At 39.2% G+C, this 71,784-nt stretch overlaps 3 protein-coding genes across 16 annotated transcripts; 1 reads left to right on the top strand and 2 right to left on the bottom strand.

Moving 5' to 3' along the window:
* Window positions 1-26,053: 26,053 nt before the first annotated feature.
* On the bottom strand, window positions 26,054-56,410 carry LOC127064094 (uncharacterized). Of its 8 annotated transcripts, none has more exons than XM_050994700.1 (8): window positions 55,720-56,410; window positions 43,169-45,589; window positions 42,707-42,937; window positions 35,184-35,297; window positions 34,926-35,012; window positions 28,316-28,516; window positions 28,017-28,199; window positions 26,054-27,824 (listed from the first exon to the last, which is right to left on the bottom strand). In XM_050994700.1, exons 2-8 carry the CDS (start codon window positions 43,479-43,481, stop codon window positions 27,112-27,114), a joined length of 1,842 nt encoding a protein of 613 aa, XP_050850657.1. In that variant the 5' UTR covers window positions 43,482-45,589; window positions 55,720-56,410; the 3' UTR covers window positions 26,054-27,111. The 8 variants fall into 8 exon arrangements, with proteins under 8 accessions (XP_050850657.1, XP_050850649.1, XP_050850632.1 ...); XM_050994692.1 differs by lacking the exon at window positions 55,720-56,410 and adding an exon at window positions 49,046-49,887; XM_050994675.1 differs by lacking the exon at window positions 55,720-56,410 and adding an exon at window positions 49,046-49,887 and having other exon boundaries at window positions 43,169-45,585.
* A 3,049-nt stretch (window positions 56,411-59,459) lies between these two features.
* Window positions 59,460-61,224, top strand: LOC127064331 (ceramide-1-phosphate transfer protein). The gene is made up of 4 exons (XM_050995278.1): window positions 59,460-59,759; window positions 59,852-60,060; window positions 60,156-60,331; window positions 60,419-61,224. Exons 1-4 carry the CDS (start codon window positions 59,632-59,634, stop codon window positions 60,539-60,541), a joined length of 636 nt encoding a protein of 211 aa, XP_050851235.1. The 5' UTR covers window positions 59,460-59,631; the 3' UTR covers window positions 60,542-61,224.
* LOC127064142 (solute carrier family 28 member 3-like) lies at window positions 60,823-66,114 on the bottom strand. Of its 7 annotated transcripts, none has more exons than XM_050994772.1 (13): window positions 65,706-66,114; window positions 64,937-65,153; window positions 64,708-64,770; window positions 64,028-64,202; window positions 63,712-63,883; window positions 63,254-63,419; window positions 62,975-63,169; window positions 62,730-62,891; window positions 62,571-62,664; window positions 62,312-62,471; window positions 62,028-62,196; window positions 61,593-61,932; window positions 60,823-61,416 (listed from the first exon to the last, which is right to left on the bottom strand). In XM_050994772.1, the coding sequence occupies exons 2-13, from the start codon at window positions 64,967-64,969 to the stop codon at window positions 61,334-61,336; spliced, it is 1,812 nt and encodes a 603-aa protein (XP_050850729.1). In that variant the 5' UTR covers window positions 64,970-65,153; window positions 65,706-66,114; the 3' UTR covers window positions 60,823-61,333. The 7 variants fall into 7 exon arrangements, with proteins under 7 accessions (XP_050850729.1, XP_050850737.1, XP_050850720.1 ...); XM_050994780.1 differs by lacking the exon at window positions 65,706-66,114 and adding an exon at window positions 65,591-65,699; XM_050994763.1 differs by lacking the exon at window positions 65,706-66,114 and adding an exon at window positions 65,267-65,688.
* Window positions 66,115-71,784: the final 5,670 nt, after the last annotated feature.

The raw sequence follows: 71,784 nt of genomic DNA, 5'->3' as shown, positions 1-71,784 counted from the left end.
TCACCATTTTGTTTTGCGGTCGGAATGCGCGGTGCGTGCGTGAACTAGGCGGTTCTGCGCATCGTCTTGCGGTTGGTTTGTGGTCCTGGGGGTAGCTAGGCCCGATCATTGGCCGTGGGGGTGTCGAGGGTGGTTTTTGGGGGTGTGGTGGCACCTTGCGGTTTGCGGGCTGATCTGCCACCAGCAGGGGGCGGCTCTCTTATCGACCTTCCATTGGCTCTTCTCGGACCGAAGACGAGCCGTTGACGTTGATAAGAGAAATCAAAGAAATCCGTCGGTATATTTCATTATTATAATCTCCTACTACTTCTGTTATCAATTCGAACTCGATGACTTTGTTTATATCAATCGTCTAATGTTCCAATAATGTTCGAACGACGTTCATACGTTGAAATAAATTAAAAATAAATAAATCTCACGGGATGTTTGAAATTCGGCCAATAATTTTTGTAATTGTTTTCAAATAGTAGGTATTTTCGTTCGAAATTAAATGACGTTCGCGCTCGTGAGCTACCTCGCAAAATTATCCTATCAATCCTTTCGACGAGATACTAATAAATACATAGGCATTAGATGATTTGGTAGGCTACTCGCTCAAACTCGGTACTCCAATCGTGTCTGTGTAATCACCACCGATACAACCCTCGACAGGGGTAGTTCCTGCCGGCGTTTAATTACGCGTCCCTTCCTAAACCAAGCGCGGAGGCTCCCTTTCATTAAGGCAATAATTTTAATAATTTTTATCTTTCCATATAATCTGCCTAATTAAAATTACGCTTTGATCGCGCCCGCGCGCCGAATTCCCCTTCTTAAAGCGGCCGCATCTCCTGATCTATCTGCGTCTAACACGGACGGAAGATAATTCGTAGGAGGGAGAAAGAGAAAGAAAAGGGTGGAAAAGAAGCAAAAAAAAAAATAGAAAAAAAAGGAAAAAGGAAACGAAAAGAGAAGATAAAAAAAAAGTAAAAAATAGGATAAAATAAAAAAAAAAGAAAAGAAGAGATTCTCGACGAAGTTCTCAACGACGACGACGATGGCGTAAGACAATGTAAGACCGAAAGTTAAACTTATTAAAGAATTTCGAATCGAAGTGAAAGGAAAGAAAGAAGCGGAATGGTCGGCAAAGACCTTTCCGTCTGACGAAATGCAAGTTCGCCACTCGAGAAGGATTTTCAACGGCGAAAATCCGTGGGAGCTGGCAAAAAGGTCAGCGCAACAGTAGAGGAATGTCTTTTGGAACGCTCAGCTTCCGTGTTTATCGGTGGATTCGTCTAACGCTTCCTCTCGTTCCAAGCAACACTTTTGAAAAGTTTTCAAGCTCTATCCACCGGGCTCTGTCTCTACAGCTTTTCTCTACGTCTCTTTCCACCGTCCGTTTCGTCTATATATCTGTTTCATCTGTTTCTTTCTCTTTCTCCCCGGCGCCATGCTCTTTTCGCAGACTGCCTGTCCGCGGAGGCAAAGAGATCTAAAGAGCCGTGAGTCGTTTTGGGAAGACCGTTAGTTAGAAAGAGATAGTAAGAGAGGCTCGTATTCAAATGTTGATGAAATTGACCAGACGGGCTTTGATCTGGCCTCTTCAAATATTCGCCAAGAGATTGAAGTGAACATCTGAGGAGAGCGAGAATTATCTTCCTCGTTGGAAAAGGAAGGAAAAGAGAAATGCTTGAGCTTACCCGGGAGAGCTTTTTACAATAGACGATTTTCCTGATTTCTTTTTCACGTCGAACTTATGGGAATGACGATAAAACTCATTCGATCGATGGCCATGCAACAACGCTCGTAAATCTTTACCGTAGTTAACCGAGTTTTCTGAAATATTTTTTCAACTAGATATAGGTAGATATATTTTTTTCTAATACGTAATACAGGATGATCTCCCTTTTACGATCGATATTTCACGAATATTTCTCGAGTATTTTATCGGAAATATTTCATATATCCTGTTTTACTTCTTTTATTTCAGTAATACTTTCCTCTGCGTAACTTTTTATTTATCAGCATGGTTATCGAACCTGCTACAGCGAGTTTGGTCAGGAATGTTGTAATCTCGTTCGGATACTTTATACATCAAATGAAAGCTTCGGTACATTTTCTTATTAAAAATCTAGCATTCATGAGTCATAGGATATATTTTGTGTATATCGTACGTAAGCTACACGGGGTGTTTGGAGTATCTCTCTCTCTCTCTCTCTCTCCCTCTCTCTTCTTCTCTTTTCGTAAGAGCATTTCCTGCATTAGTATGCTTTATGCTAGGAACGAGTGGAACGAAGGTCGGCAAGCTTGTATACTGTATCCACCCTCGGTAGGATTTAATATTTAAAAGCGCATCTGAAATATGTCGATTCTGTTCCATAAACACGTAGGGGGAAGGTATACTTTCGTGCAATCTCTCTCTCTCTCTCTCTCTCTCTCTCTCTCTCTCTCTCTCTCTCTCTCTCTCTCTATCTCCATCTCTCTAGTTAGGCTCTTAAGACCACGGAATATCACGAATGATTTATTTCGTCGTGTTACTTCCTGACCTACGAGGTTTACCATCGACGAAATTTGCATTTCTCGTATTCCATTAAATCGAGATTATTTTCTCTAATTATTTTGACTTCACTTTGTACCGACGGTTCGTTATCCAAAGAGAAAAGTACATTTTAAACGAGAGCGTATATTATTTTCAATCTATTTCTGACGTACCATTTATTCGTTTTACTTTCAAACGATGTTGGCCATTGAAAAGTAAGAAGGAGTATTAGAAAAATCAGATTCTTAGAGAATAGTTCGTTGAGAAGATCGTTAATATAGACATAAGGAAAAAGCGTTTGAAGAAAGAGTTGGAAACGTACACGTCGGTAGCTCATCACCGTTTTACCTAATTAGAAAGTTGTAGCAGTAGGCGAAGGGAAGAGTCCGGAAATTCCAAGAGGAGAAGATCTGGTAAGAACTCCCTCATCTCCTTTGGAAGTTATGTTCGCAACGTTTCGCCCAGCCCTACAATACAGTAAATTCTACGGTAATGTGCACACATGAGACGAGAGCCACCCCAAGGTGGCATTGCCTTCCACAGTCGCGCCCCTTAAACGCGAATTTGATATTCGTAAATCTGCCGGCCGTTCTCCATAAATCAAAAGGACCCTTCGTGGCTGGTCTATGTAAGCTAGACAAAGAGAGAGAGAGAGAGAGAGAGAGAGAGAGTTTCGTCACCCTCCACATTATACAACATCCGTTCAACATCTTACCTCTGCAAGAATTGATTTCTTAGGATTTTTTTATTTTCGATCCCAGTTTCTTAAAAGGCAATATTTTTAAAGTTAAAACGATCCAACGTTTCGTTACCCTCGACGTTACACAAAACTCGTTTACAAGATCTTACCTCTGCAAGAATTGATTACTTAACATTTTTTTTATTTGTGATTCCAGTCTCTTAAAAGGTAATATTTGTAAGATTAGAATGATTCAATTTCGTTATCCTCGACGTTACACAAGATCTTAGTTTTGGAAAAGTTGATTTCTTAGCATTCTTATACTTCTGTTTGTACTCTCTTAAAAGTCGATTTAAATACATTTTAAAGGTTACAATGATCCTATGATCGATCGTATCTCATTGGGACACTCGCCAACTCTTCGTTAGGAGTTTAATATGAGTTATTAAACAACGTAAAGTTCGGCCCGAAGGATTCTGGGTAGTAGCAGATAGGCGAGTGGTAGGTACAGGCGAAGGAGACAGAGGAGGAGGTTTTTCAGCGAAATACCTCGCGTGATACCGGAAATTCTTGGCGTGGGAGTCACCGCCGCCCTTAATTAAAAATCCAACGAACCCCCAAAAATGAGCCTCTGCTAAAGGGAGTAAGAGAGATGGAAGAAAAAAGCTACTGAGAGAGAGAGAGAGAGAAAGAGAAAGAGAGATAGATAGAGTTAGAGAGAGAAAGAGAGAGGGAGAGAGATGGAGAATGAAAATGAGAGAGAAAGAAAGAGAGGGGAAAGGGAGAGAGGCAAAGTTAAGGGTGGAAGGGCAAACTGGTCGTACGTCGAGGCAGACCGCATTCTTTCGTTTAATTCCCGCGAATTTATAGGAACGAGAGACAACACACCGTGCCGCAATACCCCTACATGCTACTCCACGGCCTTTTCGTGTCCTCTTGTTGCGGGTCTGCCCTTAAAAAGTATTGCCATCGTCGGGAGCGTAATTGAATTCGACGTTGCTCCTTTATTGCACTTTTCTCGCTTCTCGCTTCGATGATCTTCAAGAGAGAAATAAAGAGATAGATAGATAGATAGAGAACGACTGACACCGAGCAACACTCTCAAGGTTCGTCTTACCTATTAATACAGATTGTTGAGTCACCTGATTAAGCTCGATCATAGTAAAATTTATTAACCATTATATAATATATATATATATATATATATATATATATATATATATATATATTATATTATATTATATTTATACACATAATATCGTTTTTCTATATCTCGAACGCTTTAATCAAGATACGTATCGGCTTCGTTCGATGTTCGATAATTGAAGGAAAGGAAAAAAAAGAAAAAGGGAGAGAAAGAGAGAGAAAAAGAAGGAGAGAGAGAGAGAGAGAGAGAGAGAGAGAGAGAGAGAGCGATATGCTGGTCCTGTCAGGCTCGTTTGGTCTTTCAGAGAGTCAGTTGTCTCACGAAACGAGAGAGAGGAGGGTAACCAGGAAGAAGAGGAAGAGGAAGAAGAAGAAGAAGATGGAGAATAAGAAAAGGAAGAAGAAGGGCGTCGGGCTCTAAAATAATTAAACTGGCGCAAGTTTTTACGACAAGGTGTTCATTACGGTGGGTAATTAAGACGCCCCTTAACTAGACCCGCTAACCACCCCTGGGGGTGGTAAACCAACTTCTCAGTCGGTACCGTGGGGAGATCGTACTGCCTTGAAAGGCGCCAGTAACGGCAGTGGTGGCAAACAACGTCGGTGATGGTGTTCATGCTTGTGGTAGTGGTAGTGGTAGTGGTGATGGTGATGGTGGTAGTGGTGGTGGTGATGGTGGTGGTGGTGGTGGCGGTGGTGGCGATGGTGGTAGTAGTGGTGGAAGGTGAAAACTCTCAGGATGGAGCAAAGTTTTCTCGTTTTTATAAACGAGGACTGACTATTATCGGCGATTATGTTAGGGAAGGGTTCCTTTTTGGGAATTTAAATAAACGGATATCGTTTTAATCCATTTCACTGTCATCATCGTACAATACCTATCTAAATTATATATTCAGTATTATATCATCGTAATTTCCTGATAACGTAATTAAGTCCCAACGTTGAAGAGTACAACTAAACAACTCACTTTGTTCGCGTGCACTTTGAATCGCGTATTATATAGCGAGGATCCAAATAGCAGCTAAGTCCCTTCTAAGCCGCTTCTTGCCTATGGAATTACCCTGGCCCTGTGCCCGCATTAATAAGTGACCGTCCTCGGCAAACAGAGCCAGTGATCCCCTGATTTTAGGACGAGAACCGGGACTCGGATTTGCCGTATTAGTACTCTCGGCTTTCAAAATAGATCTAGGTCCTCTGATGATCTTAATTTCTTCACTTTCTTTCCATTTCTTTCCTTTACTTTTCTTAGTTTTTACATTTCTTTTCATTTCGTTATTCGATGATTAATACGTTAGTACAGTCGGTTAAACTAATAAGCGAAAATTCGTGCTGATTTACAAGTAAAACAGACCACCATGTGTTCGGAAGCACAAATCTTGGAACGGCGAGTCTCAGACAGATCTTGATATATATAACGAAAATAGTGGCGTGCGTCCAGCATTGTCTGTGCTGGCTGGGTGAGAAAAGAGGAAAGAAGAGTCTGAGTAGTTCGGTGGTAGTCACGATGCAGGAGCGTACGATCGAGGGGTACCATAAGTCATTCCCATGGGTCACCGTCGGTGATGTACGGCGGTTGTGGGACAGCTAGGAGTATGGTCATGTTCTCTCGCTCTCTCTCTCTCACACACACACACACACTCTTTCTCATCTTTCTCTTTCGAGTTATTTAGAAAGAGAAAGAGAGAGAGAGAGTCTATGCTTTGAGAAGGGTAGATCAGCTCTTAATAAGCCAAAGTGCACGAGAGCTGAGTACGAAAGAGATATTCTCTCGAGACGAGATGTATATAGAATCTTCCTTTCGTCCATTATTTACGAGAAGATAGCTTGAGGTGGTCATTCGATGTCCAAACATACCGACGTATATCTTGTATATAAATATATCATTAATTATCTGTTTGTTTTCTTTTCTCTCAATTTTCTCTTTTCTTTTTATTCTTTCTTCTTCATCTTCCCTTTTTCAAGAAATTTCTCTAAAAAGTTCTGTTGAGAACGAAACGATCTTTCGATATGAAGAAAAGGGGATCTCACGAGTAAAGGGACTAGCAGGGATAGCAAAGAGAAAAAGAGAGAAAATTCTAGATAGAAGAATTATGACTCTTCGAGGTGGCGACGCTCGGCTACGTGTTTCCAGGTTCTCGAAGAGACTCCTTTCTTTTTGCATCCGGCGTAAAAAGAGGAAGTACGAGGGACAGAAAGGAGGAGGATGTTGGATGGAGGTGCTCGGGGTGGGGTATAGGAAGTTGAAAACGGAGAACGAAGGAGAGAAGAGAATGAGCTCGAGAATATCCTCCAGCCTCGTTTAAAAATGATAAATGCGCAGCTGGGTATATGACTGAGAAAAATAACGCCAAGTGGTGGGGAGGGGTCGAGGAAGAGGAGGAGGAGGAGGAGGAGGAGGAGGAGGAGGGTGATCGGAGGGTGTGGGGTGGAGACAGAGAAAGTCTCGTCGATCGGGGCTCGAGGAATCGAAAAACTAATATCCGCCCCCGGAGGCCGTTTGTTTCGTATTGTTTCGGACTCCCAGCTCCCTGGCGGTTGTCTTTGGCGTGATTGAGTGTCGCCATTCTTCATCAGTTCGAAGCTTTCTTTTTCAGAAACTCTTCGCCACCTTTTCACTCGCGATCAGTGTATCCAGGATTGGCTAACGATTGGAACTAGAATGAGTCTTGAGAATAAAAATAAAAAGTTTCGATTAGTGGAAATCTATACGATTCGAGATAAGACGTGTGCACGTGAATACTTAAATAATATATCAATACTTACTGATGGATCCAATGCATCTGGCTAGATACAAATTTTTGTTACTTTTCTGAACACTTTCAAAATCCAAACGTGGGGATTCTAAAAGGAAATAAAAAAGACTTGTTAGAAAGTTTGCTTAAAGGAGAAGAAAATTGGATAACGCGGAAGAGGAGGAACTAGTCGGGCCGGTGCATAAACGCGATAGATCCTTTTGCAAGGGAGCTAATGACAATTTAAATGCATGGAATTAAGGTATGCCGAGGAGGAAAGCAGAGTCCTCTCTTCCTTCATTGTCGTTCATCGTCGGGAAGCCTTGCGAGCGTCGCATAAAATTCGCGACGTTCTATCCCACGTGGCTCGTTTCCTTTTCTCCCATGGGCCAATTGCGTTCGACCAATCAGAAATTCAAATAACTATAACCGCGAAGGGATGCATCGGGAAAGTAACTATACTCGTTTGATACATCTTGTTTCGTTCTTTTCGTTTTATCATTTCTCTCTCTCTTTCGTTCTTTCTCGCGTACACACACATATATTCGTAAATACGTATGAGAGAATTTCTCCCAATAGATTCGAGATAATAACGTCTGAAGGTAGGGTCTCCCTTTCTTAGTCTTTAATTCGTCGACATTGGGCAAGTCGATTGGCCAAAGACCATGTAAAGAGGGGTAGGAGATGAAACGGAAAGCAGCAGCCGTGTAACCGAATTTAGCGATTTTTAATTCCCAGGATTCGATGGACCCGATCCAATACTACGAGGGGTGCCTCACCCTAAATCGCTAATAAGGCTTCACAAACCTCTGTACATCCCGTCGACAGGGATTTTCGTATTTGGTTCTCATCCTCTTCAATGTCGTTGAATACACGATCAAACGATACGTTCTTTTCAGCGATATAATCGTACAGAGTGTGATTTAATTTATATCGGAAATATCTAACCATTCAGACTCTATAATTATTTTCTTAGTTCGTTCTCCGCCCCATCTCCATTTGATCTCCTTTTTTTATTTTTAACATATCACGTATATCTGAATTACGTATATATTTATCGAAAATAATTTTTAAATAAAATCATTTCATACAAGCTTGCTTGATTGAACGAACGAAACATCTGTTTAAACACGACTCGAGAATTTTAAAGAAAAATATTATAAGGGTTGATAGCGTGATATAACATTAATTTGTATCGTGATATAAACGTCGTTAAAGTATACAAGTCGAATGGTTTCAGTTTATCATTTAAAGAATAATTCACTAACAAGGAAACCAAGGGAAATATGAATTGTTGTCGAGCGTTGACCAAGCATCAATATCCAATGAATGTGGAGTTGAGAACCATTGCGTATTGATGCTCGATCACGCAGCCCCTGGAGGTTTAATTAAATACAACTCCTGCTTCCTATGCTTCGCCATTGAAGCCGATGAAACGGAGAGATATTTTTCACGGAAACCACGTTGCGAGACGACCTCATACACGCCTTCGATAGCTATCATTACGATGATAAAATATCCGAACAATTATTCTAAGCAAAAGATTATAAAAGAAGCAACGATTACATTTTATCTTTTTTCTTTTTCTTTTATCTTTTTTTTTTCTTTTCTTTTCCACATAATTCTTCTTGCAGATTTGCTCCCTTGTATTTTGTAATTCACGGAGGGATGCATTATTCTATATAAATCGGTGCTATGGAAAATAGAGGAGGAGGAGACGAAGAAGAAGAAGAAGAAGGAGGAGGAAGAGAAGGAGGAGGAGGTGGATGAAGAAGAAGAAGAAGAAGAAGAATAAGAAGAACAAGGGATGAGACGAGAGTAAGGGGAGAGAGACGAGAAACTCATAAGACGAAACGAGATTGTAGACTTTAGTCGAGACGACCGATTTAGTTGCTTTCTGTCGTCAAATATCCCGCAGAGTTAATATCCTTTATCTGAAAAAAAGAAAACGATATTGGTTAGCGTTTCGTTGTAAAATTTTAGAAATAAGGAAATAATCGATCGTATCTAATAATCAGGAAAATTAATTGATTAATTGATTAACGTGTAATAGAATTTAAATTCAATCTGTGTCTATGCGTGGGTAGGAGAGAGTGAGAGATAGATAGAGAGAGAGAGAGAGAGAGAGAGAGAGAGGTGAAGTAGTATGAGGGAAGGGGGAAGGAATATCCATATTAGATCGATCGCTTTGGCGATAGACGATCCTATCGTACCTATCGGTTTGTGACGTTGGTAGCAATGTTAGTAGGGATATGACAGGCGCGCATGGCACGGGCTTTGCAACACCCCCCGCGTCAAGAATTCGCGTAGACCCGATGGGGGACCATAATTAACCGAATACCAATACTCAGCCGCGTTCGCCCGACTCCATCTGCGACATACGCGATCCACCATGCGCGTAATTCTCTACGCACCTGTTCTCGCTGTTCGTGCGAACGTACGTACATGCATACCTATGTGCCGACACACAGACAGAGGCAGAAGGTGTGTGTGTGTAAGAGAGAGAGAGAGAGAGAGAGAGAGAGAGAGAGAGAGAGAGAGAGAGAGGAAGCAAACGAAAAAAAAAGAACAGAAAAAAAGCGACAAGGGAGATCATAATTTCGATCGGATATCTTTTTGATAAAAAGAATGTAAACCAAGTAAAGATTCTTCGAGGCTAAGGATAGAGAGTGTTAATGAATCGGAGAATGATTTTTTACGAAATGAAAAAGAAGACTATTTAGAGGAATAAAAATAAGAATAAGAAGAAGAAGAAGATAGATACTGATTAAAAATTCTCTTTCACGATGCCGTGTAGGTAAAGTTGAGAAAGAAAGGAAAGAAAAAGGAGAAAGAGACAGAAAGGGAGAAGGAGATAGACACAAAGAGAAAGAGAGAGAGAGAGAAAGCACCGTTATGTATGTCCCTCCGTGTAACATCTGCTATTCTGCAAAAAGAGGCAAGGAAATAAGGAGGAAGAAGAAGAGAGAAGAACTCTCTGGTATCTTTCTCGTTTGTTTGAAACATGGAAGAAAGAAAGAGAGACAGAAAGAGAGATAGAGATAGAGACAGAGAGAGAGAGAGAGAGAGAGAAAGGGAGAGAGAGAAAGAGGGAGAGAAAAAGAAAGAAAAAAAAAGGAGACAGAGAGATAGTCCTCTCTCCAAAGTCCAACCTCCCTTAAGGAGAGACTCCCACCCCTGTCAGCAGAACCGAGAGCGAGAGAGAAACCCCCGCCCCTTTACGGGTCTGCCGGTGGTGGCGGCGGTGTCGTATCTTGGCCTCCGTGGCGCGCCGCTCTATCGACGTACAGCCGCGGCCTCTTCCTCACCTTCTCCCGTTTCGTCGTCTCTGCTTTCCTCTTGCTTCCTCTCGCTTCCTCTTCGATCTATATATCTGTATAGTGTGTGTATATATGTATGTATGTATGTATGTATGTATGTATGTATGTATGTACGTCTTTCTCTCCTTCCTTCCTTCCTTCCTTCCTTCCTTCTCTCGACTCTTCCCTCTCCTCAACATCCCACAGTATTCCTCCGTAACTCGCGATTGCCGAGATAGCGAGGATATAATTCGAAGGATATTTGCTGGTACTCTTGTTGAAAAGAGAAAGAGAGAGAGAGAGAGAGAGAGAGAGAGAGAGAGAGAGAGAGAGAGAGATAGAACGCGTTATTGAGATGTCTGTGAGATCGAGTCAAATCTACGTATCAAAAGTTTCCATAGATTCTTGCCGTTGAATTGTTGAACAGTAACGATTTATTTTACGAAACTCTCTTCGTATTTTTGATAAGGCAAAAAATAAATAAATGTTTCGTTTTTGGTTCTAGTCTCGAGATACTTCTATACATAAAATGTAATATATATATATTGGAAAAGCGTGAAGATCAAGAGCACCGGTCAGGTAGTACTCGCGGTGTACTTGGGGAATACGCGTGGTCCTAAATCAGGGTTGATATGCTCGAAACAATTCGACCCTCCGAGGATGGTGTCCGGCTACACAGACGCTTGCCTCGGCATGGGTATAGCACGGAAGAAGATTTAATTAAGCCGGGACCGATTTATCTCCCTGACAGCTAACTCCGTCCTTTCTACCCGTCTCTTCCTCCTCTTTCGAATCCTCGTCCCCTCAAACCCTACGACACGTTTCTAGGCGCCTGGACTTGCCGAAGGGCGAAACCCTTTCGACGGAGAGGAAGCGACTCCGTCGTAGGTGTTTCCGCTACCCGCATTCCCTTTTATCGATACCTTCAAACCAGTTCTGGGAATCAAATTAAAGCGTGCAATAAATACCTACGTTTGTTCGTGAACACTTAGGATCTCTGCTGGACTTGTTCATTCTATTTTTCTTTTTCTTCTTTTTCTCCCTCTCTCTCTCTCTCTCTTTTTTCTTTTTCTCTTTTTTCTCTTCCCCTTTAACAAATTCGAGACACCAATTTTATCTAAAAAGTAAAGAGAATATTTCATCGGCGATCGATGATCTCTAACCAACGTTGGGAGCACGTATGATGTTCTCTTCTCGGTTCACTCTTCTGCCTCACTCGAGGGACCACCAGCAGCACCCTCCTGCAATTATTAATTAACGCTCCCCTCTCAAGGCATTAACGCGGCTAAGAGCAGCACCCTTCGCGTCTCTACCACCCTCACGGCTTCCTCAAACCCCTTGCCACTGGCTCAAAGCAGCACGAAGTAACGATACACCTTGCTCCGAGAGTACAGGAGTCGCACGAGAGTGCGAGTAAGATGAAAAGAGACGGAGATAGATGGAGAAATTTCGACCTACCGATCTTTACTCTCTTCGAGTAAGAAATCCATCGTTCTTTTTTCTTCTTCTTTTTTCTCCTTCTTTTTTTTTATTACTATTATTTCGCATAAGTAACCACCCATCGTGAATTTCACGATATCTACTCGTTGGCCCAGTTAACAGACAATAAAGTTAGTCTCCTAACGAACGTTATAACATATATGTAGTACTTGTGAATGTGTGTGTAGTTCGCGATGCAGAGACAAAGAGCTCGCGAATTCAACATAACGTATCCTTGCGACGGAGGATAGAATCCTGCGTATATGTACATATATGTACACATATATATATTTTATATATATATATATACATATGTGTATATATATATATATATACACACTACCAGCAGCTTCTCTGGATCCTGGTGGTCCGCGTAGCGGGATAAGGATTTATAGTTTAATATCTCGGGCGGCCGGGTCGCCGTCACATTTTCAACCCCCGAGAGAAACTATACGTACGACGTCGCTACCACCAGGACCTTCTCTACCCCATTCCCCTCCTCCCTCCTACCATGAAGTCCGTCTATTCACCGAGAGCTTTCTAGTCTCGGGACATCCGTACCGACTCCTATGTATCCCATGCGTGAGGACGATCACCATTTTAGGATTCCAAGAAAGATTTGTTTCGATTTGATGGGGCCGTTTAGATGTGTAAATACGCTCGTTAGATTGGAAATGTCTGACCCGAGCTCGATCTTTAAAGCTTTGCTTTTGTAAGAGAAAGAGAGCAGGAGAAAGGAATAAGGGATACGGTTGGAAAATAAAAGACGGACTGATGTTTTTATTTGCTATAAAATTCTGTCTTTTTTGATGGAAAGAAAAAGGAATTATTTTTTAAATTAAAAGTTGTGCGGAAGTAATTTTTAACGTTATACGTATAATCTATGTACGGATAAATACGATTAGGTAGATTAAAGTTAAGGAGAGAGAAATTTGGAAGTTTTTAAAAAAACAAAGACGACGAGAAGACGTTTTTGTTTTAAAATGAATTTTATCACGAAGTAAACTCTTGTAGTAAGAGAAAGAATCTTCTCGGAGGATGGATGTTTTCATTTTAATCTGTACTCTCCTACGTACCCTTTCGATTTCTCTGTTTCTCTCTTTCTTTCTCTTTCTCTTTCTCTCTCTTTCTCTTCATTGGCCAAATCTCTTGCAATACACGCACGTCATTAGAACGAGTTCGGACTATCGATAGCTATATTCGTTCGCTGGACGCTGGCTCGTGTTCACCGAATAAAAATCCTATTTTGTGTATATTTTTTTTTTGTAGCTTTCGCTCTCTCTCTCTCTCTCTCTCTCTCTCTCTCTTTTTTTTTTTTAACTACGATTTACCCAGGGAAAGTATTAATGATCTTTCTCTGGAAAGATATCATATCGGTCGATGAACTCATCTCTTAATCTGTTAACTGTATAGGTCTATTATAAAAATCTGTATCTACATTGTGTGGCAAAAATTAATAATATATAAGCAAAAAGTGTATGCAGTTGCTTTAAAATTATATTAAATTATAACGAAGTGGCAGGTCATTTCTTTTTTTTTTTAATCTAAAATTAAAAATTTTTTTAATGTTTTGAAACACCAAGGAAATAAAAAAAAAAAGATAAGAAAAAATAAAAAGATTCTGTAAGACAGACAATGACTGCTAATTGTCTAATAGATCTCTTGTTGTCTCAAAATATTCTAAAATGTCTTAATTTTACGTATATTTGTTAGTTTTCATTAAAAATTTTAATTCGAATAACGAAAGATACTATCTTTATTCACACAACGAATATACTCTTTAAACACAATTAACAGATTCTTATTTTTTCTTATTTTCTCAAGATCTAGCATGTTAGATGTTACAAGATTGAAATATTAAGTAGTAGTTTGTCAGTTCCTTTTTCGATGTGTTTCTTTTGAATGATTTTTCTATCTAAAAAATTAAAACATTTAGAGATATCGGATGTAAAGTATCCGCCGGCGATATAATCTCGCCGGAAGCCTCTAAGACCTTACTCTTACAAGAGTAGAGGTCTGGATCGACAGGTTTCTATCGGTAGGGTTGCCGCCTACGGATATTAAAGGAAATGGCGGTATGATTAGTCGAATACGTGCGCTGGTTTCGTTTTAAACGAGTGAGTCTGGCCAAAACTTTCGTCGAAATTTTCTAGTCAGTTTTCCGATTGATGAATCACATGTTTAAATTTCGTATTAATCGTAAAAGTTATCGAAACGTTTAAAGTTATCGTTAACGAGAAGAGTAGGAAAGTGAAATGGTCGAAAAATCGTCGACATCGTAATCCTGTGCATTGCGGTGACCACAAATGACCAGGCAGCTGTTGAACTGCCTGGATCCTCGTGTTTTCGGAGGCTGTTTGCTTGATTTAGGGGCACGAAGCCTATGCGGTGAATAATCCTTTCTTTCACGTGTTACATACTAGAGAGTAAACCATTTACTACCATTCAAATATTAAAATTCCTAACATGAAAAGGGTTGTTCTTTTTCGATGTATCCACCACAATCGAGAATCTTACAGATCAACGAGAAAATTAGAAAGTCGAAGAGTTTCTGGGACGACAGTGAACGCAATTAAAGCGTGTGTACAAGTCGAGGGAAACCGGTTCGCAAGTGCAAACATTCGGATTATTTACATACGAGCGGGTGCAAACGCTCTTTATCTCTCTTTCTCTCTTTCTCTCTTTCTCTCTTATGGTTTGTCTTATAATATTAATAAGGGTAGTTTCCGGGCTGGCGTGCCGCGGATTCGAGGAAGGGCTCTGGCAAGAGCTATGCTCGCAATGTCCGGCAAGGGTGGTATGTTGTAGATAGTCGTTCATGTGGACCCCGAAGGGATGAAGTCTGGACCTTGTTAGAATGAGAATGCTAATTTATTAGGGCGTTCAGGGGTATGAGCTAGGGGTGCTACAGATGCTACGATTTTTTGGATTCTTGATTTTGGTCTAGATAAAAAGAAGGAAAGAAAGAAAGCAAGTATGTTATCAGGTATTCTGAGAAAAATAAAATATGACGATGGGTGGTGATGTAACTGTCAGCAAGGAGATCATGTTGATCCTGGTATAGGTCGATAGATGGAGGACAGGTTGGTTGGAAGGAAGCAAGGAAGGAAGGAAGGTAGGAAGGAAGGAAGGAAGGAAGGAAGGAAGGAAGGAAAGTTGCAAGGCGCATCTTATCCAAGACGGCTGAGTGAGAAGACGCAAGTGGAGAGGATGAGACGAAGGAGGAGAGGAAGAGAAGAGGAGGAGAAGGTGGAATGTGGGAGGTAGGCGAGCCGAAGAGGTGGGGGCACGGTGTGTTGTAGCCGAGTGGGTACCACCAGAGGTGGGTCTGGTTGGCCGCGGCGTCGGCGTCGGCGGCGTCGGCGGCGTCGGCGTCGGCGGCGGCGGCGGCGGCGGCGGCGGCGGCGGCTGTCTTGGACAAAATCAATACTGTGGCCACCCATCCCTCGGCACCCCTTGCCTCATCCCTAACTCCCTTCTCGCGCTCACCCACCTAAGGTTGCGGAGCAAGTCGGAGGACGAGGCGGAGGTGGCGGACGTGGCCTGGCGCGGGGAGGATGGCTGCAGATGCCGCGTAATTACCACCCTCAAGACACGTGTGGCGCTCGCGCATCCCCCCGACACAGCCACCCCCTGTAACTCCGACCCCGTAACACCAGCCACGCAATTCGAACGCAACGTTGCATCGTACTCGGTCCCGATCCTAGACTACCACCACCTATCTCTTCCTTCCTTCCTTCCTCCCTACCTCCCTCCCTCCCTCCCTCCCTCCCTCCCTCCTTCTCACCCATCCTACTTTTCTCCATCTACTCTCACTCCTCTATCCAAGGATATCTCTTTATTAAAAGTATAACTCCCGATATCCTCCTCATCAGTGTCGGATTCCTCTTATCCCTTTTTCTCTGCAGGCTGCTGCTTTTGCTGCTACTGTTAACGGTGGCTGGTATCCAACCCACGACGAGTTCGTGTTCTCTCTCTCTTTCTTTCTTCCTTCCTTCCTTCCTTCCTTCCTTCCTTCCCTCCTTCCCCCTTTCCTTCCTTCCTTCCTACCTTCCTTTTTCGTTCGTTCGTTCGATCGTTCTTGCTTACGAGTAACTTTCTCTTACCTACGGTGAGCTTCGTAAAATAAAAACTTTTCTAAACTTCCAGACATTATCCAGATAAAGCTGAGAATTTAAGAAATGTCATTTCGTTTATTCGTATAAATAACAATTATTCAAATAAGGAAATATATTTTATACCGATTACAATCTACTGATAGACATTCTATCCTTTTAATATACATATATATATACATATACATATATGTATGTATGTATATGTACATATATATAGAACTTATATATATATACATATATGCTCTTACGATTCCGGACGTCTCTCCCTTAGCCGAAGTAACGATAGTTGAGAAACTTGAGGATGCCTGGACGACGACGGGGCAGCGTGAGATCCGCGGCATCTGGCTGGTAGTTAAAATGCATGTAGTCCTCTGTGAGAGTCCCGTATTCAAATACAGGATCAGTCCTTCTTCGGCCTCTCCGTAACTGATCCCGATCCCGATCTCGAACCCTACCTATCTCTTGCCTCGGGAGAAGAAGAACTTTTCTTCCTCTTGCTCTGTCAAGGGTTTCAGGATTCTTTCTTTCTCTCTCTCTTTCTTTCTCTCTCTCTCTCTCTCTCTCTTTCTTTCACTCTCTCTCTCTCTCATCTCTCTTTCTTTTTACTCGGCGACGTACTCGACATTCGACTTAGATTTTCCCACATACGTTTTTCGGCCAACCGACTTCTTCGATTCGTAAGAACGTTACAAACTTTATATATTCGTTCGTAAGGAAATTCAAGCTAGCTGTCTCTATCTATTATTCCTGAAAGAACGTGAATTATTGAAGGCATGGAAGCGGTATAATTTTCGGACGATACGATACGAAGAGAGAACGAGTAACAACGGAGGAAACAACGAAAAGTTTTCGGCATAATGGTCAGAGGGGGAAAAGCGAACGAAGCGTTCACGACGCTAGGAACGTTTTTATCGTCGATCCCGACGAGTTCGTTCCTTTTCTATCCGGAGCTGGGTCTCCCTCTTTCGGCCACTGCCATTCGATATTGTATTCATAGCCAGTACTAAGAGACAGCTATCGGAGTGATTCACGATCGCGGAACCGACAGAATTCATATTAGGAGAAAAATGTCGTAACCGTGTTCTTCCTCACCCTCTTTGAAACGTGTCGTGCCTTTGCTGGGGCATTTATTTTCACTCTCTGTCTCTCTCTCTGAAAATTTCTTTCTCTCCGTTAGCAGCCAAATCGAATGGTCATTTTCTTTTCTGTTGGTCAATTTTTTTTTTCTTTCCTTTTTACGTTGTTGTCATTTAAATTGTTTCACTCTTTCTTTTAGGACATATACAACCGACTCCTCGAAGTTCAGCTACGAAACTGACTCAGTATTTTGGTTGACATCAGGTCGTCGTTGTTGTTACGTCGCGATCTGTGAAAAGAGTAAAGAGGATCACGCGAGAAAGAAGAGGACAAAGGAGATGAAGCTGCGAGCGAGCTAGTCCATGCATGTATCCAGCTTAGCCGTGACCACAGTTTAAGGAGCTTTGGCTTTTGTTTAATCCCGTGTGAGTAAAAATGAGACGAGAGACGATCCTAGGCGATCCTAACACGACGCTCACACCGAGTTTCTGATTCGTAGGGAAATCCCTTTTCCAGAGCTGTGACGCGAACGCAAAAGGGTCAGCATTGAAACGAGAAAGGCTTCTTACCTATTAGGTCAACTGAATACAGTGGTGTGGTGTGCGAAAGCGCGGAGGTAAGTGACGTAGAATGAGAAATATTTTTATTTGCGGGGATACTCTGGCATATTTTTTAATATCGTCAATGATCGTAAAAGAAACTAATGAAGGATCATCGTCGGATGGAGTCTTGGAATATCGTTGCATCCGATCACCGTTTCTATCGCGTTTTCTCCTCAATTACGTCAATCCACTCACGACCCCCGCGTAACGGAGCGTCGTACTCGAATCGAAGCCCTCCGCTCGGTCCTTAATCGGTCAAGTGATCGTAGTCCAGGCTCGTCCTGGTCGGAAAGCGAGAGGAGAGAATCGGTTGGAGAAACTGGAGAAGGCGGCGGAGTGGAGATAGAATGAGAGAGAGAAAGAGAGAGAGAGAGAGAGAGGGAGAAAGAGAGAGACAGATAGAGAGAAAGAGAGACAGAGAGGTCAGGAGAAATGGCTAATTCCGGATATTTATGTAGGGGGTAAAGTAGGGGTTGTTACGGGCCTCGAGATCGCCGCTATAACCCTAGAGAGCCAGAAGCGACCAACTGACCAGAAAATTAACCCTCCAGTCGATCCGATAGAGCCGGACCAGCGGAACCGGACGAATCCTTCCTTCCTTGGCTCTTGGCAAAGAGAAAGAGAGAGAGAGAAAGATAGAGCAACCCAGAGCTCTCTCGACCTTTTTCCACTGCGCATGAATCCTCGTCGGATTAGTCTCTATCCCGGATCCATCTCCTATTAGACATACTCTCTTCGATCGCGAGTTGTATCGCGAGTTTCCGCAGTCCACTCGACTTCATACACGCTGATAACTCGGTATTAAGAGATTAGAACGCTGACGATCGTTCCTTTCTTCTCTTCTTGCGTTAGAATGCGTTTTATATCGGACAGATAGACTGAGAGAGAAAGAGAGAGAGAGAGAGAGAGACCTTACTTTATTAATCAGAGTTCACGGTGCTCATCTAGAAGACACGCGTTTCTAACAGCAGTGTCGGACATTTTACCAACACCAACTCGGCTGGCAGCGGCCCCCAATAAAAGTCAACAAAAGACTAACGATTCATCCGGCTAATGGAAAAGTCCGAAAACAGAAGCGCAGCCACGCCAGTATCTCTTTCTCTCTCTCTCTCTCTCTCTCTCTCTCTTTCTATATATATATCTCTGTCTTTATCTCTTGTTGCCCCGCTGCCTCTACTACCGCTCATAATTAAGCAGACTTTTAGCAGATTAGATCCGCAATTTTAGCCGCGCTACGTACACGGAACCTTCCCTGTCATGACGATTCACGTCGTACTTACAATTTTTTTGTCGAGTAGTAACAAGAGACGTAAGACATTGAACGCTCTTAGAAAATATCCGGTAACTATCCCTTACGTTAGGAATAACGTCTAAGAAAAATGTTATATTCAAGATTCATCGTTCAACACTATGAACTGTTCAATACTATTAATACTAAAACTTTGATGAAATAACTATTATTTCGTTCGTTCGATAAGTCGTCGCTCGTCGATTTGGGATTAGTCGTACTTAAGTCGTTCAAGGAAAGGAAAACGGGCGGAGGGAAAAAAATCCTTTGCACCCTCTTAATCTGTCCCCGAGTTTCTCAGGGTAAGCGAAGTAAACCCCTTGTCGGCATATTGCGACGATTCGCGGCTATAAAAACTTGCGCGAGACTGGGTTGCGTGCGAGAGAGAAAGAGAATGTTGAATGGGAGAGTAAGTGTATAAGAGAGAAAGAGATAGAGATGGAGAGAGAGAGATAGAGAAGAACGAAAGGGGTTGTCGGATTGCCCGAGTGACAAATGGTTCGGAATAATACCACCCAGCCGAACGCCCGGCAGCCAACATCCAACATCCGGCACTGGTTCCCCTCAGCTTCCCCTTTCAGCTTCCACCCCCAAGGCTCGACTTCGAAGGATCGTCTCTGACGGGGTGGCTGCGACAATATCGTTAAACGCTCGTCTTTGTTTTCGTTCGTGGTGCATTCGAGGTCGAGATGTTTTAAAAGAACCCCATAACTGTTACGATGCTTTAACGTAAAATCTTGAATAAAAGACTGGACTTCTCTTTCTTTCTTCCTTTCTTTTCTTTTCTTTTTTTTTCTTTTTATTTTGTTGGCTTTCTATCTCAAATCATCGCGTGCCTATATATCGCGATACAAAGATGGTTTTCTTTTCTTGAACACACGATCAGATGATCGCGTTATTCCGAAACACCTGTTAAGTTTGGAAATCCTAACGATTACTATACCTTTGTCATTCTTTTTCCTCTTTGAGATATAGAGAGCAGAGAGTGACGAGGCAGTAGTTCGAGATATAAATCCAGATTCGGTGGACTAAAGGGAGAAGAAGAGGGTTCGGGAAACGGAGGACACAAAGCTACTTTAAATAAAGGAGCGCTCCATCCATTGAACCCATTGTCGACCTCTGACGTTGACTGAGCGAACGGCAGGTCCGCCGAATCCATCATCTCTATAGAAAAGCTTAATTATTTTCTGATGAAAGAAATCCCCTCGACTCGTGAATTGCTCCTTTTTTTCCTACCTCTCCTTCGTTCATCCAACGTCTTCTAGTTATTGTCGTATCCTTCTTCTCGAACGGTACACGAAGATTGGATAGAATATTTGAATTGAGAAATAGTTTGCGAAAGTTCGCTTTTCCATAATCATCGTAAATTGCTAGAAATGAAAAGAATTTTGTTGTTGACCGATTAGATATTTTCTTTTTCTTTTTTTTTTTTCTTGATCAATTGTCCCCTCCCTCGATTATATTATACGTTTATGTGTATACGTGCGCCCATGTAAAAGACAAAAAAGAAAGAAAATAATGTCAAGATGAAAAGGAACTCGTTCTCTTCCGATGACATTCAAATGTGGCCTTTTTAAACGTGCAAACCCTCGAAGCCCGTCTCTTCTGTCCCTTTCAAAAACGCTCCCTTCGCAAAAGAAGGAGCCACGAGCAATCAGGCTGAACCATATACACGAAAAGTTATCCATGCCGGCAAACAAATGGCGCTTGAAACAAACGAAAGACGACAACGACGTTTGTCTTTTCTTCGTGCTGGCACGCATGGAATTCAACGACCACCCTCGTATCCTCTATCCCGCGCGAAAGAATAAGAAGTAAGAGAGGGAGGGAGTGGGAGGGAGAAAAAAAATATCACTGCCGGATTTTTGTGTCGGTTAGCCAAACGCTTCGGTTTAATGGTTCGTAAGCCTTCGAAGGGATGCGGATGCCTCGAGCCGACTAAGACACTTTTCCAAGCGGAAAAATGAATCTCTAAGGTGCACGGATCTAAGAAGTCACGTTAGCAAGTTTTTTCTTAACAATTGTCTATATTCTTTATTTTTCGTTTCGCATAAAAAATTTTTTTCTTTTCATTGTATTCGTACACAGTCTGAAATACAGATCAATTATCAGTTGTTTAATTAACGGAAGGGCTTTGCTCTTATAAAAATGGAACCATTTCAATCCTGATCATTACGTATTGGAAAACATAAAAATATAAAGGACGAACGTTTGGTTGTTCCTCCCTCTTTTATTTCGTCCTTTCAATACGTTAATGTCAATCGACGTTAGGAGTCTTTGTCTTCGCTTCCCTCGAATGTTAAGGAGTGCAAAGGGGTTTTCACCACCACTCAAGCCCCGTACTCGAGGATGAAGCTTTATTTAGCAGATGATATTTACGACTTCCAATCCCGCGAGACCCTTCCAACTTTTATATTGTCTTTGGCAGAGTTACGCTTTTGGCGTTGAACGCCACGACTTTTGGTATATACCAACCCCATCACCATTTTCTCTTATTCCTCTTTTTCTTCTTCTTCTTCTTCTTCTTCTTTTTCTTCTTCTTATTCTTATCCTTCTTATTCTTTTTCTTCTTCTTACTCATTCAAGCATCCGTTTTGCCATCGTCTCGTCTCGTCTCATCTCCTCTTCGATTTCTTTTTCTTTTTCTTTTCCTTCTTTTTTCCCCTGCCCGACACCAAACGGATCATTCTCCGCGATCCGGAAAACGAACCTAAATGGAATTAAGGTCGTTCACCGTTTCTCGCGATAACACTCGAATTGTCATTCGATATTCGTGAAAGTCCTTCGATATTCTTCTTCTTTTTCTTTTTCTTCTTCTTCTTCTTCTTCTTCTTCTTCTTCTATTTCGAGTTCCAATGGAAACCTTGAACCCATCTCGGTGATTTAACTCGCGACCTTGCAAATTCTATCTCCCAGAAACTTAACTCTCTAAGATTTCCTCTGGTTTGAATTGATTTTGAAAAATGATCTCATGTTCCTTCTTTTATATTTAAAAGGATAGTGTGTACGTTTTGTCGTCGAAACAACCCTCGTCATTCGGATATGAACAGAACAGAAGTAAACATCGTAGGTAAACACAATATGATATATGATACACGTGGAAGAAATTCTCGTCTTTTTTGTTTTTCTTATTTATTCATTCATTCATTTATTCATTCATTTATTTATTTATTTATTTCGAACGATCGATACTCGGAAGAACTTGGATAATCTCGAGGATAAAAAATCGTCTTTAGAGAATCGGTATTACGGACATGTAACTCTGGGAAACAAGAAAATCGTGAACGGACATTGTTCGAAAGTAAGAAAGTGAGGGTATACCATTTTTCATCGGACTAACCGAATTTGTCGAACACGGAGTTACGGCAGGGGTTGGATCTAATTTCAGGGCCATTCCGATGTATACGAGCGGCTACCCTCGCACGGCCGATAGTCGTGAACTATCATTTGTTCGAATTACACTGGGCGACCCTCGACCTTTGTATCGGTGATCGTTTGTTACAATGAGTTCGAACGTGGCTTTTAATGATATCGCAATGTACCATCGTTGGTTATTCGAGAAATATATTATGTGTTTCTATAAACGCGATTTTAATCGATACGTGTAAATAAAATCAAAAATAAAATCAAAAAGTAAATTGCAAACAAAGAAGAAAAAAAAAGAAAAGATAAGAGCATTGAAATTAATAAATTTGCGGGAGGAAAAGAGAGAGAGAGAGAGAGAGAGAGAGAGAAAAGAAAGAAAAAAGGGAAGAAAAGAAGTATACATGCCTAATTTCTTTGGTTCAGTTGGTTCGACTTCAAAGAAGCATCGACGGAGGAAGACCTTTCGAACCTTTTGCCTTAGAAATAAAACCCTTTCATCCTCGGCCCACCATCAAGAGGTCCTCTTGGTCCTGGTGTCCGTTGATGGGCTTCGAGAGTCCTGATCCACTCGGAAAGAAGGGGGTGCGACGATGAAAATTATACGTACATAAGAGAAGCGGAAGGTGAGAGACTGGTACGTTAAAGAAATTAGAGAGATAATTCCTCGGACGAATACCCAATTTACCCTTTCGTCCGTACCAAGCGCCCTGGCCTTATTATCTAAAGTGCTCGGCTGGCGAAGGGTAACAAAAAATAAAAATAACATCCCTGACAGGAAGAGAGAAAGAGAGAGAAAACTGTTGGAGGGTCAAGAGGAGTAGCACCATAGCACTGGTGCCACTGGTGCGAACGAGGAAGGACAAAAAGTACCGAAGGATACCTCCGACCTTTTTCTCTTCCTCTTTCTATTCTTCTCCTTCTTCTTCTTTCCTCCTTCTCCTCCTCCTCCTCCTCCTCCTCCTCCTCTTCTTCTTCTTCTTCTTCTACTTTGTTCTTTATCCTTCGTTTCCTTTCTCATCCTCCTCCTTCTTCTCCTCCTCCTCCTTCTCATTCACCATTTGCACTTTCCACTTTCCACCCTCTTTCATCCCTTCTCTGACTCGTGGACTATTCGGAACTTGGCCTGACACACGACGGGACATCGAGATGCCAGGAAAACTTTTTCGGCTTTTATAATTTATTTACAGCAGAGATATTTTCAACGCTTAGCTACCTACCTATCTAACTACACCCTTCCTGCTATCCTTCTTTTCTATTTCTCCTTTGTTTTTACCAATCTCGATGAAGAAAAGCTTGGATGCTTTCATCCGTTCAAACCTTATATTAGAAACATTTTAATTGTATAATGTATTTCTAAAAAGTGCTTTCTTACGTTTTCGTTTCTCCTTCGGATCAAGCAGAGTTAATTAACCATGTACATATCTATCGATGTAAATTGAAATCAATCCCATAATTACTGACAATTTATTTATAACTCTTAAAATCTTCCGAGACGACATAATACTTGCTTGCATACAAAGAAAAATATTCTCGCATCGATAGAATTTCGCTTTGTATTGCATAAATGAAACAACTTTACAGAGCCTGAGTCCTTAAAATTTTAAAGATGAATACAAATAAAATAATAGAGAAACATCTCTCTCTCTCTCTCTCTCTCTCTCTCTCTCTCTCTCTCTCTCTCTCTCTCTCTCTCTCTCTCTCTCTCTCTCTCTCTCTTTCTCTTACAGAAATTTACAGAGACAGATGACGGTACATATGTACATTACATCTATATTTTTCATCGATATATAAACATGATTGTAAAACAGATGAAAGAAGAGAAGCAGTCTTTCTCGCTATTTTGGGAGATGAACATAGGAACATGAATACGTTCGATCGATGAATCACTTCGTACAGCGTGACGTTGACGCTGTAGAGAGGGATACAAAACGCCAGAGAGAAAGAGAAAGGACACGAGAGCGAGAGAGAAAGAGAGAGAGAGAGAGAGCAATTGAGAGAAAGGAAGGGAGAGAGAGAGAGAGATAGAGAGAGCAAGAGAGAGCGAGAGAGACAGAGATATCGTTGTAGAGGGGTCGGATGCACCCCTTTGGCATATATGGCAACGGCAGCTCACCGGTTGCGGGTGTAGGATATGCAGGTGCGGGTGTATTAAAAAGCGGGGGTGGCTGCGGTCACGTACCAATCACCCAACAGGGATGGAGGTGGAGGTAGAGGTGGTGGTAGAGGAGGAGGAGGAGGAGGAGGAGGAGGAGGATGAGGATGAAGAGAGAGGAGAGGAAGGAGGAGGAGGAGGAGGAGGAGAACAGAGTGGCAGTCGACGCTGCTACAGAGAGAGAGAGGGATCGTACGGAGACGGTTTGTTCGATGAGAGGGAAAGAGAGAGAACATGACTGGACCACGCGACCCCGTGAAATTTTAATCGTATCGTCATTGGGGTAGTTTGTTGCGATAACTCGACTGGTCGGGGACGTGGACGGATTTGGAAAAAGTGTTGGGGACGAAAGAGAATCGAGAGAACAAGAGAGAAAGAGAGAGACGGAGATAGAGAGAGGTAGAGAGAGAAAGAGAGAGAGAGAGAGAGATAGAGGGGAAGGATGATAGGGGTCTCTTTTATTTTTAGGTAGGTTCCAGTGACTTTTTGTAGACTTTTCTACCGGAAAACACGTGGACGTGGTTGTCCTGCATAATGGATATATAGTGTAGTTTGCGAATAATGTATAGCCATGATACTAAGTGGTTCATTACTTTCCTAGTCAAATTATATATTAATCGTCATCACGTTACTTATAATATATTCTCATTAATTGACGTCTGCTAATGTCGACGATTTAACATTATTCGAATACCGAGGAAAAAGATTTATAACGAATTTTGTAAAACTACACGGAAGTCGAAACGCCATCGGAACGGATCGAAAATGTATTTTATCGAACGGCAGAGCGCGAAAGGATATCAAATCTATCGCGGAAAGCGGTCGGCCGTACGTCATACGTCCCACGTAAAACACAGACGAGTGGCGTGCGTCGACGGATACACGTCTCCCGTTCTAGGCATCAGAAACACACATACACACACGCATACATGAAAAGAGAGAGAGAGAGAAAGAGAAAGAGACAGAGAAAGATTCATGTGCGGCGTGTCAGTATTATTGCTCATTTGATCCGGCGTGCATCGGAAAATAATGTAGAAAATTGTTTTGCGGTCTTTTTATCTCGATTTCAGTGAATCGCACGAAACAGAGACAGAGATAGAGAGAAGAAGAGGGAAAGAGAAAGAGAGAAAATATCTACGAAAAGAGTATATGTGAGAGAAAGAGAGTTGGACCAGGAGAACCATTGTATCCCATCAATCACGCGGACCTTTTCACCAAGCGGATATCGGGCCTGCCCGTTTTTGCGTGCGGTGCATCCCGCTCGATTGCAATCGCGGCGAATTATTGAATCCGCTGCATCTGCTTCAACCCAGAAGCCCCACCCAACCAACCACCCAACCAACCCTTTCCTCATTCTCCCTTGGATTAGCTTCGGTTACGTCGCACGCGTTGTCGAACAAATTTCCGTAATGTAATTCGTAATTTTTTTAAAGAAGTACACCGATTTCACTCTTTCTCTCTTTCTTCTTTTTTATTAGCGTATCGATATACATTGACATGATATTGACACTTACCTGAAAAATGATCTATTATTTTCGATCTTGAGAATCGAAAACGTGTGTGATTAATAAGTCAAATCAAATAAGGAACTAGACATGGAACGGATGATATTACTTTATTTGATGACGTAGATAAACAGTGAATTGTTCTCTTTATTTTCGGGCCGATATCACGCGTACGTCGATGTAAAGACAATCCGTGACTGACACGCGTTAAGACTATAATTATCGGTCTACGCTTTCGTTTATCGTTTCAACACATCGATAGAGATTATCCCGTAAAAATAAGGGAACTTTGACTTTGTGAAACACGCCGATACGGTTTCTCATTCATTCTTGGGATTTTTCTTATTTTTTTTTTACTTTTTTCCCCCTCCTTTTTTTCTTCTTTTTTTTTCCTTTTTTTTTTTATTTTTCTTTAAAGGAGTATTTATTATTTACAACGACACGAACATTCGCGATAACATCGCCCATATCGAATAAAATCAAATTTCGTCAATCTTTCTAATTAATTCAGAGTCTAGCCTAGTGATAATGATCGAGCGTGCGCGATGTAAAATAATAGATAATCGTTTCGAACAGGACAAACATCGTTTAAAAGTAATCCTCTCGCGTATGTTGATTATTAAATACAATAAAATTATTGCGATTCGAAATTGTCCAGCAAGAACGATCGATCGTAATTAGAACAACGAGATAGAATGAGACTTAATGAATGTTACTTGAAAATCTAATCTATATCGATAATGATGATTGGACGTTACATATATTTACATGCTATTACGAACATAAAACCCTGGTTAGTCCTCGAGTCATCGAAGTGATCTCCACGATAAAGTCTTAAAGTATTTCCTAAATATCTTTTGATTGTTGATTCTCGATCGCAGAAGAGAGAGAGGTTGATATTATTTACATTTAACTTATATTAATATTTAAAATACTTGAAAGTCGGCTCGTACTTATTAGATTTAAAAACGACGATCACTCGATCGACGATAACGATAACGTTATTTCTGATATCGTTCGAGAAATCTTGATCTCGTTAATCGTAGCAATGACGACATCACTCGTTTTATCCGTAACGATCGGAATCTCTTCCTTCAATGATTCCAATCATATTAACGTCTTAAACTTATCGATTGCACGTTGGTGAACCCTTTTAATAAGGTCTCCAGACGTGTCTCGGTTTGGGACTTCGTTCCCTTCGCGGTCTGATTGGTTCGATATTATCGTCCTTCTTCCTGATGGTCAAATCCTGACCTACGTTCTCTTTGTCCTGGCCCTTCTTCGTACTGAGATCGACGGTACCTTCCAAACGAATTTTCACGGTGTAATCGTTACCAATAGATACCTCGTGATCATTCTGAATCTCGGGATCGTTGAAATTTTCCATACTAGGTCGAAGAAGAATCGGTACGTCTCGAGAATTCGCGTCTCTCGAAGTTGTATCCTCCAAATCGCTTCTGCTCGGTGAAACTCTTGGCGAGTCCTGCTCAAGAAACGATTCCTCGCTAATCCGATCTCTCTTTCGATCTTGATCGTTCCTATCATCAACCTCTATACTTCCATCGGGACTGTCCATTCCTGATCTGTTCAAAGGATCTGGATCCTCTTGATCCGTTTTCCTGTCTTCTTTCGAGCTACCTTCGGGACTGTCACTTGTACCTCGTAACTTTCGAAGTTCTTCGAGTCTAGCCTGATCTGGTCTCTGTAATCGTTGTTGAGCCATTCTGAGAGCTAACGCGTGCCATTCAGGTTCCAGAATGTACTGTTGTGTGTGATAAAGCGGGTTGTAAAGCCATGAGGATTGAGGTAACAGTGGAGCGAATATCGATCCAAAGATCGATCCGGTTGCTCCTAATAGATGAAGACCTGTGTGAGTCGAAAGAGAAAGATAGATAGATAGATAGAGAAAGAGAGAGAGAGAGAGAGAGAGAGAGAGAGAGACAGACAGACAAAAAGAGAGGAAGAGAAAGAAAGAGAAAAAGAGGGAGAGATAGAGAGAATTAACACCTTCTTCGTTTTTACGTTATTCAACAGGGTAGATATTAATTTGAAATATACCTTGGAAATGCGGGTGATGTCCCGAGGGACTTGGGGTCGTAGTGGTAACCGATTCGGCCGGCGGTGTCGGTGCAGCTACGGTAGCTGTTGTTAATAATCCTGGTCCAGGATTTCCTGGTGAAGTTGTCGGTGGTACTTCTCTCACGGAGACACTGATAGGACCCAAATCGTTCCTCGTCGAATCTTTACAAGCAATAGAACAAAAAAAAACAAAAAGCAAGGAAATGTCAAGGTTTCACCATCGATCATTCTATGATTATAGTAATGAACTCTTTACAGATATAAAGAAACATTCTTACCGGTGTTAGAACCAGGCAGTCTGGGAGACCTCTGTTCGATAGCGTGATGAAAGGGGTTGAAGGCCGAGCCACCGGCCGGCGGTGGATGTGCGTGCGCGTGATGACCGGGTGGTGGCGGAAGACAATGCGGTGGTAAAGATCCTCTAGGTAATCCACCCCATCCTTGGCTCGCCCCTTGTTCCAGATTAATATGCTGCAAGCCTAAAAACGTTAATAATCCTTTCATCAAATTTTGTTACAAGATTTTCCTCCTAACTTTTCTTCCTCTTCTTTCTTTTTCTCTCATCGTTAATAGATATCCGTAGATTTACATGAATCAAAGAAGAAGATACATATACTATAGAATTTGATCAAAGCTTCGACGAAAAAGATCTCCTCCTTTTTATTTTGTAAATTTCTGCCATACTCCGAGATAATGGATATTATTATTTTCTTTTTCTTTTCCTTCTCTTTCCTGTTTTTTTCTTTTTTTCTTTTTTTTTTTCTTTGTACTTTATTTTCATTTTTCCAGAGAACACGACGCGGCTATCTACTTTCATGGACAGACGATCATCGAGTGGCAGGTAGAGATAGAAGAATGTTTCCCTTTGACGTAGTAGCATCCGCTTGACATGGATGGACAGTTAAATTTTTCCGGTGGTGAATAGAAAAACGATTGCTCGTCGTCTCTTTCTCGATCGTGGCCGATATTGCGAAACGATGGGGGGACGTGTGTATGAATGCAATTAAAACTCATGACATCAAAAGTTTGGTTTGAACGCGATACTTCAAAGACGCTGGACGGATGGTTAATTCGTTGGCAGGCTCTGAACTACGAGAAACGTGAAAAACGCTTAATAATGGGAATATTCGTTAGTACGTTTGGGAAGGAAGGGAAAGCATTACGAACAAACAACTATGATGCGTGTAGAGCATGAAGTAATAAAAGAAGTAAAAAAAAAAAAGAGAAAGAAAAAGAAGAAGAAAAAGAAGAAGAAGAAGGAAAAGGAAAAGGAGAAACAAAAAGGCAAAGAGAAAAAAAGAAAGAAAAGAGAAAACAAAAATAAACGAGAGAGAAAGAGAGCCGAGGTAAGCCTCGGCAGTCATCGACACGATATCGGTTTTTCGAAAGACCTTGATCAATAGCAGATTATGCCGTCATCTGTGCGAGGCAGTTTAAAAATTCCGTGAAAGCTCCGAAGCCACGGCGCGGCGTGGCGCTTTGGCGGGGGAGGAGAAGTGCGCGGCGGGGAGTATAAAGGAGGGGAAGGTGAAGGCAGAGTAGTAGGGAGAGTTGTCCATCGAGTGGCAGGTGGGCGTGTCGAAGGGAGCTTGCGACGTGTTTGATTGGTCGAGCCAACATTCCCACCGATTCTCTAGGTATCACGGGTGGGGATAGAAAAAGCTCGGTAGGGGTCGAAGGGGTGATTTTTAAGCTCTCTTTAAGCCGAGCTTGCCAGAGAGGACACCACTATCTCGCGTTCTACCACACTGCCGTGGCGCGTTGTGCGCGTAGAGCACGGAGTCGACGGAGCTTGCGAGAGAAGCTTGAGAGAGAGGAGCTTGTAGTCCCGCTACTTTATGAGGGGATTAAGAAAACGATAAGAGCTTTGCCGGCATCGTGCGCCACGTTGGACGGCTTTGATTCTACGTTGGTGCCTATTTTCCATTTTCCACTTTGAATATGAAACTTTTCTATATCAAGAAAGAAGTCAATGGGAAGCTCTCTCTTTCTTTTTCTTTTCTTTTCTTTTTTTTTCTTTTCTTTCCTTTTTTTTCTACACACGATTCTACATACGAATCGCTACGTTCGGATAGAATTTAGAACTGATATAGGGGAATATCGGATGAAAAAAAAAAAGAATAAAGAAAAGAAAAGAAGACAAAGAGGTACAATTGCGTATAGGGTTTATTCGCGAAAGAGGTAGATGACTTTGAATTGTTGGCGTTCGAAGAACAAGGAGTCCCAAAGCGATTGTAACATATTTTCAATTTAATAAACCCCCGAAAATGGTTGGCACCCTTTCCAACGTAACTCGTCTCTTGGAATAGAGGTGTATGGTAGTGGTGGTAGCGGCGGCGGGCGATAATTCCGAAAACAAATGAAGACTAATGAGGGGAGGGCCCTGTGAGGTCTCGGAGTGTGCGTGGGTAAGAAAGGTGTGGAGGGAGAGAAAGGGTTTTGAAAGGGTTCAAGGAGCTGCTACCCTTTAAGGGGTGAGAAATGTTAAGCTTAAACGTTACGGCTATAGAGTTAGTTGCCTTTGCAAAGCGCGCGCCTACCGATGGGGAAGCCGCGCTTTAAGGGATGACGTATTATCGAGTAGCGTGTTCAAAATGTGTTCGGTACTGGTCGCGCCACTTTGGGATGCGGTAATGTTACGTCACGTGTAATCGTTCGCGGGCTTTCCGGCAGTTCATTATGTGTCATTAATTTGCACTTTGGAAATCGATATCATTCAATCCATTTTCGGTGTTCACCACTCGATATTACAATAAAATAGACCCTTGGATTGGCCAAAAACAGAAGTTATATTTATCGTCGATAGTATCCATATACATTTTTTTCTTAATCATTTACTTTTTCATTCAAGGAGTCCTTTAAAAGGTGTTAAGTCCTTTGGTCTTTCAACGAGATAGGATACCAAAGTAAAGAGAGTAAAGCCGGTCGTTCTGGTTCCATCGTTAAGCCGTTAGAGCTTCGCACCGTAGATACATAATAAATTAATTCGCGTATTTTCCTGTCCTCCTTATCTATTCAAATCTATGCAAAACAGGCGTTAAAACGCCCTTCTTACTTCTAAGGCGTTAACCCTTGTGAAGCTCGCCTTCTCTTACCACCCTCTCCTTTCTCCATCTCTATGGATCTCTCTCTCTCTCTCTGTCTCTCTCTCTCTCTCTCTCTCTCTCTATCTATCTATCTGTCTTTCTCTCTCTCTCTCTCTCTTTCTCTCTCTCTCTCTCCCTTTCTCTTTCTCTCTCGTCCTCTTCTCTCGCTACCGTCGGTTAGATGTCTTTGCACACCCACCCTTTACGCCCGTTCTCATTATCGCGTCGCAGCAACCCCTAAAATGCCACCCTAGAAAGGTCTCTGGCACCGATCTGAGCTCTACCAACAGATATTTCCAGAAAGGACGAGAAAATTGCTGTCTCACTCATTCACACTCTCTCTCTTTCCGTCTGTCTCTCTTTCTCTCTTTCCATCTTTCTTCTCTCCTCACAAGTCTACTCTTCTTTCTAATGATGACAAAGAAGACAAAGTGCATTCTTCCGATCGATTCTCGACTAAAATTATTTATTCATTTCCATAAATATATTTATGCAAAAAATAATGTTAACAACGAATAGTAATCAACTAACGTGAGCTTTTACACCGAAATATTTTAGAACATAATGGAGGATAACTCTTGTCTAGTTCGTTTCATGGGACGAAGTACCGGCGTCTTAGGATGGTTTCGATATCTATGGTAACCAAGAAGACGACAGGAGGAAGGAGGTGAATAGCAGAGGAGTGTCATTAGTTACCGTCGCTTCCAGAGAAAGGACCCGGTCACCGGACCTGATTAAAAGACGGGATACCCGGTCGAGGGACGCCTTCCGAAGACTCCTGGGGGTGAAATGTGACGCGAATTTAAAGGATCTCCTGTGATTCGACACAGGAGTGGACAGGAACAACCCTTAAAAAGGTTCCCTTTAAGGACTCACTGGCGCATCTCCTGAAGGGTTGCTCAGTTTTCTCTGAAAAGGGCTCTTTAAGAGAACCTTTACCATGAATCAAAGATTCGATGGCTTTCATTCGTGTTTCCGATAAAGTATTATGTAATGCATTGTTCGACATTTCTTTTTTTTTTTTTTTCTTACTCCACTATCATAATCGATAATATCTTCTTAATTCAGAGAAAAGATTTCAACGACGTTTAATATTTTTCAAATCACTTTTCTTTCTTTCTCTCTGGAGAGAAAAGTCGACGTTCGAGAGTAAGTATATATATATATAAAAAAAAAAGAGAAAAGAAAGAATGAAAAGAGAGAACAAAAAAACAAGAGAAAAAATATAGCAGAAGAAGAAGCAAACTGGGGAAAAAGTGAGAAAGAAAAAGAATGATCTCCTTTAAAAGAGGCTACGAATTTACTGCAAAGCGATCCAAGAACGAAGCGACAGTTTTTAACTTAGCGCTCCTAACAATCTCCCCCAAATGAGGTAAAGGCCACCTTATTGAAACAGGGGTTGCGATTTTTCCTGTGCTCTTTCTCCGCCCCCTCAAGCGTAGGCGGTTAATTGACACGGGAGGGTAGAAAGTGGGTGGGATGGGGCCGTGCTAGCTTCTCTTGTTAACTCGAATCCCGGCTCTCGCGATTTTTCATCCCCTTAGCAAGACTGACAAAGACGATGGCACGGCCTCTCGGGAGGCACGTGATCGGGATGTTTTTCTTCTTGGACAATCTCGGTTGGGATTTTTCACGTGGTACCTGTCTTCGAACGCATTTATTATTCTTCTTCTTCATCCCTCTGTTTCTTTCTCTCTCTCTCTCTCTCTCTCTCTCTCTCTCATTCTCGCTCTCGCTCTCTTTCTCTTTTTTATAGGATACTTAAGTTTCGAGTTTCTATCTTATAGAATGAAAAGTACCAATGAAACTTCTTTGATACTTAGATTTATCGAAGTTGCATTCATTTGACACAATAAGGGAAAATTAAAAGAAGAAGAAGAGTCTCTTAGAAAGGTACTTGTCGGACTCGGAAAAATCTCTCTACGGGTTCGAGGAAACGCGTAAAATTCGTCCCTTCTGTCGGGGTAGGCCGAACGAAATTTAATAACATCCCCCTAGTTACACCTCAATGGGCACCTTAACAACCCCGATATGGCTAGGTTCTCTCTCTACTCTCTTACTTCCACACGTCTATCGTACTCTTATTTACCCTTACCACTTCTCTTTCAACCTCCGATATCTAATAAACCAGCCCTTGAAACGCATCCTTATCCAGCCAGCGATACACCCTTGACTTCCGTACTTAGAAGGTACCACGATGACCGGCCGTCAGACTGGACGGAGGCGCAATCTATGTGAAAACGGACGAACTAGGAAGGAAAGGGTTGAAAAATCTGGCGGGTACTACACGAAATAAACCGATCGATATTCCCTTTATTTCGCTGTCCATTTCCATCGCCTGCCTCAAATGCAGTATTATTGACCCAATTAATCCGACCGATTGAAAAAACTTTGTTAAGGCAGTTTGCTCCAAAAAAACATCATAACCTAATATCTAATCCAAAGAATTCTCTAAATAGAAATTCTCCCCTTGTTGAGATTGTTCGATCGTCTTCATTCTATACTTGATCGATACGTTACTATTTGTGCTATACCTTAATAACTAATAAACGTTGAGAGTAGAACGAACAGTTCGACGGACGTGACCTTTTCTTATTGGTTAAAATTACAATGAAACGGTCCGAGGGTAAATTGAAGTTTTAGAGGAATCGGGTGCGGCAGTGCTCGGTCCTTGATTGAGTAGAACGGTTATATATGTTGGTGAAGAGAGACAGAGAGAGAGAGAGAGAGAGAGAGAGAGAGAGAGAGAGAGAGAGACAGACAGAGAGAGAAAGAGAGAGAAAGAGAGAGGAGGAGAAGGAGGAGGGATTGGCCGGGGAAGAGGTAGCGGAATGGTTGGCGAGAAATCGACGGCAGGACGGGCTAACCTCCCCCGCCGCACTACCCTCGAGGGCAGAAGGGAGCGAAGCTCCGTTAAGCCGCTTATCATGCCGAAACAATACACTGTCGGTGCACCAGTATCAGTACCCGACCCTCGGTGCTCGAGGCTAGTCCCATCAAAATTTCGAGCTCCGAACGAGTTTCAATGGAATTCGAGCTTTCGGGCTTGCCCTGTCGAAGCAGCTGCAGTTCAAAAAACATTGCGCATTTGCGATATCGTATAGTTAATCACGAGAGAGCTTCGTGGGAAGGGAATGCGATCTGATTTCGAACGGGGTCGACGCGCTTAATGGAAAATTAAAGATTTTCTGGGATCGAGAATTGGCAATGGACTTTGATGTAGCTGGATGTGAGAGTCGAGGTGGGATCGTCGTATGAATTTAGGGGGTTGGAGGGAAGGAAGGAAGGAAAGAAAGGAAAAAAGAAAAAGGGAAAAAAAAGGGAGAAGAAATAAAATAAAAATAGTTGACGAGAGTAGAAACTCTCGATAGGTACACACGGTCTCGAATTTAAACCGATGGAAAGGAAAAGGCAGAGTTCGCCGCTAGCGTCGGGAGCTTAATCAGAGTCTTCTCCACTTAGGCGCCCGTGGCAAAACTCAATTTTGAGTCTGCGCCTGCCGACGCTCAATTTTGACACCCTTCCTAGCCACGAAGTCGGGCAAGTAGGAAGACGGATGAGGGTGGGGTACGATGAGATAGTGGGACGAGGAGGAGCAAGTCTGCTTTCGTAGAAGGATGAAAGCGGAGGATCCTGCCTTCGCTCGGCTCGCGAGAGGGTGCAAACTTAGTTATCTATCGACGAGGAGGAATTCTGAATGGCCGAGAAGGTGATAGAGAACAGGGGCAGGTACGAGACACGCTGAAACTCCGAGTAACGGGACGAAGGAACGCGTGTCTTCGATTAGAGAACACCCACTTACCGGACAGCTTGAATCCCAACGGATCCTGTGGGTGTCCGAATGGGAATGGTCGAGGTCCGAAGTGAAATGGATGAAAAGCTTGGTGTCCTGAAACGTGAGAGGAATAATATTAGTCCTCCGATCACTCCCCTCGTCATTAATTTTCATTTTCACAAATGCTATTACCTCTCGATCTTACGTAAAGAAATTAATTCTGTTCTAATGTTATACTATAGGAATAGGATAATTGCCTACGGTAGGTAAAGTCGAGCGACTCACTTGTCTTAGACCTTGGCTCTCTAGGACCATCCACGGTGACCTTGATCGCTTTCGATAAGGTGGCTACCTGAGGTGGCGTTGTTTGCAGCATTATGGTTAGGGTAAAGCTCTTCCCTGGAAAGAGAAATGGAAATAAAGAAGGAAAGCGCGAAGATGAAGAAGGGACGATGAGTTCGAAACAATTATCGCTTGGTGGTAAACGTAAAAAGAAGAAAGACGAATCGTTCCCAGAGGATTTCCAAGAAGACTTTATCTCATAGTAGATAGGATATTAAAAGTCATAAGAGTCAAAAGGGCAATCTTTTGGTTTCTCGCTTTCCACGTTCTTTCATTATTTAGGTTTCATTCTGCTGGCCACGAAATGACTAGCTCTCGCCTAACAGCCCCGTCAATTTTTTAAGAAATCACATTCACCTCGTACCTTCTTTCATTCCTTCGATTCGTCGTCTGTGAAGGATTCTCGATACTCGAACAGGATATTTTTTATCGTCTCCCTATCGCTATCACGAAAAACGCTTCCGATGACGCACGGAAAAGGGCGGAAGGGCGATGCAATTCGCTCGTTGGAAACAAAACACAAATGTGCCGGAAGTAAGGGGTGAACGAGTGGCGCCACCGTGTCGACGTTCGACCACCCTTCTCCACCGAATCGTTCTGGATATGTTAATGTCGTCGAGCATTAAACGTTACCATCAGAAATGACACTGATCGTCACACACGATGTTATCCAAAAAAAAATTCGAACAACGTCGAATCTACGTTGTAACGCATCCACACATATGCATACACACGCGCGCACACACATATATATACGCGTATACATATATAAGTATTAAGTTTCTACATGAATGACTAGGGAAAAAAGTTTACGAGGGATAGAAGAGAGAGAGAGAGAGAGAGAAAGAGAGAGAAAAAAGGTTTGTTTCCACAAAAGCAAACAAAGTACTCGCTCACGCTAACATCGTGTATGGGTTAGAGCAATGAAACAGGAAGCTCGGCAGGTTTTCCTACCGTTACTGAGTCAAGTAGTACAGCTTATAATGGAGTTGCCAAGCTCGAGCGTACGCGTATATGCACGCTTCCGGGGGTAGTTTTATTTTATGGTGCCGAGACCAGCTTGGTAAACGAGTTGGTTTTTACGGTGAACCACGACATTTAACCGGCTTACCACCGTCGCCAAGCAAAATATTCGAGTGGTCTTTGACTTCCAACGAATGAGTACGAGAACTTTGCCAAAAGAGAAAAACAAAAAGAAAAAGAAGAAAAAGATAAAATACCAACTGTGGATTCAATAACGTTTAACGTTAGTCGGATTTATTTTCCTACAAAAAGAAAAGGACAAAGAAAAAGAAGAGAAGAAGAAAAAAAAGAAAATTATTTGCAAATGAAAGACGACGTTTAAACGGAAGGCAAAGCAGCAACGAGAGGAAAGTTTATTGCCAAGCCGTATGGTGTCAAGTCCGCGAGGGCGCCGGCAACACGAATCGAGGGTGATGCCAGGCATTTTGAGGGTGTTTATGAGGCATTATGTGTAACTCGCTGGAAGAACGATCCTCCCTCTTGAGGTCTATTGCCCTCCAACTACGTGTACGTCTAGCGAAATTGTAATTCATTCGGTACGAACCCGACGACGAGATTTTCGCGAACGTTGAAAAGCTCTTTTTTCATTTGTCACATTTGATATTATTTTTTAATATCGTCTATTGGAATATTACATTTGTTTTTTTCCTCTCTTCTCTCTCTCTCTCTCTCTTTCTCTCTCTCTCTCTCTTTCTCTCTCTCTCTCTCTCTCTCTCTCTTGTTTTTGGCTTCACGATAGCTCTACATCCAACGTTTATTCGTAAAAGCCGACAAGAATTTGCACACCAGACGTAACATTCGCGTTCGCCCTAAGTTTGCTCTTGGATCATGCAGCGTTAAAAACTCCCCTGTTTGCTGGCGAGCCAAGCGCAAAGGGGCTAGTACCTCTACTACCTCGGATCGTTATTTCCAAGTGTTTGTCGTCTTTTAAGATTCTGACGTTTTGACTAGCCGAATCGGGATGGGTCAGGCCTGGTAAAATATAGATCGATTGACGTACATAGTTTTAATAGAAAAAAGAAAAAAAGAACAAGAAGAAGAAGAACAAGACATGGACGATAACGCGTGATAGACTTTATCGAGTTTATGAATAGAAGAAGCGTTTAAAATCGTAGAGGGAAATTTTCGATATCAAGAAAATTAGCGGTAACGGTAGAAATGATTTCGGTGCGAAAATGATTTAATAAGTAGTAAAGACCCGTCCAAGTTGAGAAGGGTCGACGTTCGTTTTCAGGGACCTTTTAAAAATACTCCCTTAGCGTGTTCGGTCGAGGGAACAGCTGTTGCGATCGTTTGCTCTTCGGACGAACGACTCTATATCGGATCTCGACCGAATTGCTTCGGATAACATGGTCCGATCATACTTATACCTAATCGCGATTACTCGCAATTTAATATTAACAATTAAAATCTGTATTTATCTACTCGAGATCTATATTTTTCAAACGGAACAAATTGATATTGTCGGAATAAAAACTGATCGTAATCTCCTTCGCGTTCGTTTGGCATCGCCATTCTTTAAACAATAAGAACAATCGATCGTAAGATGGAAAAGTTTTGTCAGATGAGAGAGAAAGAGAGAAAGAGAGAGAGAGAGAGACTAATTCTCGAAAAGAGGTAATCCGTTCTCTTCGATTCGTGAGGAAACATACATAGGTGATACCGGAAACGCGTGAGAACGCAGTAGTACTACTACGCTACGTCGTATTCTACGACAGGGTCAGTGAATCTCGTCGACCACCTCGACGACGTTTTTCCCAATTAAAAATTAAAAAATCCAGTTGCCAAGAGCGGCGTAAGGGGTCGCGGGTAAAAGAGAGAGACAGAGGTAAAGATAAAGAGAGAGAGAGAGGTAAAGAGGGAGAGAAAGAAAGGACTGGACTCGCATGGTGGATGACTGCGCCCGAGTCTTTCTACCGATTAAATATTATTTTTCGCTCTGGTCTCCGAGCGACATTTCTACGTAACGACGACGAATCCGTTTCTTTTTTACAGACGCTAATCCTGCGTTTTCTGTGTTCTCTTTCGGTATGCACGTACATATATATATACATGTATACATACATATATGTATGTACGTATTTATATGTATATATATATCTCTATCCTTCTCTATCTTTCAATCTCTCTGTTGTTACAACGAGCACATTAACGGAAACGCTTCGACGATCGTCCAGTCCTACGAAGTAGAAACTTTTCTCGCTCGACGACAGCCCTTCCGATTATCCGTGAATGTATTCCTTCCGTCGCGTTCGAATCAGCCTTCTCCCCTATCCCATCCCCAATTTTCTCACACCAGAAACAACATCCAGATGTATCAGGATGCAAGATCTCGAAACGTCCGAGCGTGAAACAAACATTAATTCTTAACGCAATTCTTTCTCGAAGGAAAACGTGAAAACGAACCGTTGTTGGAGGTTCGGGGGAACTTGGGGGAGGTTGTTCCGTTGGATTCGTCGTCCAGTGTTAGCGATATCATAGAAAGGGTTGAAAGAGGTGGGGATAGGTCCAGGGGTGTTTCCGCCGGGTGAATCGCCGCGATGATCTAAAGCGAGTTCCTCCTTCCATACTCGAGCCGTTCGGATCAGAGCTCCACGAATCGAGGCGAGGGATTCCATTGCAGCAGGACATCGGTCAGGATCTGCCTGTCGATAGTCCACGTTTTCTCTCGCTTTTTTCTATCTCTATCTCTATCTCTATCTCTCTCTCTCTTTCTCTCTTACTCTCTCTTTTCTTTTTTTCTTTGCTCTCTTCCTGCTCGTACCTCGGTCGAACCGTCATAAAACACAGGTAACTCCGGTATTTATGTCCGTCGTTTTTACGGGCGTCGTTGGGTCGAACGTAGGGACACTATGGATATATATCTACATATGAAGAGAAAGATAGAGAAACTCACTCGCTCTCTCGCTTGCTTGCTCGCTCGCTCACTCATATGCACACAAATATCTACGTAGGACACTACATACACATACGTATACACATATACGTACAAATAGGACGATGAGAAGACCGACGGCGCGTCTCGACGAGAACGGCCCGTGACTCCTAGCAGTCGGAGGTTGACGCTAATCCCTGTCCGGGATAGCGAAAGGGGTGGCCGAGTGATATACGCCCCTGCGCCGGTATGATAATATTCCTCCACCCACGAGTCCTCTTCCTACGCTCTCTCTCTCTCTCTCTCTCTCTCTCTCTCTCTCTCTCTCTCTTTCTCTCTCTCTCTCTCTCTCTCTCTCTTACCCTGTTTCACTCGACGTACATGCTCGTTATGCCCACGCGTGCGATGAGACATCGACGATATCGCGCCCTAACTTTTCTTTTTTTATACTAATTTTTCAACAATTTCTATTCCTTCCTATAAAAAACCCTTGCTTCATCAATTTTTTCGCCTAACATTTGCTTTCCTTTTTTTTTTTGGTCGTTTTTTATTTTTGTTTTCTCTTTTGTGTCTATAAACGAAGTTCACTTCTTCAATTTCTCTCGTTCTCTCTCTCTCTCTCTCTCTCTCTCTCTCTCGCTTTCTTTCTCTCTTTTTCTCTCTTTCTCTTTCTCTTTCTCTCTCATTCATCCCGTATGCTACGCGAGAGAATTTTGTAAAACTACGAAATTGTAAAAGAGACGCTAGAGTAGGGTGCTATTAAAGTCCGTCCATTATTTACAGCTCGCGAAAATGAAGTACAAAAGAGAGCTGGTACAGAGAGAGGTCGAATCGGTTTTGATATTTCAGCGGGCGTCATTCCTGGGCAATAATCATTTATCGTTCAGATTCGCGATATTAAATTTGTCTCACAAAAGCCGCGAGCAAGGGTGGACCAAATATTTGCCTTAAAAAAAAGACCAGCCCATTCTCATATCCCGCGTGGAAAATAACAACAGGGATATGGAGTAGGAAAGAGATAGAGAGATAGATAGATAGATAGATAGATAGATAGATAGATAGATAGATAGATAGATAAAAAGAAAGAGAGAGAGAGAGAGAGAGAGAGAGAAAGAAAAAGAGAGAAAGAGAGAGAGAGAGACAGCAACTCGCAAAAATACACGCGAAATCTCTGTATAAAAGGGTGCGAGTGAAATTATGCGCTATGTACGACGAACTCGTCGATGGGCAGTCGACAATTTCTCGTTTTACTTAACAATCGCGCGCTACGATGTAATCATTCCATTTTTATTTCGTATAACGATATTTCAGAGAGTAAATAGGTAACAATATTTCATTGTCGCAATGTATAAAAATATTTTATTGCAATACGTTTACTTTCGTACAAAAATATATTCTTCATTTATTTCATGGTAAAAAGAAAAAATTAATAAACAAAACAAAATAAGAAAAAAATGAAAGGACAGAGAAAAAGAAAGAAAATTAATAAAAAACGAAAAAGGAAAGAAGAAAAGAAAAAGTAAAGTAAAAAAATATCTAATCGCGTACGATCGAGGCCTCAGTTTCGTGAGAATAGTGGAAAGATCGGCGAAGGTGATCTCGCGAGCAAGATATCTACGTTTAGCGATGCACTAACGATCTTGAATGATCCATCTCTTCCATAAAGGTTATAGAGGCAAATCGTTGCGTACCGACGGTAGTTAAGGGCTGCCCGTAATACAGTAATGAGGGCTTACTGCCATGGAAACCAAAGCCGCTTACAGCCAACCACTCTACCTCCGCTCTTTCACGTAGGCACCTACCCATGCTACTCGTCTCATCGTCCCGATTTCCTATATATATATATATATATATATATATATATATATGTATATATGTGTGTTTGTGTGTGTGTGTGTGTACATTTTACATATATATATATATATATATATATATATATATATATATATATATATATATCATAGATATCCTCATCTGCGGCTCTCTCAACGAAAAATAAAATTTTAAAACGACTGGGAAAGTCGACGATTGTTAGCTGGACAAAAGTTAACGAATCCTTTGCGAGAGATTTTCTAAAATTTTTGTTTAATTTCTTTCTTTCTTTTGTCATTTTGTTTTCTTCTCATATTTTCCTAAATTTCTTGCTTCGTTAAAAACTATCGTTAATAATGAAGAAATAAATTGTAAGAACAAAGAGAACGATCAACTATACTCAAACCACATCGTTTAAAAAGCAGTCCGTCTCTCTACTGAAAAAGGGATGGTGTTTCGGCCTAAGGAGCTCCCAATATCGCGGACCCCGCAATTTCCTTTTCCAATTTGCCATAAACAAGTCGAACAGCCCCTCGTTAACAGGCTACGCTCGCGACTGCTCTCTTGAAAGTTCGACGTCGCGAGATCGTAGAAGAGAAACGGAGGTCGGTGGGTTAAGTTCGAAAGGTAGTAGTAAGGGATCGAATCGAGGATGGAACTGGTAGTGGTGATGATGATGGTGGCGGTGGTGTTGGTGGTAGTGGTTGGGTGCAACTCGGTCGAATTAAAGGAATTAAAGGACGCCTCGTTTCTCGTATCTTTCTTTCTCTTTCTATCACTTTTCTCTCCTCGTCTCACTCCATCCACTCACCCACCTTTCTCTCTCTCTCTCTCTCTCTCTCTCTTTCTTTTTCTTTTATACGTTATTTCACCCTTCTTGGAAAAAGGGCGATAGGAAAGGAAAGAAAAGAGAGAAGAAGAAAAAAAATAAAAACGAAAAAGAAACTTTGCTCTTCTACTTCGAACCGAATCGAAAGCCTTCCACTTATTCGCGATTTTCTTCGAGATGCGCGCGACGTTTGCATTAAGTCCGTAATGGTCGCGATTATTAGCGCGCATTATTCAGGGTCTCTTCGGAGACCCATTCTTTTTTCTCTCCTCTCTAAAATTTTTCATCTCTTTCTGTCTGTCTTTCTTTCCTCCTCTCTTTCTTTCTCTCTCTCTCTCTCTCTCTCTCTCTCTCTCTCTCTCTCTCTCTCTCTCTCTCTCTCTCTCTCTCTTTCTTAGGGAAAGGAAAGGGAAGGAAAGGAACGATGAATTATTGATACGCGGAGAAAGGGAGAATTAAAAAATCTCTAGAACCAAAATCACGCGAGACGGCACGCTTTGCTACTGTCCCGTGGTATTCACCTAGTGAATTAAAAATGAAGATTCGAATGGTCGTATCGTGGTATGGGACTTGCTTTTTGGCGGTGGAAAAACGAGGCCATCGGTTAGGACCACCCCTGTCTTAATGTATCTATCTTGTGAATCATTGAAGATCTTACGTTAAGAAGAGTAATTTAAAAAAGGAAAAGAAAAAAATCAATTTAGAGAGAAAGGAAGAGAAAAAGATAGATCAGTACGTTTAACGAATATGTCTCTTCTTAAAAAATTATTTCAAACGTAACGTAATTATCTTTTAATTGTTATAATATTTTTCTTAGTCGAAGTCGATGTATGTTTTCTCTTGAAAAGTTATTTTAAATCGATGTAATTATTTTCTAACTATTTCAATATTTCCTTTAGCGAAAGTCAATAATATATATTCACTTACCTCTACCACTTCTACCGACGAATCTAAGATCGTTGAATTTAGCAACTTGATTCTTCATTAATGCGGTGGAATTCCGTAACTCCGCGCAACAGTTTTCGTCGTTGCCCGCCCGTACAGTGACCAAGGTGCCGTCACCGACCTCACCAAGTGCCACTACTTTGAAAGCTACCGGAAGAGTCTTGTTTGATCTCCAATGCGACGGTAGAACTGTGCATACCACGTGTGGACAACCTTTCGAACAAACAAGTAGCTTTATTGATCTATTTGTCATCGATATTAATTAACCACTTGACCACAAATGACGAATCCTACTCTTCATGATAATCCAATGATAAATTATACAATGATGAGGTAGAATCGCCACGAGATTTTTATAAATGGATATTAAAAATAATTAATCAAGAGGTTAATCGTTCTTTGTCTAATTTATCTTTCTCTAGTTTTTAATGTAATAAAAATTACCTGTTCGCACGAGTTCTCCAGGATGTTCAGCAAGCAAACCATCCAACGTCCTTTCGGCGAGTAGATCAGCAGTGAGTGCATAATCGGAATGGTGATTACCACTAGTAGAACCTTGAGGAGGCACGTCGTTAGCTAGGTGCATTCTTCTCCTCGACGAAGAGGCCCTAGTCCTACGTATTCTCGCTCCACCGATTTGATTCGCTGGAATCGCTTGATGTCCTTGATGATCACCGCGAACCGATCTAGGATCGGGATAATCTAGGCCAGGAGGCCGATCTTCGGGACGAACAACATCTCGCGAAGGATTCGTCATGAGAGCAGGATCATCAGTTTTTTCTTACTTCGTATAAGAAAAAGTACGTTCTCTCTTTTGAACTAGTGATCGCTCAAACTGGTGAACACAATCGATCGAATCCTTTTATCGATCTTCGGGATTGGAGAATAAAACTTGAGAGAGAGAGAGAGAGAGAGGGGAGGAGAGAAAGAGAGAGAGGAAAAGCACGCGTTCGCTGATTTCGATCAAACTGATAACTCTTGTGGATCAGGAAGAACGCGTTAAGAACGATAGCTTCTCCCGAAGGAATCAGATTTGTTGGCTTCAGAAACGAATGCCATACAGAATGCTGCTCGGTTGCTCTTACTTGGCCTACGGACCCCAGGATCCTTTGATCCTTATTTCATTATCTCGCTTTGGGAGAGGAGCATCCGTTTGCAAATTCTTCCTCCCGTCTCGATTGCCAAGTCGCGGAGAAAATTCGTTTTATTGGAATCGACAGGAAGTACCACCCTCTCTCTCTTCTCTTTTTTTTTCTTTTTTTCTTTCCTTCTTCTTCTACTACTAGTACTACTATTACTTCTTCTTCTTTTTCTTCGTCTTCTTCTTCTTCTTTCTCAAACTTTTTCCCTTTTTTTTCTTTTTTTCTCTTCGCGTCTTTATCCCCGTCGAACGATATACAATACTACCGTCTTCCTTTCTTCGCGATACAGGACGCACTCGAGAGCCGGTCCGATATTACTTTTAACTTCCTTCCCGTCGTTAGATCGCACACTTGGAAATAATTTAAAGGATCGAGAGTATCCCGAGACAGGGAAGATCTCTACGCTTAAATTCACCCGCGTTCGTTGAGTTCCCACGAAACATACAGTTGTCACGTGTATCGAATTGAATCAGTCCGTCGAGTTTACCCTACCCCGTCTCATCAATCGAGAACGATAACACGTTGAACGCGAAAAGGAAAAACGAGAAAGGAAAAATAAAGGAGCAACAGAAATTAGCTAATAATAATTGGTCCTTTTAGAAAAAAAAAAGAAAAAAGAATCTTCTTTCAACTTGAGAACAATTCGTTTAGCTTTGTACACTTGTTAAGAACGTTTGCCGAACACGACACTGCGAACGAAATCACTTTTTTCCCATCGAACAACAAATTCTCGTTGGTTCAATCGTTCGATCTTAAAGATTTCTTCATGACGAGTATCCAAGATCCTCCGATCCAGAAGATAACGTAACTGACTTGTATGATCCAGGAGAGAAACCAGAGACGAAGTGAGATCTTCGTAGGTCGTCTTGATAACGTTTCTCGAACTGCTGGCAAGGATGACGAAGGTAGTCGTTCACCTGGCGATACCTCGGCGGGTGGCAGCGGCAACTTGTACGGGGTAGGATAGGGTGTTTAACTCGCGCGGTCTCGTTTCGGTTCGGCGGTGGAAGATGGCGGCTTCTGCGGTGGAGCCGCGCGGTGTGGTTGCGGTGTATTTTTGAGGCTGCCGCCCCCAGCCACCACCGAGACCACCCCGGGTAAACCCCCTTCCTCCGCCGCTCGTCCCTCCACCTCTTCCTCCTCCTCCTCCTCTTCCTCCACGCCGCCACCACCCCCGCCGACCCTCTCGCACCCCTAAAACTCGCTCTGGTGGGGGATGCTTTTTCCAAGCGGTGGGGAAAAATCTCTCTTTCTCCCTCTATCTGGCACTCTTCTCTCTTTATCTATCTCTCTCTCTTTCCTCCTCTTCGCTTTTCTCCTTCTCTTCTACTATTTCTCTCTCCCTCTTTTTCTCTCTCCCTCTTTCTCTCTCTCTCTCTCTCTCGTTTTATCACTTTCTCTCTCTCTCTCTCTCGTTTTATCACTTTCTCTCTCTCTCTCTCTCTATCTATCTATATGTGTCCTTCTTTCTCTCTCTTTCTCTATCTCTCTTTTCCTCTCTCTACTGATGCCAGCGATGACGCCTCACCGGATGACGCCAAACGTCCTCTCTACTCTTTACTCTGATCACTGTGTGGTGGTTCCTCGACTCTTATTCTTTTCTTTCGACTCTTCGAACTTTTATTACGATTCATCTTCGTCACTCCAAAGTTCCCGATGTCTCGGATAACCTCGAATGTCTTCCTCGATGATCTCCATGAAGATTCTTCTCGTTCCGTTCTAGCTTTTACATATCGATTATGATTTCTCTCTCTCTCTCTCTCTCTCTCTCTCTCTCTCTCTGTCTCTGTCTCTTTGTTCTTTCTCTTTTTCCTCTCTCTCTCTCTCTCTTTTTGAATTTTAGAAACTCAAGAATAGATCAATTATTGATATAATTCTCTAATTTCCGACGACGACTATAACCAACTGGATTACTCTACATTCGATCGTTAAAACGCGGATAAGTATCACGAACGCGTATACAAGCGATCACTCGCTCGTTACGTAATTTATCGGTAATAATTATCATCGTCATTGCTTTTTGGTGATACTCGAAATGATGGAAAGGGTTGTGGCCTGAATTACGATGGGTTATATTAAACATATCGACGGATCTGACCGCGTAAAAGTAAAATTAACCGTCGTCATCGTCATCATCGTCATTCGTTCGTTCGTTCGTTCGTTCGTTCGTTCGTTCGTTAGTTAGTTCGTTTGTTCGTTAGTTCATTCGTTTCGGATAGTTAATAAGAACTATTCGTAATCGACCACACGATTTCTATATTAATCGATTTCCACATGTCCTCTTCGATATTAGATATCTCTTATTGGTCCGTATATTTAGCACCGTTCTATCGAGCTAATTACTTATTCCATTATTATCGATTATATCGCGACCTGCCGTAAAATCACCGCGCGGTTACGCATTTTTACCTCGTTAGCCAGTCGCTTTATTTGTCTTTTTGTTGTTGTTGTTGTTGTTGTTGTTGTTCTATTTTTTTTGTTTCGTTTCTCTTTTTTTCAGGGAAAAAAACCGAACACGCAGTAACACATTGTAAAGCCGCGATCACTGGTTCGCTCGTTTGTCCATGAGATTTTTCACTATACTCTCTCTCTCTCTTTCTCTCTCTCTCTCTCTCTATATATATATATATATATATATATATATATATCTTTCTTTCTCTCTTTCTCTTTCTCTCATACACGGATTTTTAAACAGATCAACTCGTTCGATCTTTCAAATCATGCGCCGAGAGAATCTCTTCGTTCTTTCGTATAGTTCTAGAGAGGAACTAAAAAATATCGTCGTCCACGTGTTCTTTTCCTTTAACGTAGGCGACGTCGTATTATCTTTCTTTCCCGTCTATTCCTTCCTGCTTCCGTCGTTCAACGACCGCCCCGCCGCGCGAGACTGCGAAACGACACTGTGAAGAAAGGGAAAACAAAGACGGTAGAAAGGCCCCCTCGTGTAGTTGCGTTTAGCACCGAGTATATACCGGGGGTTGCGCGATGCTTGGGGCTCCTCTCTTCGAGGGTGCAAGCTGTTGAGCGAGTGAGTGAGAAAGAGAAAGAAAGAGAGAAAGAGAGGAAAAGAAAGAGAAAGAGATAAAGAGAAGGCAAAGTTGGGGTGGAAGATTGGAGTGAGATGACTAGAACGGAGAAAGAGAAAAAGAGAGAAGAATGAATGAGTAAGTGTGAGAGAGAGAGAGAGAAAGAGAGATACTTTCTCTTAACATCCCTTCTCGCAATAAGTCGCCTTCAAGATTCGAATACATATTATAAAGCTAACACCGTTCCTAATGATTTCTAACGCGACTCGACGTTAAATCGCAGATTTACGAGGACCCATCCAATACCGTCGCGTTTCGTTCCGTTCCGTAGCGTTACGTTGCAACGCGTCGCCCTGCGTTACGACGTTTTTTATGTAATCGCATTTACGTACGATTAATCGTTTATCTTACTTGTTTGCTCTCGAGGCTCGATTTATCGCCTTCCGGCTTTCGTCCGATAAATAACCAAACAAATGATTAAATTAATAATCTATAAAGCGAAAATCTCCTGACGTTGAATCATATTGTACATATTTTCTTTCCTCTTTCGTGATTGTCGGAAATTATTTTGATAGAAAAAGTAAGGAACGGATATTTTCTTGCGACGCGATACTTTATCACTACGTTCGATCCTTGATTTTTGCGACTAGTTTTTAGCAACTTAATATGGGAGATCGAACGGAACTAGACGAGAGAACGTGCGAGACTCGTCACTTTTTCGAGCGCTGACAACGAGACTATCGATCATGACGTATCTATAGGAGAACCCCTAAATGAGAAGAGAGAGAGAGTCTCGAACCCCCTATATATACATGGATATATATTAACCCCCTGTATGTATATATGTATAATCCTGCACCCCTATGGCTAACAATACGTAGACCCCTAAACGATGCACTTTGTTGAGCTGGTTCCACTTACGATTCGTGTTTTCTATATATAGTTGCTTTTTTCTTTGATACATCTCGTGGAATTGAGAATGGAAATGTTAGAAAGAATGAGAGTTAAAAGTGACTGTAGGAATCAGATACATGCTCGATAAAACTATGACGATTAGATTAATTGGAATTTTCTTGAGTTTTACAAATTAATGTAAATAGAAGATAATTCGAAGCTTTTGCATAAATTATTTTCAAAAGTTTTCGACTCTTAGTAAGATGGAGACAAAGACAAAGAGAGAGAGAGAGAGAGAGAGAAGGACAAAAGTTAGGGTGAGAATTGGTATGCCAAGAGAATTTCAAAGTAGTTCAACTGTGTTTTTGTTAGATGGGAGAAGGGACGATAAGTATTAACGGCAAGCTAAGCTAAAGATACTTTTCTTTTTCGTATTTCTACCAACTTTAACACAAATCGAGAATGTACGATATTAGTTCGAATTGAAATAAAATGATTAGCTTTTTTCTTTCTTTTTTCCTCTCCATTTTTCATAGAATTCGATTTCGTTAGTAGCGAAATATATGAGGTAGAAGATTTTTTTGAATCGTTCCGTACAGTAATTCGTCGGCGTTAAATGAAATAAACAGAAGAGGTGAAATAATTCGACGGCCATCATTATTAAAAACGATTGGTTTTCGCCACTATTTGGTATTACCCGTTCTTCCTTCGAAACGCAATTTCGACTATTTTTCTCTCGCTGTCGGATGCCCTTTCGACGGTAACGATACTCTATAACCCGCATCCGACACGGTCCACGTAACCAGCGCGGCGATGAATGCAGGACGATTATCGACGCACTTTTCCGTTCAAATTAATTGGACCAATTATCGGGGCCGAACAATTACCTACTAGCGACCAATTAGATCAGCAGGATTTGTTGTCACCCCGTAGAGCGACAAGAAATAATTGGAGCTCGTGCATTTTTCGTTACGAGAGACAGAAAAAAGGGAGAGAGAGAGAGAGAGAGAGATTTATATATACACACCCACACACACACGCACACATACACAAAGAGAAAAAGCGAGAAAGATAAAGAGAGAGAGAGAGAGAGAGAGAGAGAGAAAGAGAGAGAGAGAGAGACAGAGAGATCAGAGAAAAACAAGAGAGACAAAACAAACTCGAGAAAAATTCTCGTATAAACGTATAATCAAAAAGCGCGCTAAAATGTGAACCGATCTCGGCCGATAATCCGCGTTCGGTCGGTAATGTCGTTTTACCGTAATAAGATCTGATCCTGGATCAACACTGATCGACACTCACGTCACTGTCCGTCGACGTAGAAATAATTTTGTTCATATATCTCACATATCGAACTATACTTAAATGAAGACACTAACACCGTTTAAATATCACTTGTTTCTATTATAATTCACGATTTCATATATGAGATTTCATGTTTTCTTTGAGAACACGATCTCTCTCTCTCTCTCTCTCTCTCTCTTTCTCTCTCTCTCTCTCTCTCTCTCTCTCTCTTTCTCTCTCCCTCTCTCTCTCTCTCTCTCTCTCTCTCTCTCTCTCTCTCTCTCTCTCTCTCTCTGTCTCTCTCCCTCTCTCTTTCTTTAAGTAGACACTGGAACTCTGACGATCGCACGAATATTTTGCTCCTCGACACTTCCTAGAAGTAGTTGATGGCAACGTTAGAAGAGGAGAGGCTAATCGCAGAGAGTTAGGACACGTTGGCCGTAGGTAATTCTCGAAAAAGGCCGCAGCTCGGGCTAGCCGAGACGTCTTGGGGGGTCTTGGGGGTCTCGAGACTCTCGCGAAAAGGGGGTGGAGGGTCGTCGTAGACGGTGGAGGCGGTGGAGGCGGTGCCGGAGGCGGGCCGCACTTTTTCACGGAAACGCGCATGCGGCTACTTTTATACCCCACCAGCGGTACCACCGCCTTGGCGTTCTTAAAGGCTTCTTAGGGTGAGTTTTGTCCCCCACGAAGGCAACCCATACCCTTCTACTCTCTTTCTTTCTCTTTATCTCTCTCTCTCTCTCCCTCCCTCCCTCTGTCTCTGTCTCTGTCTCTGTCTTTCACTCTCTGTCTCTTTTTCTCTATCTCTCGTTTATTTCTGTCTCTGTCTCACACCCTCGATCTTGTTCTCGCGGAGACGAAAGAACGGCGTGGCTGGCACGACGATGCTTCCAAAGGGTTGCACCACCACCACTGCTATCACCACCACTACCACCAGCAGCACCACCACCACCACTAGCACTGCTATTGCCTCCATCCTTCGCCACTACCACCACCGCTGTGTTTTGCGGACGTCGACGGATCTCCTGGAATTTTCGGCCTCTCGCTATTTTTATTTCTTTATATCGGTTGATTCGACATCTTGTTAGTATCAAAAACATTTCCTCATAATTTTCTATATAATATTATTTTCTTTTCTTTGTAAAGAAGTTTATATATTTTAAATAGTAGGATATTATTATATTAATCGGTATGCATTTTGATGTCAAAAATGTTTTATTAAGCTTCCAGGATAATCATTCGTTTCTCATGATATTTTCATCTTTCGATTATTTTATATTACTTTCAAGAAGAATAGTAATACGAAATATAAGGTAGTATCGGCGTCGTTCTCGTGTCGTAATAAATCTGATCATGAAAACGCTACTATCGTCCGTATAAGAACTCGATGAGAAGCCCAACTCCGATTACTCGTCTCACTGGCTAATCTGATTTGAATCACCTCCTCCAGACCGAGCTCTCCTTAACGCTATTCCTTTGGTTTCGCTCGACAATCTCGTTAGGTCGGATCGACGTAGACCCGATAACGTGGGTTCTTGTATTGCTTGTACTTCGAGCAAGCGAATTAAGCGTGTAAGGAGCCTTCCTACAGTCGCGAATAGACGTTCTATAGTTAGATGATTCTTTTTTTTTTTCTTTTTTTTTTCTTTATTGTTCAAGACACTAGAATAGAAGAATAGATGGTAGACGATACATGGGGTTACGAAAACTCGTTCATCTTCTGATTTAATTCTCGCACGATTCCCAACGAGATCAACTGTCTATATCGAAAAGAAAATTGTCGAAAGGAGACCACGGAGAGTACGAAAGTGAAAAAAAGGGAGAAAGAGAGAGAGAGAGAGAGAAAAAAGAGAAGAATAAAGAAGGAAAGACTCCTCGCGAAGAAAATAAGAAAGCAAATTACCTAGCAGTCACTCACCCCATCGAGGGTGAGAGGTGTCGATATGACATGTACGGGGGGTAGAAAGAGAGAAGCAGGAGGTATCCATGGGTGGCAACCCCTGGGGTTTATTACAAGGGTGGAATCAAATACACCGGGTGTCAAAAAATGAAACGCCACCCTACAGCGTTCTTTCCCAACCCTCTACGTTCTGCGGAAAACTCGGTGGGACGAGGTCACGGTGAGTTACGGAAAGAATGAAAGAAGGAAAGAAAAAAAGAAAGAAAGAAAGAAAGAGGGTGAGATTATATAGCGATTCGAGAATTCGCTTTCTCGTAGATAATAAAGGATCGTTGAATCAGGGCTGATTTCATTTTCGAAGTGCGTTATCGCGTTCAACAACGATTCGAAACTAACGCGTTATATTTTTTATTCCTTTTTATTTTACATGTTTCTTTTTTTTCATTTTCTTTCTTCGTTTTTTTTTAAATCTCTCTCTTTCTTTTTTCTTTTTATTTATCTTTTTCGATCTTCAAAGTCAAGAGAAATCATTCGAGAGGAGAACACAGACGTCATGCGTTTTCCTCTATGTGTTCTCTTTCGGCCCTTTACAGAAAATCGTTCCCTTTAGCGAGGAGCACTCGTCTCGCGAATACCATTGGCGCTCTTCATAGGGCGAGCTTTTAAAGGGGTAGTGCCACCCCCGTTCGACGTCGTCACCCCGGTTTGCCGGCTTCGCGCTCTTGTTTGTTTCGTAATCTTTAAGATCGGAAGGGTTCCTGCCTTTCTCAACACTGAAAATCTATTGTCACTTTGTAAGATTTCATCGAATTCGATGGAACATTTAAAAAACGTGTTCTTTTAATCGCATTCGAATAACGACTGCGTGAAAAAGAAAATATTTATATTCGTAAAGCAAAAAAATATTGTTCGTTTAAGTTGAATCGATCGAATGAAGGGTAACACATGTCGTACAAATTGGACGATATATTTTCAGCCTAAGTGAAGGACTAAACTTTTCTTAGGATCGTCATTGCTCGAGGGAGATAGAACGGGTAGCGATTAAATATTATGACCGGCGAAGTCGTCCAAAATGTCTCCTCTTCTATGGAGGAGCCACCACTTAGCATAATTAAAATATCTCTTTACCGAAAATCTTCAGAACGAACTAACACAGCCGATATTATCTTTTAGGTGGACAAAACTTTGCTTCTTACTATATTTATACTTTTCCCTTTTCTTTTTTTATTCAAACTCTATATATCTATTTCTAAGAAAAAAAAGGCAGAGAGAGAAAGAGAGAAAGAGAGAGATGTTAGATAGTTGGAGATCGAGAAGTTATTAAGAGCAATTGCAAAAGGAAGTTCCTTTGTACTATTAAAAGTAGACGAAAGATAGATGAACATGAACAAATCGTCCATGATGGAAACGTCTCGTAGAGAGTAATGTCTTCTTGGACGTACACGAAGAGGAGGAAGAAGAAAAGGAAGAGGAGGAGTAGTAAGAGGAAGAAGAGGAGGGTTTGTCAGAAGCAAGAGACGACTCGTCATCCAAAGGAATAGCGTGTAATGTCTCTCTTACTACGAATTCCCTCTCTTTCTCTCTCTTTCTCTTTCTCTCTTTTCCTTTCTCTCCCTCTCCCTCTCTCTCTCTCTCTCTCTCTCTCTCTCTCTCTCTCACTCACAACCTCTCCTAACTTTCTCACCGTTTCCGAGCAACCTCCGATTACCCTGGTTACGTCGAACAAGTCTTTGGACTCGAACGGAACCTATCTTCGTATTCATAAAATTCAATAAACGAGTAAAAGAAGAAAGAATCAATGAAACAGTAACGATAATTCTTAATCAGAATAGTTCCAATCCCTCGTAGTCGTCATCGGGTTTGACCAAGAACGACCCAAGAGAGAACGCAGCAGAAGCGATTCTAGGGTCATTTCCATTCGTCCCTTGCAAAGTGGTATCATTTCCCAAAGGAGCTACCTCTGGATCTCTCGGTCTCCGTGTCCTTCGTCAGAACCAGCTGTGCTGTTCGCCTTTACTTCTCGTCTTTTTCAAACGTACTAAAATCGATCGGTCCATTTGCGTTGCACCAAGAAAAAAAGAAGAGAGGAGGAAAGAAAGAAAGGAAAAAGGAAAAAGAAAATAATAAGAACGAAGAAAGAAAAAGAAAGAAAAAGAGGGAAGGAAGGAAGAGAGAAAAGGATGAGAATCCATCGGCCAACTTTTTTTAACCAAATTCTAACAAAGAATAAGATCGTTCTGTATCGTTCCGTACACCCACTAGAACACTTTGGTGGCTTCATCAAACACGATCATCGACGCGGAACTAACTACTAATGCTATCATTTTTTCCTCCTCTTTCTTTCTCTATTTCTCTCTCCTCAAATTCAAAGTCTCGTCCACAGGAATCACACTGACTGCCGTCGGATTTGCATGGAAATGAAGAAGCTTTCGAGATTCGGAAGTATAACCTATTGTTTATTATAATTTTGCCATAAGTTAAGGAAAAAGAAAATTTTGTTGCGAGTAATGAAATTTCTCGATAAAAACGAGAAGATAATTTCGATGGACAAGAGGTTCGCTATCCTTTTTCTTTCTTCCTTTCCTTTCTCTCTCTCTCTCTCTCTCTCTCTCTCTCTTTCTGTCTGTCTCTCTCACTGGATCTAGTTTCTAGATAGAAGCGTACGATCGTGACAGTTTATCAAATTGCAAGCTTGCCCTCTACGCCCGTAAAGGGATGTAAGGGTCGTAAGGTGGAACGAGCAGCTCGGAAGAAGAGGTTGAGGGAGTAGCTTATTAGAGCCACGACAGGAGGCAGAGCTCCACCTTGAAACCTCCGAACAACCACCAGCCTGCCGTGAGTCTTACCACCTTTCCTTCGCGTTCCTTCAGTCCTTCGATCCCTTCCCCCTTGGCACAAGGCCTTCCTCAGCCCTTAACTTCTTCGTCCTCCTCGTTTTACCGACTCGAGATCGCATAGTTCCAACAGTGGAAAGGTGGCAGGGCGTAAAGGGTCGCTTGGGATCGACGTACTACCTACCTACTCCTACTTGGTACTCCTCTTTAATCTACGAGGTCACCAAGCAACGAGCTTCGAGCTTTCTACCTTGGAGGTAGACGTCGACGACCTCCGAGATATCGACGCTAAACTCATGAAAACTGTGTGTCCAGGCTAAACCCCCTTAAGGAATTTTTCTTGAGAGAATTTGTCTTTTTTACATTGTCCTATCGTTTGTTTCTCTTCTTACGTATGTTCCTTATAATACGTCGTGCTATGTCATCATAACAACGTATCCATGATATATTGTACGAAACAAATTTCGTACGAGAGTAAAAAAAAAGAAAAAAGAAAAGAAAATGATAGAGAACTCTAGGAAAATTTTTCTATAAGCTTAAAGCGAGCCACCGAAGAAACGGATATATCGAAGACAGTATCCCAAGGGGCTTGTACTTTCTTACGCAACAACAGGACCGCATGTAGTCTGATTTCGAAGGACGAGACACGCCGAGTCGGTGCTACTTCTCTCCAGGGGGTAGTTTTAAAATTCAACCCCCATACGAGAACGAAGGGGACGAAATGCATGGTACACGATACTCATATCAATCCGAACGAGATCGATATCGAGAATGAGGAGGACTGATAGCTTTTTCTTTTTTTTTTCCTTTTTTTCTTTTTTCTTTTCTTTTTTTTTTTTTTTTTTTTTTTGTAAATTTTAGTCGCTATTCAAAACGAATCCGAACTTTTCGGGAAACGAACGAGATCTATACGATCTTATTATTCTATTTAGAGTATCGTATATAGGGCGCCTACTCGTTCAACTAAAATCATAGGTTCTCAGTTAAGTTTGGATACGTGTAGCGTATATATCCGAAATGGCTGGTCACGCAGCGCTAATCGTATCGATCGAGCACTCTTAATCCATTAATGAACTTCCCAGGCTCGTTTTACCCCGGGTACCCAGGCTTTTCGCAGGCGCCATCTCTATCCGTTACAGGCTACATACATACATACATACATAGAGAAGCGAGCACGAGTTTGATCTCTCTCTTCCTCTGTCCACACACACACACACACACATATATATATACGTATCTATGTGTATGTGTGTATATGTCGCGTACGTTCGACGACAAAAGTTCGGGAAAAAAATTTTTCTACCGATAAGTGATCCTAATTTATCAGGGAATCTCCACTTTTTTCCCCGATGGACGACGAAAATTCAATTTCTTCTATCATTATGCGTAAGCCTGCGTTTCAATCCCCTCGTCTATAATGACAAATAATTTTTAATGTAACCACATATTTCTTAACTAATTTATTAGTATTTGTTAACACATTTATATTATCATACAAATTTTATTGAAATTAATGCAATATTTAATTTTGAATAATTATCGCTTCATTTAAATCTTTACTTACGCGAACGAACGCGATCGTACAAGTAGTGTTTACGACGATGTTATACACAACTGATAATGATAACAACAGCGGTAATAATAATATCGGATCTCGTAATAAATAACAAACCTTATATACGTGTACTTGACTAGTAAATAATCTCTCTTTGTAAAAAATATACATCCCAGTTACGGAAATATACAATTGAAGAAGTTCTCGTTTGTAAAAGATTAATATTAATATTAAATGTTTATTAATATTTAAGTATTGCCAGATGATTATCAAGACAATTGTCATCTTGATTATTATCTCTTCAAAAAAAGAGAGAGAGAGACAGAAAATAAAGAGAAATATTTAAAAAGTAGCAAGTACCTTTAGCGAAAATATTCGCTTCGTCGGTCCTATTTATGATTTTGTTTCCTTCGATTTAGTTCACCCATCCTCCCCTTTCTTACTTACTACCACCACTACTAACATTCAATTGACTGAAATCCTTTTTACTATAGCGTGCAGCCAAACAAACGATAGGTCTCCGAACGGGCGCGTTCTTCCGCGACGACAAATTCCTCAAATATTTATCCGCTAGCATCTCCTCCTCAGACCCTCCGTGGCGTTGTTCGTTGCTCGACAACGACGACAACTACGAAGACGACGAAAACGACAAGAAACGACTAAGAGCGACGCCCCAACGCCACTTCCGTTTCGCACACTTGCCGAGTGTGTCAATTCTGACGCCTATCGACGTATGACAAATACCCTCCTCGTCGAACCTGTCAACTTCTGACAAGCAGGACAAAAGAAAAGGAGGGATGAAAGTAAAGAGGGATGAAAATGTCGGGATACCGCGACCTCCTTGCTATTTTCTGCATCTTCCTTTTCTTTTCTATTCCTTTTATCTTTTTTCTTTTTTCCTTTCTTCGTTCAAAAAATTTTTTTTTATTCAAACTTTTTCAATATTTTTTACAAGTACAATGTAAATCTGTAATTGTAAATATGTATATACATATATACATCTAGGTGTATATATATATCATATATATATATATATATGTATGTATGTATGTATGTATGTATGTATGTACATATGTATACACAACTCCTATACATATATCATGAAATAATACTTTCATTTGCTAAATCGTTAACTGTGCAAAAATTGTAATAATAATCAAAATTATTCCAGGTATATTGTAGTTTAATGCATTTTACATGTCATAACGTAAAAGTTAAATGTGTAATAATACATTTTACAACGAATGGTCGAATATATATATATATATATATATATATATATATATATATACATACGTCATAGGTTGAATTTTAAAAAACAATTTATATAAATTTACCAATTTTCTCTACCCTTCGTTTCGTAAAATTAATCGCTTTGACGAATGAACGGCTAATTTCTAGGATTTAACAAGATTAACCGAAACGAATCGAAGGAAAATATATTTAAAATAGATTTCACTGATAAATAAAAACAAAAGCATTACTGATAAATAAGTATGAAAAGATTTTCCTAATTAAAAAATAAATTATTGATATTGTTCGAGGATGTCAAAAAAAAGAAAAGAAAATAAAATCATTGAAAATAGTTCGTCTTTAAAGCCGAAGAATAACAAGAGGAGAATGTTCGTGACGCTCGTGTAGGAAGCCTGCAATTAATTTATTTTTCCTAAGTTGGTCGTTAATTGTTAAACTTAGATGAGCGGTCGTCGGTAATCCCGCAGTTAGACTTCGTTCGGAAGAAAAGAGGAAGAGACTGGAGAGACAGGACTATGTTACTCTAAGAGAACTTAACAATGTGTGAGTGAATGAGAGAGAGAGAGAGAGAGAGAGAGAGAGAGAGAGAGAGAGAGAGAGAAAGAGAGAAAAAGAGAGAGACAAAGGTACAGATAGACAGATAGACAGACAAACAGACAGACAGACAAACAGATAGATAGATAGATAGATAGATAGATAGATAGATAGATAGATAGATAGATAGATACATAGAGAGAGAAGAAAATCGTTGCAATAATAGAAGCTAGAGACAGAGATAAAGTTAGTAGGAATGATAAGACAGAGACAGAAACAGAAACAGAGATAGAGATAGAGATAGAGATAGAGATAGAGACGGAGCGAAAATAGGAAAGGGGAAGAAACTTGCGTAGCATGTTCGAGGACGGCGAAGAGAAGCAAGAAGTTTCAGAGGGAATCGAACAGCAGGAAGCCAAGTCTTCACCTTGACGTGTCTCATGGATTAGGTTTCCAAGATAATTAGAATGATGATTAGAAGACAAGCACGCCTCGTTGACCAATTCTTCGTCGATCCTTTTTTTCTCCCCCAAGTTGTTGGAATCGTCTTTTACTTTTCCTTTTATTCGAATATCGACTTCCCTCCTTTGAGGGAAGTGAGAATTAAGACTGAAGAAGAAGGGGAAGAAAAAGGGTACCAACGGTGGAATTACAATGTAACGTGAGATAATACCACTCATTATCTTCGGCTCGACCACGTTCGACCTTGTTTTTTGTCTTTTTCTTTTTATACTCTCTCTCTCTCTCTCTCTCTCTCTCTCTCTCTCTCTCTCTTCATTTCTTTTTGTTTTTTCATTTTTACAAAAAGAAAAAGAGGGAGAAGATACGAAGGATGATAAAGTAGATAAGAGTCAACGAGTCTTACAAGATCTTGCATCATTTGTGCATGTATCTATGTATGTATGTATGTATGTATGTATCTATGTATGTAATAGGAGAGTACTAGAAATACGAATCGAACTCTATTCTTATCGATAACTCCAGATGAGTGGCATTACGGCACCCAGGCGACACATTTTTATGTGCCACGGTTACGGTCTACGTATGATTGGTCGTTGAACTCTGTCCCCGTGAGATCACTTTGCCGAAAATGTGCCTGCCTACATAAAAAAGACGTGTCCGACGTGTATGCCATTCTGGTTACTCTCCTACGCTAACTTATGTTATTTCGCGACGAAATTTTCGTCAGGGAAATAAGGTCAAAGTAGGTTAGTTGTAGGCGATACTCGAATGCAGATTTCTTCTTTACCGAGCGTTTTTTTTATTTCTCTCTCTCTCTCTCTCTCTCTCTCTCTCTCTCTCTCTCTCTCTCTCTCTCTCTCTCTCTCTCTCTCTTTTGTAGGTTATATTTCTTGATTCTTGGTGCAAGTTGGCTTGGCTTCGCTTGGCTTGACTTGCCTTGGCTTAGCTCTATTCGCGTTGAGGGACATGTGAATATTTGATCGGTCCTTCAACCTCCACCTCCTTCGCACAACCTCCTCCCACAACCTCCGACTCTCATCCAACCCTCGGTCCCAGCTGCGGTGAATTATTTAACGCCCCCAGGGACACCGCTTACCTATGCGCACCGATGTGTCAGCCTCGAGATTTCACCATTCTTTCTTTGAATTTTACGGCGTCACACTAAGATAATATGGATTTTTATGACAACGCGTAGATATATATATATATATATATATATATATATATATATATATATATATATAATTTATATATGTATATATACGTGTGTTTGTGCATGTGCGTGCAAAGGGTCATATAAAGAAACTTTAGCTGTATAAATTCAATAGACTGACATTTATTATAAAAATATAAAGTAAAAGTGCTTGATGTAAAATTCTTTCTTTTTTTCGATACTTACATCACACATACACACGTACGCATATACAAATTTTATATATATATATATATATATATATATATATATATATATAAATCAATATGAATTAAGAACAACGAAAAATGTAATAAATGGAATATCGTTAAAAATATATAACAAGTAATTAGAAGAGATTTTAATAATGTTGAAAAAACGCGTTGTTTTCCACGTGAATTTCCTTTTTTCGTTAGAACTGATCGATATTAACTAATAATTCATAATATGCATAATTTTCATTAACATTCATGATATACCTAAATTCAAATATACATTTACTTTTATAGTTGATAAAAAAGAAAAAGTTTGATATGTCTTTATCTTGTATTATGTACTTTGTTATCAGTGTTATCTAGCATATTTTTATCTATTATCCAGAGGACTATTAAGATTAAGCGACGATTTAAATTTTATCTTCATTCCAATTTCGCGCCATCTCAAGTGCACTCTGGGAACATGTCACGCATAAACACTTTTGAGGATATATAAGTAGATATTAAGCAAATAATATAATCAAAAATTTGTTTCTGTTATATTACATTGACGGAGATAACGTGACGAAACGTTCCACGAATTCTACAGTCAACGTTTAATGCGTTAATATAACAATGGCGGAAGGATCGGAAGTGTGTTATTTCGATTTACGGGTCGTACATGATCATTTTGACAAGGCTCTTGTACAGGATGATGATGTTGATATTAAAGCATATTTGGATGCCTATAATGAATTATACAAGTAAGAAATACTATGTATTTATGTTTATATTATTTTATTTGCTCTTTTTAACAAGCATAACCTCTTAAACATATGTAAATTTATATCTGTAGGTTTTTCCAACTTATGGGCAGTGTATTCAGTTTTGTCTCTTCTGATTTGAAGCAAAAGATCGATGTTCTTAGTGAATTTTTAAATAAAGATGATCAAAATTATAAAACCATTAAGACCATGATCGAGTATGAAACAAAAAATAAACTTCTATTTAGAGGAAATTATATTAATGGAGCACGTACTTTGCTACGTCTGCACAGGGGTTTAGGTATTATATTATAATGATTAGAAGAATAATACTTATCGTGAGTAATATGTGTTATGCTTCTATTCGTCATCTATTCATTTGTCTTATGCTTTTAGATTTTATAAGAGAATTCTTATGGCAACTAAACGAGATAAGCGACACTGATAAAACATCTATGTGCTGCCAAGATGCCTATAATAAAACCTTGGCGAAACATCATCCATGGGTAGTACGTAAAGCTGCAATAGTAGCAATGTATACTATGCCTACTAGAGAATTATTATTTCAAAAGGTATGAAGAATGCATTACATAAGTTATTTTATTCTTATATTTTTATATTTAGTAATAAATTTTAATATCTCAATCAAAAATGCATAGGTTTGTGGTGCGGATGTTCAACGAAATGTAGATATTCTACCAAAAATGCTTGAAGTTACTGTCGAAGTACTCAATCGTACTTATAATTTATTTGATTTGTATCAACTACACAACTTGCCATAAAAAGGAAAGTATTGTGATTACATGAAAGTCTATATATCAGCTTTCACCAATTTTAATTGAATTTGCAAAGTATAAACATGTATAAAAGTTTATGAATGTAATTGTGAAATGTAATCGATAATAATTGTGCTGCTATACAAGGTGTTTCAATAGCTTTGTCACAAATAATTATTAAGATAACTATTGGTGATACGAGGATAGTTTTTATTTAATTTTCAAATTTTATTTTATAATATGGGTATCTACATAACAAATTCCCAAAGATGGCCTTCCAACTAAAATTGATTTTGATAATCAATTAACATCCATCTATTTATCTAAAATTATTGAACAAATAAGTTAACATTAATACTTATTTAAGTCATTGAATCACCTTGTATGTCAAAGAACATTGTATGTCACTATATACAAGCACGCTCGTTTTGTAATATTTAGTTATATAACAATTTATAATTATATTTATTGAAAACGTACAAATGAATGTTAGAACGCGAACGTCTTTCTCAACTATAGCATATCATACACAGAAAGAATAGAACATTCCTTTCACGCATTTTGATAACAGGGAACACTTGAATTAATTCTTCTTTAAGTAACTACGTTATATATTTTATTTATAAAATTAATGAACGTTTATATAACAATAATCTTGATGGAAAAATGTAGATGGTAAATGAATCATATTACGTTGTCTTTCATTTATAAATACTTCCAGAAGTTATTTACAATATCCTTGTTTAAATCGAGGGAATAAATAACAGAGTAACTAGACCTATGTTTAAGGTCGCGTAATCAAATTTTTTGTGAATAGTCAAGAGTATAATTGGAAGTCGCATTAAATTTATTAGAAGAAATATCATCGTCTATCAGCATACCTAAAAAAAAATAAATTAATATAAGAAAGAGAAAAAAGAATTATTGGAGAATAAATACAATGATTAAATATATGATATTAAAGAAATTAATATTGTTCGTCGGTGTATCTATGAGAAAAATAAATGAATATAAGAAAAAAAAAAAAATCAATATTTTCATGAAACAATCTTTTTACCGGCAACAGAAGCTGTGAGAAAACAAACGGCACTGCCGGCGATAAATGCTCTCATGGTAACAGCAGTGATCTCTTTTTTCTTATTCGGTGCTAAATTGCTTAAAGCACCGATCATGATACCGATGCATGCAGGATTAGAAAATCCACAAAGGGCATATGTGGCGATGGCTTCAGATCTTCTAGATAGTCTCTTTTGTTTTTTATACACTCCAAGTTCTTTATAAGCGATGAATTCATTAACGACAGTCTTTATTCCTATTAAATATCCAACATCCTCGCATTCTTTCCATGGTACACCCATGATCCAACTTAATGGCATAAAAATTTTTGATAAGAAATACTAAAAAGCAAAATACGTTTAATATTGCTTTTGAACGATATATAATACTTAAAAAAAAAAGGGAACAAAAAACAAAAAGAATATTTTCTCATTACCTGAAACTTCCAATCGTTAAATCCTAAGAGTTGACCGAACCAAAAGAATATACCATTGATGAAGGCAACAAATGATATAAAAGCTATAATATTAGCTATTATACCAAGTATTACAGGAATTGCTGCCAGTGCTCCATTACTCGCAGCATCCAATATTCCAGAATCATTTCTGAAAATTATTTCTTTTTTATATGAATGATCGACGATCGATCATTCATGAACGATCATGTAAAATCATTGAAATCATATATATATATATATATATACATGAATTTAAATCTTACGATTTCTCCAATTGGATGTTTTCCGAATCGGTTTGACTTTCCTCTGTCTCGGGATAAAATAATTTAGAATAACAAAGAGCAGCTGGGGCTGACATTACCGATGCTATCAGCAAATGTGCCGGATCGGCACCAAATTTGACATATGCAGCAAAAACACTACCTACGAGAAATCAAAGAAACCCATTATATGTATTTTTTAAAATGGAAGGTGATTTTTATTTTATTTTTTTTTCTTTCTTTCATTTCACATTTGATATACCTGAAACCGAGGCAAAGCCAGAACACATAACGGCATGAATTTCGGAGGATGTCAGTTTATTGACATATGGTTTTATCAATAAAAGAGATTCGGTCTAGAGATAAAAAAAATTAAATAATATCAACGTGATATTTTTTATATCTCAGTAAAAGATATTACCATTCCAATGAATGTGTTCGATACACAATTCAACGATTCACATATGGTGGTTCCCATGATACATTGCAAAGCCCATCCAAATTTCATAACCACCCACTGCATAACTCCAATATAATATAATATTTGAATGAAACAGCTAAAGAAAAAGATAACTGGAATAACCTTGAAGAAAAATCAAATCTTCATAATATAACATTTAAAAAACATCGTCGTATATGGTATAAAAATATACAATAAAATCGAACCGAAAAAGCAAAGATTCCTTTTTGAACAAGTTCCTCTGAGAAGATAAATTCATCGCCTTCTTTCGCGTAATCCAAAAAGATTGTTATTTTGTTTGAAATGCAATCAAAAATGTCTCGACCGACGGACCAACGAATGGTAAACAAACCGAATAAAAATTGCATTATCATACCACACAAAACTGGTCTCCAATTGATCTACGTCAATGAAAATGGACATTTATATAAATAAATTTCTGTCGAAAAAAGTTGGAGGATTTCGATTCGAAGTGATTTATTTACGTGAGCCGGATGTTTTGAGAATATCCATCCTAGGAGCAATAGGATTACGACACCAAGGCCACTGATCAGTCTTCTCGTCGAATGTAAGGTATCGATGATGAGAAAGGCAACGATGGCCGTGAGTATTAACAAATATATCACTGTTACAAACATCCGAAATCCATATCTGTGATCGATCGAATTATTTCAGTCGAATATTTTTTTTTTTTATTTTAACAGGTTCGTTACCAATGTCATATATATGTGTGTGTGTGTGTATGTGTTTGTGTGTGTGTATATACGTATATATATCAGTGGTTCCAGTTTTGTTTTGAAAGTTCGACGGTATTCTAAAATACATATGCAATAAACAAAAAAAAAATAAAGTGCGATTTGAGGTGAATGTTCTTTTCTAATCTACCGTGATAACGAACGTGTTATAAAAAAAATATGATGTTAAAGATTTTTTATTACATTACCTTGTTTTTTTTAAGCTTTCGATATATCTTCCAACCGGTTGAAAAAGACGACAAATAGATTTTGCAAAATATCGCTTAACTACACAGTAATAAAATAATCCGCTATAGGTGAAACCCAAGAGTAACAATAGCATACCATAACCGTTACACCAACAGAAACCGCAATTGTTTGCTAAAAGAAAGAAAAAAAAGAAAGAAAGAAAAAAACAACAACGAAATTAAAGGAGTTACTTATCTCAATTGTGAATTTTTTAGGAATGAAAATCATTTGTATAAGAAGCAACGTTAATGATCGAAAATATATTTAATGTCATACATTCTTTGTTTTTGACCCAATAGTAGCTGGCAAAGGCAAAGTAGATCACTACGAGACTATTTAACAGTATCAAGCCTAGAAATTTGATAACTCTTCGATGCCTCGAAATGCACGCTTCCAAGGCATTACGTGTCGTCGTAAGTAAGTCGAATTTTTTTTTGGGTACATTGTTTTCCTGCGTAGGAAAGATAAATTACGAGAGAATTTTGTTTGTTATTTTAATTAATTAAAGACACCTTATTGTAGAGATTCAACAAAAGACTTATCTTGCAAATACTTTATGATCATGACATTACGATATATCATTAAACAATTCTTAGATATATTATTAAATATAACAAATATGTATATTTACATAGGTAAATTGAATTTTTGTTTTATTTGTTCAGTTGATTTTATATATTTTACCGTGAACAAGAAAAAAGTCAAAAATATTTTCAATAGATTTTAGAAATACGTATATAGAAGTTGTATCTTCAGTTTCACTCTTAAATCATTTTACGATATATTGACTTGTTCATTGACATTTTATAACTACTGGTATTATGCAAATGATTATTTTCAAGCGTAAGAATGAAACATGTATTATAAACGTGTATCGTAGTTCAACAATAGATTGTAATCGATAATGCATACTTGAGCGATGCTAAAAAAACAAAAGCATATAATATCGTGTTTACCTCTTCTTTCTCGTACGATTCCGTATTCTTTATGTCACTTTTTAAATTCTCTAACTCGTTGTTCTATAAAATGTTTGAAATGAGTGAAGATTATTATATAAAAGTTTATCGTTTAAGAAAAGAATTCTCGATAAAACGAATGATTGTATCGAGAGAGAAAGTTTTTTAACGATACAACTCTCGAAGGACGTTTTGATAATATGACTCATAAAGAGAAATGAAAATTTACCTCTTCAAATCCTATATTCACGATTCCAGGCATATTTAAATCGTAAGGTAGAAAAATGAAATTGGAGAAAAGAATATTCTTTTAGATATTTTGTCTCGCACTAAGTAATAATTTCTATTGTAGTTTCTCTTGATAGATCAACAATGTAGATTATATCCGCAATTTTATATTCGTAATACTTTAAGAATCGTCTAATCGTCAGATAAAGATTTGATAGCTAGAAAACGTAATAAATAATCATAAAAAATTATAAATAAGAATAAACAATAAAGATCTCTCTTAGTTATTTTATTACGATTACTCTTTTGCACTTTTGCATAATGCACTCACTGAGACTTAAATCGACTACTTCCTTTTTCTTCTTTACGAAGCTTACACTTTTTCCCTTTCTTTTTTTTTTCTTTTCAAAATTAGATAAAAATGTGCATAATTATATGAGGCATATATCTTGTTCTTTTTTACGCCGAAAGAAAAGCGTAAATATTTCGTAACGTTACACAACGACCAGTCGTCGCCGAAGGCAACACTTTGAGGAAAAAAATTTTTGTGAAAGGCCAGACTTTATCATCGAAAATGTTAATATCACTGTATAATATTTAGATTGTAACGCACTATCACAATTTTTCAATACACTAATAATCTGCGTATATCTACCTCTAAAGAGATAAGTCGTTAAACGACTACTGAAGATTGAAGCCGATGATACCTCGTATAGTTCTATCTACGTTGCGAGGCTTAGGCATTCATAAGAAGTGGGGATCATACGTACCTAGTACCGACGTGCTAGTACGACATACTTCTTATGTTTTTACAACCTATTACGTTTGATTCATTGATTTCACATTTCATTTTCATTTTTCGTGATTCTTCGTTCGAATAACATTCTTTCGAAATTATAATTATAAACAATAAATATATTTTCGTACTTGATGAGATCACTTTTAGATGATTAAATTTGTTTCATGAACACACTGATACAACAATAAATACGATTATTTATTACTATGGTTTAATTGAAATTGTTCGGAGAACGAAACATTGAAAAATAATGTTTAGAATAGACTTCCTTTCATTGTTATTTTATTACAAAACTAGTCACTGTTGATGCGTAAACTTTATCGTCACCGTGGTCTCGCGTTAACATTGATGCTCACGTGACAATGGTAGTAACGTAATAAATTGTCGTCGGTAAAGTACTACGAATGTAGAGAGCCATTTGAAGCACACGATAAAAACGTAATCTACAGAGCCGGTGAAATATAAAATGAGAAGTTGAATCGATAAACCAGATATTATTTTTTATCATTTTTATATGCATTATATCTACAATTAATCGCACAAACAATAATATACTATACTCGGGTCAAGTTATTTTTCTTTCTTTTTCATTTTTGCAAAATAAAAATAATAATAAAAATAATAAAATTAATAATGCAAATAATAAAAAATTTTCACAGTCGTAAATGACTGTGAAAATATATAAAATGTTATAGTCTTTTTATTTATTATTGTATAATAATGTTTGTAAAAAGTTTTAAAGTGTGTTAATGACAAAGATAAGAAAATTTTGCACAATGCATTACGACGAAAATGTCAATATTTTATTTTAATGCGATTTTTACATAGATATATACATATGTACATATATGTATGTATATATACATATATATATATATATATATATATATATATATATATATATATGCAAATTTAAGAGAAAATTTCGGTGATAAGACATATAAATATCATTATCAGAAAAATCTTATCAGTATTTTTCGACAATGTCATGATAAAAAATTAGTGCAGTTCGAATGTATTAATCGTATAACTATATTCTAAAAATGTATATTTACATTGTATAGAGACAAGACGATCTTCAAATACAGAGTATTTGGATATGTTGATAAAATTGAATGAAATAATAACAAGAAATGGCAGTTGATTTTTCTTAGAAAAATCAAGGATTTCATTGATGAAATTTATTCGCATTATTAAGAAAACTTAATCATTAACTATGTTTGACGATTATATTTTTCATACGAAATAAGAAATTATATTTTACTATTCGAGTTAAAATTTATGTGGAAACTAAAAATTAGTCGTAGTTTAACAATATTTTAGAATATTTTAAAACGATAACGAAATAAAAAAAAAAAAAAAACAATGAAAAATATATAATGACACAGAAATGAAAAATATAGTAGAAAAAAAAAACTGACAGAAAGGACAGGACAGAACAGGAAAAGATAAGAATGAGACAAAACAAGACAGAAGAAGATATAATAAAACAGTACAAAATAGGAAAGATCATACAACATAAGATAGGATAATATATACGATGAAACAGAATAAAAAGAGATATAGGATTAGATAAGATAAGATAGTACAGGACAAAACCTGAGATAATATTTGATAGGATAAGATAATAGAATAACACAGAATATAATAAAATATAACATAAGATAGCATAGGATAGTATAGGAAATGATAGGATAACACAATATATCATAGAAAATATTGAATTGTATAAATTACTATAGAAAACGACGTAATATAGGAAAACACATTAAGTAGCATACGATTGCATAAAATATTGGACAGCATAAGATAACATAAAATAATGACATAAGATAGTACAGGATTTGGTCGATTCGATTCGTGAAAACTTGAATCGAACCAAGTTGAACCGTGCGAATTCGAGCTGGTCCGATCGAACCGGGCTGGTTTATGCTGCATCGAACCAAGTGGATCCCGTCACATGATATACTATCATATCCTGTGTCTTCTCCTGTTCTATACTGTTTTATACTATTCTATACTATCCTATCTTGTTTTATCCTATTCTGTATTGTTCTATTCTCCATTTTGTCCTGTCTTTCTATTCTATTTTTTCATATATTTTTATTCTATCGAATCCTATGTCTTATTTAGTCTAATCCTCCTATTTTATTCTATCTGTGATATCTATGGCGTGTCTTACTTATTAATATTTTTATGTTTTTGTTCTTTTTTTATTCTATTATTTCGTTAAGTTTTGAAACATCTTAAAATTTTGAAAATTCTAACTGAAATAGAAAATTTAATTTTTTTTTTAGTAATGTTTTAGTAATGACGGGTATACTCCTTACATAGACAATTTTGTCGTAATGACTATTCTTGTTAAACACAGTGAACAAATTGAGGAAACGTAGGCTAATAAGCAAGGCAAGTCAAAGAGAAGTAAGATAAGTTGATTTTTAAAAATAATACACGTGTCTCCGTTTAACATTAATTTTCAATCATGACTTTCGTTTTTTTTTTACGAATATTCAGTAGATAAATGCCGACAAACATCGCTCACGAAAACCAGCGTTTTTGATCCTAAGATTTTGGCAGGGCTTATTCAAGACGAACGAGATTTAGAATTCGTACAAGAGGACTCATTTTCGAGAGGCGCCGAATTCTATTTATACGAGTCTAAGACGAGTTTCTCGCTCTCGAAATTCTGTTTCATTTTGTGACGGAAAAACGAACAAGTTCTGTCATTAAAAAAAAAAAAAAAGAAAAAAGAAAAAACAGAAAAGAAGAAGAAGAAGAAGTAAATAAAGATATTGTTTTTCCGATTCATTCTCGACGTGAAGAGAGAGAGAGAGAGAGAGAGAGAATGATAACAGATCGTCATTTAAAACACTAGACATATTTTAACCACGTCTGTCAATTTGACAGATAGTAAAAAAAGAAAGGGAAGACACTTTTTATATTTCTTACTATTTTTAATTTATTTAATTTTACGATAACAGATAAATAAGAATAGCTTCTGTTTAAAAATTCTCTAATAATTATTTCGATCATTGTAAAAAGAAGAAATAGAAAAAGAAATAGAAACCGTCTAAAAAAAAAAAAAAGATCCGTTATTCCGACGGGTTTTGTACTAATTCTAGTGTATAAATCTATTCATCGAAAAAGTAACGAGATATTTCAGGCACGCGACGCACCAATTATTCGTTCTCGTATCCGTCATGCATCAATATCGTGTTCGTATTTTCAGAACAGCTACTTGACTTCGTTTCGTAAGATGGTGTATACGCGAGTTAGAAACGATCAACAAGAAATACTGAGAATTAATATATTATGATTTTATTACGGTGTCACGTTGTTTTATATTTTTTATTATTATTATTTTTATCATCGTCATTATTATTTTTTTTTCTTTTTATTTATTTGTTTTGTTTTGTTTCGTTTTGTTCCTTTTTTTAATCCTCATTCGATTTCTTTTGAATTCGGGTCATTAAATATGGGATCTACATCGATATTTCGTTAGAATATTTCTCAGAATTATTCGACAGACTTTCCCTTTTTCATCGAAGTCAAAGAATAATTTCTTCATACTTTTGCGAATTTTGCATCATAAATCTTTCGATCTTACCTGGATCTTTCGAAGGATTTACCTGGAATCGAGGTCCGACAGACGAATTAAATCATTTTCAGAAAGAGAGAGTAAAAGAAAATAAAAGAGACTCGTCGTAAGAGCGAGAGAAACGAGTAACGCTTTTAAATAGCCGAACCTTCTGGAGCATTTGCGACTGCAATATGCAAAATATCGCATGCACTCGACATTATGCGACTCAAAGTCGTATTTCCATGGGAAAGCACTCCTCCCTAAAATGTCTTACACGTGTATATATGTATATCAACATATATGCACATGTACATCTACATACGTACGTATATTTACGTCTGTGATCACTAAACCAAAAATTAGTTACTTTCAATTCTACGAATTATTATTATTTTTTTTTTTATTTCGAATTAAAAATAATTTTTGTTTTCTATAGAAGCAATTCTTGATCGCAAAACAATTAATTACTTTGAATTCTTCCAACGATTTATTTTTTCTTGTCATTGAAATTTCTTTTCTTTTCTTTTCTATATATATATATATATATATATATATATATATATATATATATATATATATATATAAAAGAAATTCGAACTGTCTGGTTTTGTTTTATTCCGAAGTAAAAAAGAAAAAGTTAGAAATGTCTTTTCTTGTATGCCACACCTTTGTAAATTTACAGAACGTCGACTCTCATTCTAGTAATACAGATTAGAAGCACAGTATGCAGCTCACGTTATCACGACTGATACGCACCGATTACACGAGCGTTTACACGTGTCGGATTTGTACGTCAGGAGAGAGAAAAAGAAATGTTACCTTTTGTTAATTAGATATTCTTACAAGTTCGGGATTAATTTACAAGATAATGACTTAACACATCTACCTCTCCATACACACACACACATATATATAATATCTATATATCTATACCTATATCACATATAAATAAACACGTCTCTTATTAAAAATAAATGATAAATAATATAATTATTATAATAATATTCCTAATTTATTACTATAATTATTATCATCATAAAAAAATTATTATTACGATAATTACAGTATAATAAATACTATTACTCTCTCCCTTTCTCTTTTTCCAATAATGATATAATTATAATAATATATATTTAACTTCAGACAAATAGTGTATTTAAATTTATGTAGAGACATTAGTTATATACATGAAAATATTATGATAATTATATCTATTATGTCATATATATGTATGTATGTATGTATGTATGTATGTATGTATCTATTATTATTATACAAATAATCCTATATATAAAATATCTCTTAAAATAAAAAATTATTAATAACAGGTAATAATTCTAAATTTTTAATAGAATCTTACTTGAAATTTTGTCACGTATTCATTTTTTCGTATTTACGAAAGGAAGTAGAGAAAAGGAAGTTTGAGATTTATTCTCGCGTAAGAATACCGAGTAATCGGAGGAGTTAGTCCGTCACCAAGGTTGAATCGTCTGGCTCATCTCAACGTCGTCGTCGAAAGAACGTCGTGGATCGGGAAGACGATGCATCGCTTATCTCGTCGAGACGAGACAAGCGATATTTCCTTGGATGTCGCCTTCAAACTTTTCTCCTTTTGATCAAGGACACGATAGGTATACGATCGTATTATTCCTTTTTCTTTTTCAACCTTTAAATAAATAAAGAAAGAATGGACAAGATTTATGTAATTCCGTTGTTGCGTAGTTAATACGAAATACAGTAGACCCCATATAATACGGGTTCACATAATCCGACGAAAAAGATTGAAACGTGTGGTAGTATAAGTGTTTATATACATATTTCTACAGTTTTATATACGTATATAAAATATTTCATTGTTACATGTGAAATATGTATTTTACATTTTTTAATCATAAACTCTTACTTAATCCTTTATGAAAAAATTATTTTTTTTCCAAAGGTATAGATAATTTATATTCGTATGATCGGATTCAGGTAACTCTACGTGTTATACACAGAGTCTACGGTACATTTCTTTTTTTCTCTCGTTTCGTCAATCGATAACATGTTTTATTTCTCGAACATTTGACATTCGTATAAAAATATAAATTATCTGTTCATTTTCCTTTTCGTCAATAATAGCTAACGATAGAACAACACGTGTCCCATGAATTATTTTCACGAACGTGAATCGTACGATCTTTCATTTCCCTCAACGTTAGCCGCAACATTGGAAGATCTACATTCTATGTCCTTGATAATTTTGTACGTGACATTTTCTATTTTCCACTTCTACGTAGTAAAAGGTTGGCTAGACAGACGGTGGCAGCCAGCTTTAGGTTTCTGGAACGATGCCAGACACGTTGAAGATAGCGAAATACGAGATACACCAGACGTTTCGTTACGTCTGGTTGAAAGAATCGTCGATTTGTCAAGATCTTTGTCAAATCGACTGGATCAAACGATTTTTTATTTCTTTTTCCTGCGTGTG

The sequence above is a fragment of the Vespula vulgaris genome, chromosome 1 (genome assembly GCF_905475345.1).
Source record: "Vespula vulgaris chromosome 1, iyVesVulg1.1, whole genome shotgun sequence".
NCBI lineage: Eukaryota > Metazoa > Arthropoda > Insecta > Hymenoptera > Vespidae > Vespula > Vespula vulgaris.
The sequence above is the reverse complement of the archived record's forward strand: the minus strand, read 5'-3'. Positions and strand labels throughout refer to the sequence as shown.

Bases quoted from the DNA above. Each gene is read 5' to 3' on its own strand.
- LOC127064331 (XM_050995278.1), top strand. From the start codon at position 59,632: ATGGCGGAAGGATCGGAAGTGTGTTATTTCGATTTACGGGTCGTACAT. The intron at 59,760-59,851 runs GTAAGAAATACT...TTATATCTGTAG, and splicing joins GCCTATAATGAATTATACAA to GTTTTTCCAACTTATGGGCA. The intron at 60,332-60,418 runs GTATGAAGAATG...AAAAATGCATAG, and splicing joins GAGAATTATTATTTCAAAAG to GTTTGTGGTGCGGATGTTCA.
- LOC127064142 (XM_050994772.1), bottom strand. From the start codon at position 64,969: ATGCCTGGAATCGTGAATATAGGATTTGAAGAG. The intron at 63,884-64,027 runs GTATGACATTAA...TCTTTCTTTTAG, and splicing joins TTGGGTCAAAAACAAAGAAT to CAAACAATTGCGGTTTCTGT. The intron at 63,420-63,711 runs GTAATGTAATAA...GATCGATCACAG, and splicing joins GAAAGCTTAAAAAAAACAAG to ATATGGATTTCGGATGTTTG.
- LOC127064094 (XM_050994700.1), bottom strand. From the start codon at position 43,481: ATGACGAATCCTTCGCGAGATGTTGTTCGTCCCGAAGATCGGCCTCCT. The intron at 35,298-42,706 runs GTAAGTGAATAT...TTCTCTTTCCAG, and splicing joins CGTCGGTAGAAGTGGTAGAG to GGAAGAGCTTTACCCTAACC. The intron at 35,013-35,183 runs GTGAGTCGCTCG...CTCACGTTTCAG, and splicing joins AGAGCCAAGGTCTAAGACAA to GACACCAAGCTTTTCATCCA.